Source organism: Lissotriton helveticus, chromosome 4_1, assembly GCF_964261635.1.
Source record: "Lissotriton helveticus chromosome 4_1, aLisHel1.1, whole genome shotgun sequence".
Lineage (NCBI taxonomy): Eukaryota > Metazoa > Chordata > Amphibia > Caudata > Salamandridae > Lissotriton > Lissotriton helveticus.
Genome location: NC_136063.1, coordinates 158998728 through 159070816, shown reverse-complemented (window position 1 = coordinate 159070816; position 72089 = coordinate 158998728). Strand labels below are relative to the sequence as shown.

Here is a 72089-nt window from a genome sequence, read left to right as displayed (position 1 = left end):
TTACCTTGCCTTTGTCCTGCAACGCATGGGGTTTCCTGCTCCCTTCCTGGCCTGGATAAACTTGCTATACGCTGGCATATAGGCTAGAGTCATGGTCAATGCTGTTCAATCCTCCTTCACAATAACCAGAGGCACTCGCCAAGGGTGTCCCCTCTCACCCCTACTTTTTTCCTTAGCAATTGAACCCCTGGCGGCCAAAGTCCGACAGCATTTCCGAGATCATGCTCTTTATCTATCCAGAGAGGCAAATACTAATCTCCCTGTACGCCGACGACCTGACACTGTACCTACGCAACCCAGGCGAAAGTCTCAGTCCCATTCTCAGGCTACTTATCCTATTTGGTCACCTCTCCAGAGTCAATATCAACTGGGGTAAATCACAGATATACCCCCACAGAAACCACCACGCGCTTCAAGCCGGACTTCCCACTCACATGATGTGGGGATACGCTCAGCTATATCGGAATAGTTATTTCTCGGAACCGGAACGACTTGATGTTGGCCAACTACGGACGCGCACTTGATCTCCTAACTGAAAAAATCACCAAGTGGATTGCGTTATCCCTCTCCATGGCTGAGAGAGCTTCTCTGATAAAAATGGTTGGACTGCCCAAATTGCTTTACCTTTTCATGAACATCCCCTAGCCGCCATTTTTTTAAAGATATTAAAACCCAACTTATTCACCTTGTTTGGGGCGGAAAACAAGCTAGGCTGAGCTGGGACATCCTCACGCGACCTTTTTCTGCCAGAGGAGTTGAGGTACCAGATCTGGAAATCTATTTCAGCTGCGCCCAGGCTCACTTTGCATCCTACTGGATACCCTCCCCCCCTTACATGCCCCACCTGGCGATAGAGGATGGATACATGACTCCCACACCATGCTCTGCATACCTTAGCACTCCTGCGGTCCCGGGACGCCTGGCCTCCACCACTGTTCAATGCACTACTAGCGCCTGGCATGACCTAGCTCGACGGATCCACTGCCCCTACTTTACTTACTCTTACTGCTCCTCCAGGGAAAACACAACCTCCCGGTCACACAAGAAGGGGGCTGTCGCCACCTTCTATGTAAGCTGTCCATCCTGACCTGGGGAAAACTCTATGTAAAAGGTAAATTCTGCACCAGCGAGGAATTTTTCGGAACCTTCCCCCCCACCCCTCTTGAACGTTTTTACTATATTAGGCTTAGACAGGACATGCGAACCCTCACCCAATGCTTCCCACAGGAGCCTTCCACTATGCCCCCCCTTCTTGCCCTTCTGCAGCAAACTAATCCTATACATGTAGTGTCACTCCTATATCGCACCACCCAAACAGATCGCGAGTGTGATCTTTCCCCAGCTAAGAGTAGATGGAAGAGGGAACTGGGGTCTCCCATCACTGAGTATCAAAGGTCCTTCTGCTGTCGCCAAACCGGGGAGGTCTCCGCTAGCAGTAAACTGCGCATCATACACTACAAATACATTCACCACTTGTATTACACGCCTGCATGCATGCGTCGCCTACATCTGCGCGATATTGATTGATGTGATCGTTGTGGGGAAGCAGGAGCTGACTTCAAGCATTTGGCTTGGGACTGCCCGCCTGTCCGACGCTACTGGGGGGAAATTATGCTCGCTTTGGATCAAATGACTGGGTTACATGTTTCGGAGACCCCTCACCGCACTCCTGTGATACACTGAGACGCTTCCCGCTAAGGTACGACGGTATGTTTCCTTCGCACTCCTACTTCCCAAAAGACGAATCGCCTGCAGGTGGGGCAGAGGAAGGGCTCTTAAATTTAAAGATTGGCTACACGATTTTATATATTGTAAAGAACAATTGGTGAACAGTGGTACCGTTACTTCTTTACTCGGTTTTAGATCATAAATGTTCAAGGCCTTCTTAATGGCAATAACCGTACTTGCCCACCTGACGCGGCCGGCCCGATGAGGCTGTTGGCGGCTTGCTGTGTATCTCCTCCCCTGCCTCTACTGCTTTATGACACGTCAACTTGCATTGCCGGCCCGCCTGGGATGTAGGCATCATGCAGTGTATAGAACCTTTTGGCATCAATAAAGTTTTTGATATAAAAAAAAAAAGTTCTGGGTTCTACATGGGCTTACACAGTCACCTTAGGTGGAAGGTAAAGACCCCAGATATTGTTATAGTTAATTAGCATTTGTGTTGCACACAATCTGCCATTAGTACAGCATTTCAGCAATTTGTGCTAGTTTGGGGAATGACTTTCCAAACGTTTCCATTGCTTAGAGAAACCTAATTCAGTTTTGTAGAGACGTGCAGTCAATTGGATGAATGTCTCAGTTTTAATCTGTTATGATTTTTGTTGTATGAGTCCGGAGGGCTGTACCAAATTGCATGTCTTCTTCGGTTGTTACTGGTGCTCACTTCCAGGCAAGTGTGTATGTGTGGCACGTCGCTGATGGTAGTTTAAAACTGTTGCATGCTTTAATAGCCTGTTAATTTAATTTCATATTCAGACAATGATGGGTCTATGTTCAGAGTGGGACTGGAGATCTTTCGCTATAGAAACATATACGCTCCTTTTCAGGGTTTCTAGTTAAGCAGTATGCACTACTGATCCAAGGATGTGGCGTAATGGACAGAGCTCGCAATTTCAGAGCTGGGGATCCAGGTTCGAATCTCGGCTCAACATCGTGTGATTCTGGGCAAATCACTTAATCTCGCTGTGCATATAAACAGCGTCTGGATACACTTATGGGTGATAAGCGCGCTCTACACATGCCAGTATTATTATCCATGAATACCTGACCCAAAACAACTAGTCTTTCCAGAGTCGGGTTTTCAGTGACAGTAGCCATCCTTGACTAAGTGTGGGTTAAAGTTTGTGTGAACACCATGGCAAAAAAACTTTTTGTGCTGCTTTTGAGTGTCACTAAGATTATAGAGCACCTCAAGTGGACTGCCCAACTAAGGAATCCACTGGGGAAAACTACGGAGTCAAACACAGACTGGTCGGTAAACTATTCCGGACTATGCAAAGACTTTCAGGGCAACACTGAGGGTTGATTAGCCTGGGATGAATTAGCAGCTCTGCCTCTTGCCTTTTCCCCACCCTGTCCGTGTACCAGCAGCTGTATCATTATCAGTGAGCTAATCACTGTTTGGGGCAGTTTTTGACCTGGCTGGGCGCTCCTGCAAGGAACTTCGTAGCTCTCTGCTCTCCTGTTCCCCGGTCGCGGCACCCGCTCCTCGGCTGCTGCTGGACCCCGGACCCGCCCACACCGCCTACACCGCTGCGGGACTGCGAGGCGATTTTCCACACCTGCAGCCTCTTCCCGCAGCGGCAACGCCACCTCGCCTGTGAGGAGAAATTCAGCCCGTCCGTCTCGCGCAGCGGGACGCGCGCGGGACGGAGCCCGGGGGCGAAGCCCGGGCAAAGGGCGGGCCCTCTGTGGCCCTCCGAGGCCTGCAGATTCTGGTCTGGGCTATAATCCCTGGTTTTGTACTCGTTATATTTAGACATTGTGGGTTTACCAAGTGTGATTATCTTCTTCATATGTGATATACCACTGAGGACTGCCACCATCTGGCCATTACCATTGTATAGTATTAATTGCTTGTACTAGCCTTTGACTTCTGGCCATAGGGATATCGACTCGGAAAACCCGAAGTAAGGCCGCGGCGAGTGCCGATAAACTGACGGGCTCATTGGACAATTTTAATGTGCGCACTAACTCACTAATCAATGAGGGGATTGCCCTCATGGAAAGAAGAGTGTCGCAGGACCTCGCGGCGGCGAGGAGATCATCCTTAGGCCTTATAGCCACTGCGCAAACACCAAATAGAACCCATTGCACCTCCCAATTAGAGCCTATTCAGCCTACACCTGTAAGCCATATAATCCCTATTAATCAACCTGTACTTAACGATTCCATCTCCCTGCCCCCCCTTCAAGTAATCCCTTCAACTTCCTCAGCTTCCCTGATTGCCACAAATGAGCATGATACATCACTTGTACAAAGAGGCCTGAGGGAGGGAGCCATCCCGAAATATACCCAAATATCGAACAAGGATAGTATTGATCCACTAGTTGCAGGGGTGGGGGAAGGAACTTTTAGTGATGCAAGTGGCATGCCTCGTGGGTTAGAGGCGGAGAGGGACACTGTGGCTACCCTAATAAATAGTGAAGATAAAACTGAGGAGCATCGCACTTCAGTCCCCCTAGCTTTGGGTATCCCCGATGACACAGCTTCAATTTCAAATCTAGAAAACTATCTTGAAGATAGTAGCCAAGATGAATCCTTTGATGGGGCTGTAGACAGGAAAGGCATCTTTATGAGTTCTATAACTAAACTGATTAAAACCCTGTTGTCCCTTTTGGAATCTAGATTAAAAGGTATTGAAGATCAATTACAGGCCCTAAATCTGGAATTAAAAGTAAGTCTAAAAGCTCCTGCCAAAAAGGCAAATGGTGGAGTGGCACCGGTTGTTGATACACCACCATTGTCCAACACTCAAGCTGCAGGGAAAAACCCCACCCCAAAAGTGAGTTCATCCAAAACACTTCTAACTAGGACCAACACAAATAGCTGTACTAAACCGCCCTCCACCACGCCTAGTCTATCCCAGAAAGCAAATGGCCCCACTATTGTTGCCCACAATCCTCCCATCACTGCTGATCCTAAACCACCTCTATCCCTTTCAGCAAATACTAAATCGCGTCGGAATATTAATTTGCCCCCTGATGCCCATCCCTATGTAATTGTTTTAACAGGAGTTCCTGAGCTCCCCCCCTCATTACCAGAATCTTTTTGGGCTCTTAAAAACAAAGTCTGCCATTGGTTAGACAGAAACTATCCACTTCCGCCTAACATTCGCAGTAATCTGCTCATGTTGGAGAGAGCACCATGGGTGGGTGAGAAGCCAAAAAACATAGAGGGTGATTGTATTGTTATGACTTTTGAGGATCCGTGAACAGTGGAGTTTATCTGTGCCGGACCCCCACGTGACAACAATTCTTCTATTCTAGCCAAACCCATCTCCTATTTTTACATGCTTGCTGACCATCGCAGCAACAAATGGAGCTGGTTAAGGGCTCCAAACATAGGAAGAAGGTTGAGAGAAGAACCTGTCCAGGACTACAATGCTAATCATTGGGATGGGGGTGTAGATAGAGGGTGGAGCACAGTACGAAGGAGAGGGGGTAGGCCCCCCTTTGAATTCAATCAGCCTCAGGGGGATTGGCTTGGCCATCAACATTACCCCCCTCCCCTACCCTGTTTCAATCGTTTTAGCACCCTGGAAGCTGTGGACTGACATTCGATCTATGTTTCGGGTTCAAGGACCTTGAGAGAGGAGGTAGGGTTACCGCAGGCTATTCCCATAATTGGAGAAAATACTGAGGTGTCTGTGGATAATGTGGCCCTAAGAGTGAATGAATTGGATTGCACCCCGCTCTCCATAAAAAGTGTAACAACTATAGCCCCTTCTTTTATTAACATCATTTCCTGGAACATAGCAGGATTAAGGAAAAACCTCGCAAACCCAGATTGGAATGATTTTATTGATTCCTTTCATATTTGTTTATTTCAAGAAACATGGTGTTTGTCTCCACAATATAAAAATGGGTATGCTTCGTATTTTGTCCCAGCTGTTTCTACAGGAAAAGGCCGCCCCTCTGGTGGCCTCCTTATCTGGGTAAAGGTGAATTTGAACTGCATTGTTACTACATATAATATACAGTCAAATGATATTTTGCATATTTCCTTGAAAAACGCACATGGGGGCACTGTTCACTTGTTTTGTGTTTATGCAAGAGGGTCTCAGGGTGGTTCAACTTCTCAAACGATTGAGCTGCTAGATGCCAAACTGTCTGAGCTTCCACCTAGGTCTAAAATCCTGCTGGGGGGTGATTTTAACTGTACATTCGAACCACTAGATGATGAGGATGGTTTGGGTTCAAATTCTGAAGACTGGAGACGGGCCATACCATCTTTAATGTTGCCCCCTATTAAGAGGTGGAGCGCCAGAGCAATACAATTGAATGCATTAGCTTGGGACCATAATCTACGGGCATTAAATGGCCGGACCACCTCTGACCGAGAAGGGGCAATGACATATAACAGGATAAGTTGCCCATCCCGAATCGACTATATCTTTTTAGATGTCCACTCTTGGGCTAGTTTAGTAGATATGGAAGTCAAGCAGTCCACAGACAGTGATCATAATCCACTCAGTATGAAAATTAACTGGGGACACGGGTTTAGCAACAAAGGGGGTCCCGAGATGGTCACGAAGGATGTTCTCCCTTCTAACTGCAACCGGAAATTGAGGTGGCATGTGGTAAAACTTGAAGAGGACAAATTAAATAATATTAGGGAATTAGTTAAAGCAGAAACCGCTAGCCTTGCAGCGGTGGACTGGGGAGAGGTTCCGTCCATGGGGCATAAACTACAGGGTTTGTACAACATTTTTATAAATAAAATCGGAGAAAGTTTCCTTAAAAATACCCAAAGGAATTCCGCGACGGCTAATAAACCGTTAAAGATGAATCCGTGATACTCAGCTGAGTGTAGAGCCAAGAGGAAAGCTATTGGCTTAGCGATAAAACTAAAGGATTCGACTGCTGTAAAACTAGCCAGAAAAGAATATCGCGGCTCCATTGTCCTAGCTAAGAAAAATTGGGAGGAAGAGCACTGGCAACAGCTTAAAACTGCCGCCAGCGGAAAAAACTCCACCATTTTTTGGAAACTGGTCAACGTGTTAGATCGGAGGGGTGCTGATCCTATCTTAAATCATATTACTGATCAGCAATGGCACTCTCACTTTTTAAAACTGTATTGTGATGATGCCGACCAATCACCGCTGCCCTCACAACTAGATTGTAGTAATAACTATTCTGGCTTGGAACCAACGGGAAATGAAATAACATTCACCCAGCAAGAAGTTAAGGCCGCAATTTTAAAGATCCTCCCTGGCAAAGCGGCCGGTCCAGATGGTCTGCTCGGTGATTTACTATTACATGACCCTTTAATTTGGTCGGAGTACATAGCCAGCTTAATGACCCTTATCCAGTTAGGTCACCCCGTCCCGGAATCATGGAAAGGGGCCGAGGTGATTACAATTTTTAAGAAAGGCAACAGAGAGGACCCTGCCAACTACAGACCAATTAGTTTAATTGATACTATCCAAAAGGTAGTTGGCAGGGTCATCATAAACCGAGTGGAGACATGGTTAATGGACAATGATATACTTACCCATTTTCAGGCTGGCTTTAGGCGGAATGTCGGTGCTATGGACCAAGCCTTCCGGTTTTGTGCGGTGTACTGGAAGACAGTAGCTATTACTAAGGGCTGTTTGTATCTGGCCTCTATTGATTTGAAAACGGCGTTCGACGTCATTCCACGTGCCAAGCTATGGGAGATCCTTCAAGCCATGGGGTTTCCTAGTCCTTTATTACAACTGGTTATTAAATTGCATGAAGACAACTATGCAAGGATACGATGGGGACGTCAGGGTCAAACGACAGAGAGGGTACCAGTCAGCAAGGGGATGTGTGATGGCGCCGACACTGTTCTCCCTCTTTATAAATGGGGTGGTGGACCATTTGAGGGAGGACCCGGCAGATGCCCCTGTCCATGCCGGGGAGAAAACACCGACACTCCTCTTTGCTGACGATACCCTCTTGATGTCCAAGACCCCTAAGGGACTTCAAAAGTTGCTCGACCGTTTTTCCCTATTTTGTGACAATCGTGGGTTAACGGTCAACACCATGAAGACAAAATTAATGGTCCTAACTCCCCACAGAAAGGTCAGCAGGGTTCATCTTTCTCTGTGTGGACACCCCTTAGAGGTGGTAAATGAATTTGACTATTTAGGGGTGAGATTGTCCAACCGCATGAGCTGGGATTCTCACATTTTGAAAATGGTACTTAACCTAAAAAGGGTGTCCGGTGTAATATTAAAAAACCAGCGTCTCTCCTCTAGTAGACCGGTTGCCCCCGCCTTGGTAGTCTACGAAGGTAAGGCATTGTCTTCGGCAGTTTATGGTGCCGAATTATGGGGTGCAGAAAATACCAAGGCACTAGCAATTGCGGAAAACAAGTTCATTAGAGATTTAGTCTCACTTCCAGTTTCTACCCCCGTTACCCCTATTTTTCGATATGGGTAAAAAATCTATCTCGGATATAGTCCAACTTAGGCCGCTATTATTCTGGGTGCGCCTTAGAAGGACCGAGGAACTAGCTGGGTATGCCCGAGTGATGGATGAGTTAATTACCCTAAATGTTTCCAACCAAATAAAATGGCTTAATAACCTTAAGAATCTAGTAGTATCAATAGGCCTGGGGGAGCACTGGGCGTCACAAGTAACTCCCCTGTTGGACTTGGCCCGCAGGGCCGGTTCACCCCTAGACTTTTTGCCTTATGTGTGACCCTGTGTCAGTAATTTTTGGGTCTCTGCGCACTTTCCCCTGAGTCCCAGAGTGAAAGTGCGTGCGTGTAGTATGGCTGGCCTGCCCTCCCATAGGAATGCATGGGGAATGTGTGTGTCCCTGGTAGTTCCTGATGCGTGGGGAGTGCAGGCTCGAGTTTAGTATGTATAAACTCGTGAGAGTGAATGCTGCGAGATGGTGTCTGCGGCATGTGTGTGTCTAGTTGGGAAGTGCTACTTCTGGACATTGAGATATGTGTGCATGTGCTGTGAGGGTGCTGGAGCGTGATTGGCTGGAGCTGGCTGGCATGCCAGGCTCCAGGAAGTCTAGATGGGTTTGCCCGGTGGTGAGTGGGAGATTAGCATGAGTGATGTGTGGGAGGAGTGTACCTGTGTCCTGGATGGGCTGGGTTTTCCCCACACAATGCTGGCTCCACCCCCCTGTGGTGTGGCTAACGACCCTAGCCTCCCCAGTGAAAGAAATGGGTGGTTGGGCCATCAAGAGTGCTCCAGAACCAGCTGCGACTGGTTTTCCCCCCACCCTGCACCCTGAAACAAAGGATTTTACAGTATAAGAAGGGGCTGTGTCCCCTTAGAAAATGTTCTACTTTTGGATCCTGCCAGAGGGGGCTTTTGCTGCTGCTGGGGCCAGGAGGACCGCCACTTGGGGTGTCTCCCTGCCTGGAGACCCAGTGTGCTGGCTCTGGCCCAGCCTTGCCCCCCTGCCTGCCTCCAGCCCCTGCTGGAGCCTTGTCCTGTCCTCCAGTGCTGGGGAGCACTGAGGACTCCTTGCCTGCAGCCTGAGAGCGCTGCTCTCTGCCCTTCAGCGCTGGGAGCGCTGAAATCGCCTGCCTAGCGCTTGGAAAGCGCTTGATTTTGCCCCTAGCGCTGTATTTTGTCCTGGAGGCGCTTGGGAGCGCCTGCCCTTCGTTGCTAGCGCTGCTAGCGCTGGGTGTGCACAGCCGGTGCCCACCCGGCATCTGATCGCCCCGTGTGGTGATTTGGCGGCGCGGGTGCCACCCCGCTCATTGCCGCTTTATTTTGCCCGTTTTGTTTTGATTCACGAGGGAGCCCACTCCTCGGATCATAGGAGCCCGCCTGCCTGCCTAAGAAGCGAGCCGCCGCGCTGCCCGCGGCGACCCGGAAGTGGTTGGGAGTCCGTCCAATCCTAGCGCGGCCCAGGAGAGGCCGACCGGAAGTCCCGCCTCCATTACCGAGCCGGGAAGAGAGAAGCTGCCGGCCGGATCCCCGAGGCTCCCCGAGTGGAGAGGAGAGCCCCGGGACCAGAGGGAGAGACCCGCCTTCGCTGGAACCCAGCGCGAAGCCGGTGAGTGTGGCAGTGCTGGAGGGAGGGGCGCCGGGACACATTGTCGGTGTCCGCCCCCCCTCTTTCTCATAGCGCGAGATAGCGCTACAGTGCGGAGTGAAGCCACGAGGGCTTCAAGAGAGCATCTCTTTGTTTTGAGCCTGAGGGCTCAGGGGGCACCTTAGTGTTGGAGCAACGAGAGGCTCCAAAGCGCCGCAGTGGTTTGGCGAGCCAGAGAGGCTCAGAGCGCCCTAAGTGTTCCTGGGTCCCCAGAGAAGGACCCCACAGCCCAGCGAGGCTGCACCTTTGTTGCTGGAGCCCTGAGAGGCTCAGCAGTACCCTTATTTGTTTAAGAGCCCCGAGAGGCTCGGAGGGTGCCCTTCCCTTGTTTTGGAGTCCAGAGAGGCTCCAGCCTGCCTTTTGCTTTGCGAGCCCTGAGAGGCTCGAGTGCCCATTTCTTGTGAAGAGCCTGAGAGAGGCTCAGGGCACCAGTTCTTGTCCAGGAGCCCAGAGAGGCTCCACAGTGCCACAGTGGTGGTTCTTGAGCCCAGAGAGGCTCCAACGTTGCCCTAACTTTCCCTACACCAGTTGCACAGCACTTTGTGGGCAACTGCTACGTTTAGGCCCTGACATTGGGACACAGGGACTGTCACAGGTGGTGACTGATTTAAGTTTCGCGCAATGTTATTGATTTTACACCTCTGAATGTTAATGCATCATGTGTTTTGTTTTTACACCCCTATAGGCATTGTGATGTGTAGGTGGTTGTTTTCTCCCTAGTACAGGTGGTGCTAGTGAGGTCCTGTTACCAGTGATTACTGGTTGTGTGCTCTATGGTTATATTGTGTGCTACACTGATTTTACTTTCTAAAGTGTTATTTCTGAAAGTATTGCTTCTAAAAGTGCTGATACCCTTGACAGTGGTCCAAGTGGCCCTGTCCTGTACAAATATCCCTTGTAAATTCCGCCCGTGCCTGTTGGCACAGTGTAACAAGATGTGTGTTTTATCTGATGTATATTTATTATAATACAAAGGCTATTTTTACATATAACCTTGTGTGGAGTTTTCCTTTGTGGTGGGCCTTTGGTTGTTGTTGCTGGGGTGCGTGCGCAAATACTTAACTTACATCGCCTCCAAGTTTAGCCTTGACTGCTCGCGCCACGTTACCTAGAGGGCGAGTAGGGGTTATCTTGGCGTGTAACTCCCTTGCCCTGACCTTGGGAATGGTGATCCCTGACTGACCTCGACGCGAGTCTTGGCCAGCCAGGGGCCCGTTTCCAACATCCCCCAAAGCAAATTGTAAAGAAATTATATTGGGACTGGGTCGAGGCCAAGATTAATAACAGCCCAAATATAGGGACATTAACTATGAATTTCCTTACACAAAAACCGTCCATGAAACTGGAACCATTTTTGGACTTTATCCAAGTTGCTAGAGACAGAACTCTGTTTTTGAAACTAAGTTACGGCACCCTGCCACTTAACAACTTTTTTGGGAAGGTGGAAATCTAAGGGGGAAACTGAATTAAAATGCCCAGGATGTCAATGTCCGGAAGAAACCCTCGGCCACTTCTTATTTGCCTGTTCAGCATACAAAACTACCAGGGCTAAATGGCTGAAACCGGCATGTAGGGAGTTGGGAGTAAAAGATTATAGGACAGCCCTACGTATTATTACAACCAACACTGTCTCTATGTATATTATTTATGGGGTGGCAAAATATCTCGGGGTGCTTGGATAATACGCTCTAGACTGCTGGACAATCCACAACTATGACATTGTTTTAAAGCATGTTTTTATCTTGCTACTCTTTTTGTAAATAGCTACTCACTGTTTTGGATATATTTGTAGTACTTTTGGACTGATTGTCTTTTTTTATATATCTGTATGTTTGTACTTTTATGATGAAATTTATCGAATAAAGTATTACAACAGTGAGATCTAGGAGACTCTATAATACAAGCATTGTCAAAGCCAATAGGACTCGCCTTGTTGACCTATTGGTTTCACTTGTGCTTTTTGTCGATGGTGGGCAGCGGTGCCTTCAATTAAATCAATAAACCATTAAACATAGAAAGCTGGATGGGAAAAATTATGGCTGGGGTAGGCAAGAGGGAGCAACCCGGAGCGCAAGGGGTGGGGTAGAAATTGAAAGGGAGAATTAGTACATGAGGATGAGAGCACATGGGGAAAGGTAGGAGAGCAACACGAAGCGTTCTGGGACATGTGTTTGAGGGTGGGGCAGCCCACTTGAAAGAGGATGGGAAAACACATGCACGCTCGTGGAGTGATTAAAAAACAAAATTAGTTCTCTGAATGTGAGCGATGGAAGGATACAGGTCAGCCAATCTAAATGATGATAAAGAGGTTATGCTCCAGAAGAGGGACAAACACAAGAAGAGGCAAGAAAGCCAATGAATAAATATTAAATGAGAATGGCGATAATACCATCCAATGGTAAGCAACAGACGGGCTTAAAGCCCACTGTAAGTTTTTGGTATAGTCCAGAAGAGGACTGTTACAAACTTTGAGAAAGTGGAAAATTAGTTGGGGTGGATGGTAGCCCACCACAAGAAATAATGGCACTATTCTGGTTAGGTCTAGTAAAGTTTTCAGTAATTTGAACCTGAGCGTACCGTATCATAGCTATGGCACACAGCAAGGCTTAACTTACAAAAATGTGTAAAGCATTTAAAAGGACTAAAACAGTTAAAAAGACAAAGACAAAAATAAAAATCCCACTCCAATAGTGATTTTTTTTAATGACGAAAATGACACCAAAATAAACAAATATCAAAATAGGCGAAGTGGAGATATGAATTTCAAAAGTTTTAAATGAAAATAACGCCAAAGAGTGTTAAGTGCCAACCACAGGCTTCTGGTTGAATTTGAACTGTACCTTGGTGCAATTTTAGGCTGACTGCCATGGAATGAAGGTTGGATACAGAAACCAGGTTTGTCCTGGTCGTACGTTTTACCTTCTGACTTAGTCTGTGGTCAAAAAGGGCTCTATGAGGAGAGACAGCCATCAGACAAAGTCCCAGTGAAGGCACTCTCTTTTGGCGGGAAAGCTCAGAGGGGCAAAATTCAAAATGTGATCAAAAGGTTCCTCCTTTGGGCGTGAATTTTGAATTTTCACGCTCAGAAGCCCTCTCCACCTAAATACAACATGGCAGAACCTTTCTCTCCCCTGTGTAGAGCTCCTGTGCCCAACCCAGAGGTGCGGCCAAGCAAATGAGAGGCTTTAGGCAGGTTAAAGGTGACTTTTTAAAAGTAAATTTTGTAAAATATGTATGAAAAATCGGACTTTACCAGTTAATTGAACATGTATTAAATATTTTTAAAAGTCCAAGACAACCTTTTTTAGCTAGTTTGCAGGTGGAGATAACACTATTTAATTTTGATATTAACTGCCAGTGCTTTCCTATGGAACTTCTTCACCTGCTAAAGTGAAAACATCTTTTGGGTCCTTGTCACTGCAAGGACGTTTTACATTAAACTTGTACATGACCTACTTTTAAATACCATGCACCGTACCTTATTGGGCATTAAGACCTACTGAGGGTTGACTTATTAATATTCAAAAGGGGGGTTTAGGCCTGTCAAAAGGGGTCATTTTGATAGGTCAAAATTGCAGTTTTAAAACTGCACAGACAGTCTATAGACATAGGCCTACAGGTATTTTCTGCACTCTCACTCTAATTGCTGCAGTCCACTAGTGACATTTAGCTGACAGGCCCTGGGTACACTTTGTACCACAGACTCGGGACTTACATTTAAGTTAAATATTTCAATTAAGAGCATAGACTAATTTGACCTGTTTAGCGGTAGTGTGGTAACCTGTATTATTTTTATCTGGTTACTTTTTCCCTGGCTGCTCAGCTAGTGTGAATGTGAAGCATGGAATGTTGGTGTGATGGTCATGAATGGAAAGTTTGGGTGCCTGTGCGGCGAGGTGTGACAGTTGGCGCATGTGCTGAAAAGCAGGCAGACTGCTCCTGGTGGGGCTGCATCACCAGAACTCAACTACTTGCAACTTCAACTTAATAAATGTACTTAAAGTACATCTTGGCTACTGGACTTAATTACTACAGATTTTTGGCAACGAGGATGGGATAGCTCTGGCTTACATCAGTAATCCAGTTGCATGAAAACCAAGTATAGTAGGCATGTGAAGCATGTCCAGGTCGGGCCTGTCAGCTGATAAGGACACTGGTGGGGCTGGCAGGCCTAGGGCTCCAGTCTTGAGACTTGTTTCTTAGTTTCTTTAGGTTGACTTAGATTTTCCTACACAAATTCTCAAGCTGTCTGTACATAAGTCCTAAAAAAATAAAACAGCTCTTCTTAAAAGGGGTCGCCTGTGGAGTCCTGCCAATGTGTTTGTGTAGAATGAAATGTTACCTCCCACTGCATTATTTTTAGAGTCCTTGTTTCTGTTCATTGTTTTACAAAGCACAACTTCATCCAAGAGGGTTATAAAGCCCCATATAAGAGGAGGGTGTGGAAACACCATGCAGAAGTCAAGCATGTGGTGCCATACTGAAAATTTACAATACAGTATTTGAAATTTAGATATGATTATGGGACAATGAACTTATACTGAAGGCGCGAGTTTACCAAAATGTGGGGGTGACCCACTCCTCGGTCATCAGACGATTTCGGGTGGGTGGGTCGCGAAAGAGCAATAAATAAACACATTTTTTACTTATATTGTCACATTTGATGTGCTTTAAAGATAATGGTCAAATGTCAGGCTATTTCTTCCGATAAATTGCTGCTTATTCTTCAACATGAGAAATTGTGTTTACTTTTCTTTCTGTGACTGCAAAATGAGACATATTTTTAAAGTGAACTATGTGACAATCTTGGTGAGGTACAGGGAGTGTGAAAAGAAAGGCAGTAGGATGTCATTTTTTGTAACACACAACAAAATTTAAATACCTGAAAATGAACTGTACACATATTTCAGAATATATCAGCCGTTAGGAAAGAAAGAACAAAACACATTTTTTGTAGCTCTGAAGTATGATGACTACAAAGATTTTTATAGGATCAAAACAAATCAAGACACTTTTACTTGGTGATGCGCAAATGCTAAATATTCCCCAAAAACTGATATTCAAACATCATCTTTTTTGTGCTACATTGTTTCATCAGTATAACCCTATGTCTGTGCAAAATTAGTGGTCATTTCAATGGAAAGTGGCAGTGTGCTACCGCATGGTACTTTAGTAATACATTTGTGACAATGTGCTCCAAAATATGTCACCAGATGCATACTATATACTTTCCAATCTCTTGCTGAACACGCTTGCTACACTTTGACCAAAGCTAGGATTTTTTACAATCCCTATGTGATTTCTTTGATGTAAGATTGATGTAAACACCCTCCCCCCCTTGAAAAATATTTCAGAGCCACTGGTGCATAGGTGCGGAACTTTGGGCCAGATGTATTAAAGGGTTTTCCCCATTCTGTGTCTATGGGAAAATCTGTTCATACATATGGCCCTATATTCCTAAATTTTGCTGCTATTTTTTTTACTTCACAAAGCCATTTCAACTTAGATTGTGCTCACTATAGCTGATATACACAATACCACTTGATTATGACTTTCACATATGAGAAATATGAATCTGGTCTAACAGACAAAGCTGCCAACTCCAGATCTGAGTAACCAAGTTTGAGTCCCGACAAATCACTTAATCTACTGTTCTGAAAATAAAAAAAATCTGACTTTATGTAATGTAATTTGGTGCTCATGAAATGTGCTCCAATGTCCTTTGGCGGTGTAAATGCTATATAAAGTTCAAATATATATCTATATATAGATATATATGTACACACAGTCTAAAATGCACCACTGGGCCCCGTTTTTTCAGCAAAATGGATTATGAGTCCTTACCCTCATACTCTGCTGCAGGAGTATTTCAAATATGCTATAATCACTGGTATGAACACCAAGATCTTTCAGAAGCCTTGTGATTTAGTGGGCCACCACACTTTCCTAATGGTGCTATCTTGTTTCAGTTGTCCCCACATCTTTGCAGTCCTGATGATTGTATCTAGTGAAGGTCAAAATGCTGTCTACACCAAACAGTAACAAACAAATCAATTAAGGATTGTTATTGTATGGACTACTGAAGACATTGTGCGGATCATGTTACTAGTTGATCAGCAACTTGTTTAGATTTTGTAATTTATGTTTGTTTTACAATGCCGTGTTATGGACTTCGCACTGGGGTCACATTGCACTGTATAATACTGTCACTGGTACTGTGTTTGTGTAAATTCTGGGCTTTTTAGGTTGTATATAAACTCATGTGTCTTACATAAATGTATATATATTATAACAAATCCATTTATATGGTGGTGGTCTTTTCAAGCATTAACTGCATGAGATTATTTAACCTCATATTATCTATGTTCTGTTTGAATGATACTAATAAGAACCAGGAGCGGCCCGTGCAGGTAAGAGCAGTGGGGCAGGGGAGTTGACAGTTGAGGTACAAGAAAATGTCCCAAAAAGAAAACCACATATCTTGCGCTCGACTGATCGCCGATGCGGCGAGCGCAAGGTAAATGTGTTTATTTTGTATTTTACCTCATCATCGTCTGTCGACCTGACCCACCCATCCCAATCCCCAGCCCCTCCTCACCAGTCTTACCTGCACAGGCCTCTACTGATAAGAATTATTGTTGCACATAAGATACACATTTCCCTGGTTGGAATGGGTTTAAGAGTTGATCTTGTTGCCTTTTAAGCATTTAGTGGACAGATGCCACAGGCCAGCACCCCACTCTGAAAAGTGTCCAAGCTCCAGTGCAGTTCACCATATCTTAGTCACAGACCTATAAAGACACATTGAAGGGCGTGGTCATGGTTGTGACATTTACAACCAATTGCTGTTAGAGAGGAACTCAAACTTTTTAATATTATTTTAGTAATTCACAATATTTTCAAAGCATGTCCACCTCATGTCCATTGAAGCTAGTGAGTCTGTCGCTCTAAAATTGGGTCGTGTCTCTATAAGGTCTTGGAAGCACTGTTGTAGCCAATGACACATTTTGTTACTGCCTGCCCAAGGCAAGTGGTCGAGCACAGTTTGATAGAGGTGGGCAAGCCTTCAAATTAACAGGACGAGCAGAGCTGAGCCAAGGGCCTAGTTGGACTCTAACAGCCCGTGCATGAGTCGAGACCCTGAAAACGTGTCTACATAAATTAATAATATAAACCTCGCATAACATATGATAACACCTCTTCAACTTCTAAAAAGTGTATTTCTTTACCATGTGGAAGCTTTAACATTAATATGTTACATTATATCACTGCACTGAGAATTACTGCTTAAAACTTATATTTTTTAAACATGAATTTAGAACAGTTTGTGCCCCCCACCCTTATGTGCTGTTAGTGAGCTAACAGGCAAGTGACTTATCCTGTGTACACTGTATGTGACCTAGATTCTTACAGAGCAACGCTGTAGTCTATGAAATTAAACAGAATACGTTTTTGTACAGCTAGCTTTCTGAACTCGCGTATCTGAAGGTGCTTTCATATGCAGTAATGAAGAAAAAGGAGGATCGAGGAAATTAAATATTTACCTCAGCTGTTTTCTGGTTTCACTGCGTACAAATTAGCCACTAAATCGGTATTTATTTGTTTCTCCTTTTTATACAAAATGTTTTGCTTTGTTTTTAACTCATTGAGCATGAGGGTAAAGCGAGGGAGGAAGGCAGAAGTCACATGAAATCTTGGCTCGTTTTGAGCTCGAGGTTCCGAGAGGACTTTTTTTTTTATTGGCATTTCAGCATTTTACAATGACAGCCTGTGTCAAATATGTGGTGTATACAAAGTTTAACAACTCCACTGCATTAGAACACTCCTCCTCCATCAGGGCATGCACATGTACATTTCGCTGTAAAACATTTTATGGTATACCAGGTGGGTGTCACAGTTGCACACTCGTTTCAGTTAGATAGGTTATTAAATACTGCCAGTAGTCTTTGGGTCGCCATCTCAGTGGCAGTTCCTCTTCATATGTTTTGAAATTGTCCTTGCAATAAACCAAATCTTGTATCCATTGTTTGACCTGAGGTGCCAGTTTACTGCCCCAACTCATCGGTATTCTACGTTTGGCCATGAGGAGGGCTATCACGCAAAATTTACGTTTTAAAGCACGAACACATTAACCTTAATAAACATGTACGAATATTGCATTCAATCTGGGCTTCTACCATCTCGCCCAACATTTGCTTCACTTTTAGCCAATACTTCGCTACCCCCGCACAGTACCAAGCAAGATGTACAAAATCTGCCTCTACAGCTCCAAACCTCTGGCATCTGGAGTCGCTCGCAGGCCAAATTTGTGTAACCTCTTTGGTGTATGATACGTTTGATGCAAATATTTAATATGTATCATGCGTAAGTTCCCATTTGGAGTCAGCAGGCCCGTTATCATGCCCGCAGTGGACCACTCTTTCTCATTAAGCGGCGTGTCCAAGCAACTATTCCATCTCTGTATTGCCCTATACGCTGTATTTCCTATTTCGGCCTGTAGTTCCACATAAAGTTTGGATACTAAGTGTTTAGGTTCGGGTGTTGTGAGTATTAGTTGTAGGGTCAACAGCGTTTGCGGTTCTGTTGGGTACGTCGGGTAGAGTGTTTTTATCGCCCTTTGCAATCTGAAATATGTGAATTTAAATAGCATTGTTTGGTTTTGCACATATGCTATATCCTCCAGTGTCTTGAATACACCCTCTTGATACAGGTCCCCCATTGAATCTATTTCCACTTGTTTAAGGAGCTCCATCCCCAGGGGCATATATTGGAAGCTTATTTGCCTTTCGAGCCATCAGTCTTCAAGCTTCGTTAAATGCGTCTATGGTGTTTATGTCTTGTTTATGTAGAGGGGGTCGTGTGTGTGGTATTATTGCATCTAAGGGGATGGGAAAGGTTTCTCCTTCTTCAATTGCCACATGGGTGAGGAAAGGGACTTTGTGATACCAGAAATGGGCATATTGGGCCTGAGCGCACAGATAATACAAGAGGAAATCAGGGACCTTGAAACCCCCACGTGCGAACTGTAATGTCAGTGATTGTAAATCAATTCAAGCTGTTTTCCCTGCCCAAATCAGTTTCAGCGTCATATATGTTAAGTAAGTTGAGTCTCTGTCCTCTAAGTGTGCCAGTGACTGCCCCTCCCTGTCTGAGTGGACTTGTTCTGGTTTGAAGTTTAATCCTTTCCGGATTAGTATTAGGACCCCTCTCGAGTATGATGAGTATGTAGCCTCGTGTACAAATTCCGCCCATCTATGCCCTATATTTGACGGGGCAGTAGGGTCAATATGCATCTCCTGTAGAAATGCGATGTCAATGTGTAGCCTCGTGAAGTATGCCAGTATTTGCCTAATTTTGTTCGGATTTTTGAGGCCCCGTTACATTCTAAATTAATCTTAATTTTTCTGACATTAGTTTCTCAGCCATTTCCTAGCCCTATCCTATATCTGGTCACTTTCATGCAACGTGTATAACCTTTACAACACATGCACAATATCTGTTTTAACGTGGTACCCTGTTTGCACACCTCCCGGATTATGGCAGTGTTTCTCAAATGCAGTAGTTCAAAACAAACAACCCCATCCCCCCCACCCACTTTAGCATCCCAAATATGCCAAAGACACTCCCTTCTGTAAACATACAACTTGTCATAACTGTGGTAGGGGAACACCCTTTTGGGAGGTCCACTCAGGTCACACAACTTCATCCAACATAGTGGATGTGACCAGGTTAATAATATTAAAGCCAGTATTCACCAACTGTCTTATCTCAACACAATATCAGGTGCCTAGCACTGCTTCCCTTAAATATGTGCGCCTTACCCCACAGGTTCACCTAACAGTCTGATGAGAGCAGAGTGCTCCCGAGCCTGTATACTTGTACCAGTAAATAGCGGGTTGTCAGGCAAAGCCCACATCTCAATAATGCCAGTCGTACCAGTGTCTGTTTAAATTTTTTCCACCGCCCTGGAATATGTCCGTGGCCCAATATATTTGTGCTACGCAGTCCCATCTGCTTTACCTGTGCGCCAGTCCCCACAAGAACTTCAGGTCACATTTATATCTCCTTTTCTCAGTCCTCACTCAGTATGAAGCAGTTCGGTGCCAATGTAACCATGCCATGACCCATTCTTGTACTACAGATGGGCCCTTGCCAGCACATACAGCAATTAATAAATGGTTTCCTGTCCCAGCGTGTGTCGCCTAGTGTTTGTTTTCTGTGGTTCTCTAGGATTCATCCTTAAGTCCTCTCAATATTTTGCTGATGTAGCTAGCGGATTGCCGTCTTGTCTTCTCTATACCAATGAGCATTTAATCCGAATCCTGTTGTTGTTCAACTCTTCGTTGGTCCCGTCGCCGTTGACCTAGTTTTTTAATGTAGTCCAGCGCTTCTTTCGGTGTCGCATATTCGATACCCAACTCTCGGAGTTTCTGCTTCGCAGGAGCAAATTCCATTCGTGCCAGTTGGACATTCATCATGAAGTCCGGATAAAATTCCAGTTTATTGCCCTGATATTCGATGTTTTTTTCTCCCTCGCTAGTTTCAGTATACCATCTCTGTCCCTGTAATTCAGAAGGTGTGCGACCATTGGTCGTGGTGTTGCCCCTGGTTTTGGTCTCGGCGCAAGGGTTCTGTGAGCCCGTTCTACAATAAATACTGTGGACAATTGCTCAGGACCAAAAATGTTCTTTATCAGGTCTTCCACATAGCTCTCCATCTTGCCAGTATTTGTCGTCTCTGGAAGTCCCACGATTTGAACGTTGTTGCGCCGGGACCTTGCTTCTAACTCTTCTGACTTGTTCTTAATTACCTCTAGCACCTTGTCCATTTCTGAGTATTTTTGCGTGGTAGTGTGGTATTCATCCTCCACTGCAGACAGTCAGGTTTCAGCTTCCTTGAGGCGTTCGCCGTGTTTGTCAAGTTTTGCTGCCATGTTAGCTACCCTTTGCGTTATGGTATCCAATTTGCCATGTACATCTTGCAGTCTTTTTTGGATGGCCTTTAGGGCTTGCTTCATTCCATTGGTCGGCTCTGCGTCATTGTCCAGCTCTGTCTCTGAGTTCTGAGTGTGCATTTGACCCCTTTGCGGTCTTCCTGGTATCAAATGACAGTTTGGATTGCAATTTCTCCGGTTTACCCATGGTAGCTATGCCTTAAGTACTCTTTGGCGGGAGTCTGTGGATTTTGTAGTCGCTTTCTTACCGCACACTGGCTCTTCCACCGTATGCCTCCAATAGTCCCACCTACAACCGGGTATAGTTAGATCATACGTGGTCGGCGGCAGGTTTAGCCGCCCGGTTGTTCGTTGATTTTCCCCTGCACGGTGTGTACTCCCCAGCCCCTCGACCTGAGGTTCCGTGAATCCTGAACCCGTTCCATAAAGGTCATGCTTTCATTGCAATTTGGTATTAGTGAACCGTAACCAGTTGGTACGGCAAGCATGAGTGTTTTCGTCACGTTACACCGATGGATTCACTACATATTTAGGGATTCGTTTTGAACCCTTGGGTTCCATTTTGTGTACGGCAGCCATTTTGTGGTTGCCCTCACATAGGCCGATGACTACGGCCGAACGAGTCTTTAGCACACGTACACTTTAGCTGACTTCTGAATGACCCGAGCAAACTGACCCTCTTGCTTGAAGCCAAACTTGTTAGGCCAGTTCCTTTCCCAGTAGCTGATCAAGATTGAGGATCAAGGCACAGGACATCATAAACCTTTATTGCACGCAAATATGTCTTATCTTACTCACACCTGTCTCTGCTCCTTTCTTTATGGTCCGTTTACGAGGGGGATGTGCCCGTTTTTATTATGGGTTCGATCGACCTGTCTGATGAAGAATGTGGGGTTCGACCAATAATTGATCATGGGCTGGGCAACTGAAAAGTGGGTTTTACCGTCATGCGATACCTCTGATCTGGATGCATGTGATTGGATAGTTTGTAACTGTAAGGTATTTGTCTGGAATGTGATTTTTGGCATAAAAAGGATGGCTTGCTTTGTAAAATTGAGCAGTCTCCTGAGAACTCATACCGTGTTGACTTCTAGGACTTCTGTTACTGGCTGCAGCCAATAAATTCGATCTTTGACGTCACCAAGAAGTTTCCGTGTCTCTGTAGTTTGAAGACAGGTGATACCCGGAGACTTTGGGCGTGACGCCTGACGCCGCCGGTTCTTAAATAACCAGGTTCTTCATTTGGCGCCCAACATGGGGCGACTTCAGCGGTACCGGTCCAAGCCTGAAGATCGTGAGGAGCTTCGTGTGAAATTCTGGAGGAAGGCCAACCACTTCATCGACCCCTGTATGTCGTCGTGGGCCGAAAGTCTTTGCTGCGAGGTTCCCCGCTTTCCGACGGCTATGAAGGACTGCTGCCCTGACTGTCGCCCTGTCTTGGAGCCTTTGATGATTTGTAGATCGAGACAATAGACGGATCTTCTGGCGACGTCATCGATATTTCAGTTAAGTATGAGTGGAGCGTCTCCCAGTCCTTAGTTTTTGGGTATCCCTTGGGATCTTTGATTTGGAACTTGCAAGCTCCAAAGCCGAGGGACTTGTGTATTCACGAGACTATCGTATTCGATACTCCCTCGAAGTTTGAAGCTAGACTAGTGAGCGAAGATGCCTGGTCTTAGCAGACTTGGAAGGATATTTTGCTGTGGTCGAAATAGGGATTCCCGATTGGAGGACTCGTGTCCGGTTCCTCCGATTGGAACTCCAACCTATGAGCTCTATGTGAAACATGACGTGGGCCCCATCACGTATAATGAAGTGTGGATCCGATACACTAGAAAGGATGGTGTCCTCAAATGGCCCCAATATGGTAGTTTTTACACAGAAGTTTTAGATAATCTAGAGGTTAGACTCTTTAAGAAGAAAGCCCGGCCGGCGATGTTTGACTCTTTCCGCCTATGGCGAAAGGAAGCCAAACAGAAAGAAATTAAATTAGCGAAGAAGAATAAAAGAGAAAAGGGTATCTCGATAATGCAAGCTGCTATACAGTTTAAAGATAACGAAGAAGAACAAGCGAGTGAGCAGTTGCACAGGCAACGTAAAATGGCGATTGATAAATGCTACCCAGTTTTGCCACCTCTTCAGCAAGATGCGATGAAGGACCTTGTGAAAGATCCTTTGATGTCACATTTGTTGACTTCGCCACCCCCTTATGCGCAGAGTGCTACAGCACCTCCGCAACCTTTAGTTGCGCAACCTCTGGTTGTTTTGCCTCTTGCTATTGCACAGCCGCCAGCTCCTCTTCAGTTGGCTCCTACTCCTCTGGTGCAGCCTCCTCAAGGGCCGCCGACTTTGCTACCTGCTCCGTCTTTAATTCCTACGACTTTTCCGCCTGTTCTCGCTGCCTCCTCTGCTACTGCTCCTACATTAACTGTCTCTCAGTCCGCTTTATCTCCTGTCCTGTCAACTTCTCCTTCTGTTCGTCAGAGAATGACAGATACTGTTACTAGTCTTTTGTCTCCTTTCTTTGGGTCATTGAGTGCGACCCCCGTTTCAGAGCGTAAGCAATTGCGTAGCCAAATACCTGGTCCCACGGAGAGAGAGATCATTTAGCGTGTAAATGGGTTACTGATTCTGCAAGATATGATTTATAGTCTATTATGGATGTCTTCCGCCAATGGGAAGCACCGAAGCAGAGATATGTTTTTGACAAGATGTGTGTGTTCCTTTGTGAAGAATGGGAAGATGGTGATCTGGAACATACCCCGTCTAAGTTGTTCCATGTACAGTCCGAATTTGCGAAAGGCACGATTGTGGGTCCCGACGTCGAAAGAGCAGTAGCGACACTGCTTTCGTTCAGGAGCGAGTCTCCTTCTCGGTCGTTGTTTGAGCCTGACCCTTCTGTTAGGAGGAAAGTAAAACAGTATCCCATGAGAGAAGTTCCTCCTGTATGGAAGGAAGCAGTTCAGGCCGATGCCCCTAATAACATTGATGCCGTACCGGCTCATTTTCAACGTGTTTGGGTACATGTTCCGTGGAAACGTGCTGAAGTTTTGGCTCTTAAGCAGACTTTGCCTGACCACGTAAAAATCCTGCAGGGTATTATAAGGAATTATCACAGACCGCAGACTCCTGTGTGATGAATCTAGCTGATATAGACATGTTATTTGGAAATATGGTCCCGCAACCCCTATGGGGATTGATTCGTCATACTGATCATGCGCCGGAGTTAGGTGATACATGGGCTAATATTGGCGCTGCAGATGCGCTACAAGTTGGTGGTGCTAAACCTGAGCCTTTAGTTGCAGATCTTCCTGGTAAGATCGTTACCTACATGAAAACTTTAATGCCTGCTATGCGAGTAAATTTGGACAAATTGTCTGCGTGTAAGCAGAAGATGGATGAAACTGTGTCTGACTTCTTCACTAGGTTTGAAGAGTACAGAGGGTGGTCAACGGTTGTTTGTTGATAAGCTTGTGCATAATTTACGTCCCGAGTTATGTACCAAGTTAAAGGATTCAGAGAGTTCTTGGGCTGTTTCCTCATCAGCACAGATATTGGCTACTGCACAATACTACGAAAATAGGGATAAGGATGATAAGGATAGAGCAGACAAGAAAACTAAGGATTTGAAGACCAAGGTCCTTTTACAGCAAGCGTACCGGCCTCGTAATAACCAACGTGATTATCAGCAACCCCAGCCATTTCAGAGGAACTCGCAAAGGTTTGAGCCTTCTCAACCGCGTTTTCCTGTAGGCTCTAATCAATGCGCATATTGCAAGGAAGAGGGTCATTTTAAACATAGTTGCCCTGTTTTGTTACATCGTATGAATGGTGTGTCTGGCGCAGGAGGTCGGGGTGTCCCGCGAGCTTCTAGAGGTAGGGAACGTGGAGGGTTTCCCCAGAACGCGTGTTCCTTTCCTCCGCAAAATTCAATGAATTGTTTTGATCAGCAGAATAATGCGTCTGGTAGGACGACTCAGTACTATGCTGACGACTACTATGTCGAGGGTGAAAATATGGATGGTAATGATTGCTAGGACAGCCATGGACAAAGAGAGGGAGTTGTTTCAGTTCCAGTAGATCAGAGTGGACCTTATGTCGAAGTGATTACATCAGGTGTGTCAGAACCTTTTCTGTTGGATACTGGTGCTGCGAAGAGTTCCATTATGCACTCTAAACTCCCTGGCGCATCTTTGTCTGGCTTAACAAATGTTTCAGTAGGTTTCTCTGGCACCCCAGTAAGAAACCCGATTTCTAGTCCTATGTCTCTTTCTGTTGGACCTCGTGAATTCGAAGCACCCCTTATTCTGACGACAGGTTGTGGTGAGAACTTGTTGGGATTGGATCTGTTGAAAAGATTGTATGCGACGTTGTATTGTTCTCCTTCGGGAGTACAACTTACATTGGGTAAGAAAGTGGTCTCTCCGATGTACTTGTCGAAGGATCAACTTTTTGAATTGTCTTCTCTTCCTGATACTATTTGGGCCACTGGCCCTAATGATGTGGGTCTTTTGGAGATACCGCCATACGTAGTGACGCTGAAAGCGAATGTTAAAATGCCACGCATTCCCCAATATAGGATCTCTAGTGATGGTGAAAGGGCGTTGCTAGCGATTATCCATGATTTAATTGAGAAAGATGTAATTGAGGAAACAAGAGGTAATGTGTGCAATAGTCCTGTGTTGCCTGTCTTGAAACGCACGGACTCTTCTCAGCCACCCGTTTACAGGTTTGTGATCGATCTTAGAGAGGTTAACAAGATAGTAGTTCCGCAATTTCCTGTTGTACCAGATATCACTGCCTTATTGACCGTGATTCCAGCTTCGGCCACTAGGTTTTCGGTGATTGATTTGAAGAATGCTTTCTTCAGCATCCCGATTGCCGAGGAGAGTAGGGATATCTTTGGCTTCTCTTTAGGAGGTCGAAGTTTCCGGTTCAAACGCGCTCCTCAAGGCTATTGTGAGAGTCCGTCAATATATAGTCAGGCTTTGAAAACACAGCTTGATACGATTGTTTTACCTGATGGTGCTGCTCTTCTTCAGTACGTAGATGATTTATTAATCGCTGCCAATACTGAGGAGATCTGTAAAGAAGCTACTTTGTCGTTGTTGCGTCATTTGTCGGACTTGCACCATAAAGTGTCTCTTTCGAAGTTACAGTATTGTCGACAAGAAGTGACCTATTTAGGTCATCTCTTATCGAAGGAGGGAAGAAGACTGACCCCAGAACGAATTCAAGCGATTGCGAGAATGAGTGTGCCAACTACACAGAGAGAAGTGCACGCTTTCTTGGGTATCACGTCATATTTCAGACAATGGATACCGAATTTTTCTCTGCTGGCCAAACCTCTGGTGGCATTGACTTGTAAAGATACACCGAGTCCCCTCCCGTGGTCTGACGATTGTCAGAAAAGTTTTTCCGAATTACGCGATGCATTATGTTCGGCTCCTGTGTTGGGTACCCCCGACTACAGTAGGCCCTTTACGCTTTATGTCCACGAGAGAGAGGGATGTGCGTTGTCAGTGTTGACACAATCTTTTGGGGACAAGCAGCGTCCGTGTGCGTATTTCTCGTTGACCTTGGATCCGGTAGCTAGAGCGTTGCCGAGTTGTTTGAGAGCCACAGCGGCAGCAGCTGTTTCCATTCGACAGTCTGCTGGTTTGGTGATGAATAATGCGCTGATTGTGATGGTTTCACATGCAGTGGATACCTTGTTAAACAGGACTAAGACACAGCACTTAACTAGTGCTCGATTGTCAGGTTATGAGCTGACACTTTTAGCGAGTCATGTGCACATAAAGAGATGCAATACGTTGAATCCAGCTACGTTGTTGCCGATTTCAGTAGAGATAGACGTTTCTGAACAGCATGATTGCCTTCTCAGGACAGAAGAGGAAACGAAAGGGAGAGTAGATCTTAGGGACACTCCTCTTGTGAAGTGTGATGGTACCTTATGGGTGGATGGTTCATGCTTCAAGCTTCCAAATGGTGATACGACTGCGGCTCATGCTGTTACGACTTTGCATACGATTGTTGAAGCTGGACGTATCCCACATAATTCAGCTCAAGCAGCCAAGTTGATTGCACTTACGAGAGCGTGTGTGTTATCGAAAGGAAAGAGAGTGACCATATATACCGACAGCCAGTATGCAATTTGTGTGGCTCATAGTTTTGGACGCCTGTGGAAGGAACGTGGGTTCCTCACGTCTCATGGAACGAAGATTCAGAATGGTCGGTTGGTGAACGAGCTTCTTGAGTCACTTACCTTGCCGTTGTAAGTTGCGATTGTGAAATGCAGTGCACACAAGAAGGTTACCGATGATGTTGGTCATGGTAATGCGTTTGCAGACGAAGTTGCGAAGGATGTGGCTAGGGATGTGATGAGTGGAATGTATGTCTCAGGCCCTGCAAGATGGATTGGTGATGTTGGAATGTGTGAGGATACGATAGAAAGTGTGAAGTCTATTCAAGCTGAAGCTACAGAGAGAGAGTTGAGCGTATGGAGAGAGAATACGGGTAAATTGGATGCAAATGGTTGTTGGGTTGAGTTGTCAGAGCATCAGCAATTGTTGTTACCCGATGCGTACGTGCTTGCAGTGGTTACGATGGCGCATGGAATGGCTCATATCAGTGTGAAAGGGATTTGTAAGTTGTTGGCTCCGGTATGGCAAAATGCTGGAATTCCTAAGTGTGCAGAGAATGTGGTCAAGAATTGTATGGTCTGTCTGAAGTACAATCCTGGTAAGGGAACTCCAACTCCAGCTGGTCATTTTGCGCCTCCAACGTATCCGTTCGAGGTTTTACAACTATATTTCATCCACATGGAGAGGTGCAACAATTTGAAATATGTACTCGTAGTTGTTTGTGCCTTTTCGAGATGGGTAGAAGCATATCCCTTAAAAGATAATACTGCCTTGTCCACAGCTAAAGCCCTTGTTAAGGAGTTTTTCCCTAGGTATGGTTTGCCGAGAATGGTCTGGAGTGACAATGGGAGTGAATTTGTGGGTCAAGTGATGAAGAGAGTGTGTGAGGGTTTGGGAATCCGACAAAAATTCCATGCTGCAAATCACCCACAATCAGCTGGTCTAGTGGAGTGTTATAATGGCACTCTTAAGTTAAAACTTGCCAAGATATAGGCGAGCTCTGGGCTTAAATGGCCTGATGAGTTGCCATTAGCACTCCTGTCAACTAGGATGACTGTACATTCTCGAGTGGGACTTAGTCCCTATGAAATAATTTTTGGTGGCCCGGCAAACATATCGGGAGTGCCGAGGCCGACGAAATTCAGCGAGATTGAACAGGGTGTCTTGACTATTTTTATGATTTGACGGCTAAATTGCGTGTGTTACACCAACAGGTTCATGATACATTGCCTCAGGCTTCTGAAGATCCAGGACATGCCATCGATCCTGGTACCTGGGTTCTAATCAAGAATTTTCAGCGGACAAAGAACGATCAGCCTCGTTGGCTTGGTCCCTACTTGGTGCTGTTATCTACGTGATCTGCAGTGCGAGTGCAAGGAAAGAAGAACTGGATCCACGGCGTACACTGTAAGAGGGTTCCTTTGCCTCTGCCGTACGACCGGTGGGTCCAGGAGGGTATTCCTGATTCGGAAACTGACACTGTGCCTCGTTTTCTGCCTTTTAGCGATGCACGTTTAATTGGGACAAGTTCTGAGCGTGAAAGCGACGATCTTCTGCAAGAAGCTGTTCCACCGTCAGTTCGATTGGACACTACTGAGCCTGAACTTTTATTCCGCGACCAGACATTGCCTGATAAAGGCCGTTATAATTTGCGACCAAGAGTCATGGGACAAATAAAATAATAAATTTCCTTTTTGCTACTTTTGAAATTCAGATCTCCCATCTGAGAAACTGTTTTGGCAGATTTTTGTTTTTCGAACCGCCATCCGGGTTCAGCTGTAAGGTCGCGGTGTCAAGTCTTTGGAGTGCAAGCCGAAGACGCTAGGTCGACGGTTCTGGTTGGTCCTAGGGCGTTCCCTGGACTGACAGACGCATTCCTTAGCACGGAACACCCAACAGCCGCGAACAGCACGGTTAGAGGATGGAGTTTTTCAAGATGGAGAGACCTGTCGAAGAACTAACTTTTAAGAGCAAAATGTTTCGAATTATGAGTAGAAAGTGTTTTTTAATATTATGTCTTTTTATGTTACTTAGCTTGATGATGTTTTTAATGGGATATATTATATTCTCTTTTCAAGTGACGTTTGCACCCACTACACAGCCCATACCTTCTTCTACTGTCTCTTCGCATTCTTTTCATCCTTTGCCTGAACATGAATCCATTAGAAGATTGGAATTCGTTAATAACTCCTTTGTCCAGCTTCTACACCAACACCAACTAGTAGTGAACACGACTTTGGGTGTGTGGCCTTATGCCTCATACTACTGGTAAAGGTATTCCTTACTTGGTCCTGCATTTCAGCTACAATGGTTCTGTGTGGGCATACAGAACAATGTTCATCTATGCTCGTGAAGTCTACCCCCTACGTTCTGTGAAGGACAATCCAAAGAATAGTGCTCTACTTAAGGGTATAGTCGATATGATCAGAGGAGTTAGTTCCTATGAGACAATCCCGAGAGATGAGACACTAGCGTATATTGGATGGAACGTAACTGGATATGGAGTTAGTCTGAGTGAGAACCAGCGAGCGAAAAGATCCTCCCCGATTTGGATCGTACCCCATCAGGGTCATCTTTGTCTGCAAGGTAATGGCAAGAATCCAAGAGCTCAGTTAGGGAAGAGTATCTGCACTGAGACGTATGTTTTTGCGTCCCAGACTTCCCCATCGTTTCTAGCAGCTAAGGGTACCTATTTCGTCTGTTACGATAGAGCATACACATGGTTGCCCCCTGATTTCTCGGGCACATGTTATGTCTCGTTCCTGTTGTCTCCCACCTACACAGCTGCGGCAGATTACCACAAGACAAGAATTGTCAGAGGTGTCTTCAGTAAGGAAGATACTGCAGGACAAGAATTAGGAGATTTCTTGAAGGGTTTTCTGCCGTTTTGGGGACCGATGGTTAACAGCAGGAACATACGGCAATTGACGAGAGTGGTTGAGTCCACAGTAGTTGAAACTGCCGGTGCCCTTAGTAACTTGACTGCTGAGCTCCAGTCGGATCGCCTTATGACTCTCCAGAACAGAGTTGCGTTAGATGTCATACTTGCAGATAGAGGAGGGGTATGTAAATTGATCCAATTTAGCTGCTGCGTTTTCATTCCAGACAATGCTCCGACAGTATACCAGGCCATTTCCAAGTTACATAAGATCTCTGAATCTATACACGGGGATAAAGGAGATTGGTCGTTGATGGGATGGTTCTGGGAACTGATATCCACTTGGGGATGGAAGATTCTGATGATCATTGGGATGGCTTTAGCGATTCTTTTCCTGTTCTGTCTCTGTCTGCAGTGCGCTCCTGCCAGATGTGGCCTCTGTACTACTACGTGTACAAGGAGCCCTGTCCCAAGAGAGGTACTAAGTAATAGGATCATGCTTCAGCAACATCTTGATGATCTGATGAATATAGACCTGGACTCAGATTGGCGTGAGTGTAGGTTATTGCCTATGTAAGGGCAAAAGGAGGGTCTGAGGTTCCGTGAATCCTGAACCCGTTCCATAAAGGTCATGCTTTCATTGCGAATTTGGTATTAGCGAACCGTAACCAGTTGGTACGGCAAGCATGAGTGTTTTCGTCACGTTACACCGATGGATTCACTACATATTTAGGGATTCGTTTGGAACCCTTGGGTTCCATTTTGTGTACGGCAGCCATTTTGTGGTTGCCCTCACATAGGCCGATGACTACGGCCGAACGAGTCTTTAGCACACGTACACTTTAGCTGACTTCTGAATGGCCCGAGCAAACTGACCCTCTTGCCTGAAGCCAAACTTGTTAGGCCAGTTCCTTTCCCAGTAGCTGATCAAGATTGAGGATCAAGGCACAGGACATCATAAACCTTTATTGCACGCAAATATGTCTTATCTTACTCACACCTGTCTCTGCTTACGAGGGGGATGTGCACGTTTTTATTATGGGTTCGATCGACCTGTCTGATGAAGAATGTGGGGTTCGACCAATAATTGATCATGGGCTGGGCAACTGAAAAGTGGGTTTTACCGTCATGCGATACCTCTGATCTGGATGCATGTGATTGGACAGTTTGTAACTGTAAGGTATTTGTCTGGAATGTGATTTTTGGCATAAAAAGGATGGCTTGCTTTGTAAAATTGAGCAGTCTCCTGAGAACTCAAACCGAGGTTGACTTCTAGGACTTCTGTTACTGGCTGCAGCCAATAAATTCGATCTTTGACGTCACCAAGAAGTTTCCGTGTCTCTGTAGTTTGAAGACAGGTGATACCCAGAGACTTTGGGCGTGACCCTTGACGCCGCCGGGTCTTAAATAACCCGGTTCTTCAGACCCTGTATTTTTGCAGGTTGGCGCCTTATTAGGTAGGAGTCTTCTCTTTACGCTTTCCGTGCCCAGCCTATACCAGGTCGTCCCGGTATTACTTCCCGCTTATTTCCCCGGCTGGGGTGATTTATCGATTGAAGTGCACTCAACGTGCGGTGCACCGTGCTATTTGTCCCGGCAACCCTCCTGCGTCGCCTTGCAGTGGCAGATTTGCTAGTTCGGTCCCAATTCACAACGGTATATGCGTGTTATTTTGGTGCACTATTATGAGCCCGCACAGTTTCCCAGCATTTGCTCGACTATTGCGCTCATTCCTCCAAAGTCAGGATGATGGTGATTCCCTGACGCCAGTTTCCCATCACAGCGTTGTACTCACGCATTGTTGTCCCATGGGCGCCGCCATCTTGTGTTCAGTGCCAATACACATCGGTAAATGTTCGTTATTTTGGTGCACTATTATGGGCCTGCACCTTTTCCAGCGTTTGCTCGATTGTTGCGCCCATCTCTCCCAGGTCAGCACAGCAGTGACCCTCTGTCGCCAGTTTCCCATCACAGCGATGTACTCACGCATTGTTTTCCCATGGGCGCCGCCATCTTGTACCTCATTTGTGCTCCTGTTGCGATTGCAGTCGAATTTAAATTTCTGCGTTTTCTGCAGCTGTGGCAGTCTAGTTTATTTGCTTCCCGGTGCTAGTTGGGCTTCTGGAGTTCCGACCGTTATGCTCCGACCGTGCCTGCAACCTCACCGGGATCTTAGTGCGCTTGGCTGTTTGTTCCTTGGGTCTCCGCCATTTTGAACCGTTCCGATCACCAGTGCCGCAGGACTTCTAACCTCAATTTAGATCGCCGTGTGATTTTCACTCCCATCCGAGCCAGCTAATTTTGTCCGCTTCACCTTCCGACACCGATTGCTTCCACCTGATGCCCTTGATGTACTCGCTATCCGCTATTTTCGCCCATGTCTGCAACCTGGCCGGCGGAGCTGACTCAAGAGGCAGTCATTCCGCTGTGCGCCCTCTAGCGCCCCCCCGAGGTTCCGAGAGGACCTTGAGCTGAGCCAGAGCTAGGCATCTGTGACGGGGCGGGGTCGGACCACAAGAGATCTGCACTTTATACAAACTGGTGGTCTCCAGAGCGTCTCTCTCCCCCTCTTGTCTCCCTTCAGCAGGACGACTGGAGATCACACCACTCCCACCTGTGGAAACTGTCAAGGGAGGAAGAAGACGCCGGTCCCTTTAACTGGGGCTACGAGGAGGACGTAGCCCCGCCAGACGTCAAAGCCTTTCCGGCAATAAGGACAGACGGATCACAGAAGTCAGTGTGCGACGACACCGGTGTGGAGTAGACGGATTTGAGGCGAGCGGTAGTTGGAGGAGGAAACGAAGACCGAGGATCAGAGCTGGGAACGAGACCCATGGGTTCCAGAGCTATGCTAGGAGGCCAACATCCCCGCGATTTGCCGAGCCACGCACCAGGAGGAGCGTGGCTCATGCAGGTACAAGACCGCGTTTCGGGGTGGGCGGGGAGGAAGGAATCTCCTAACTCCTAGGACAGACGCCCCGAAAACCCTGCTTAAACAAAACCTGCCCGTTCCTTTGGTTTTTTTTCTTCACTTTTTGCACCGAGCACGCCGTTCTCTTAGACACCGTAATTCTTTTTGTTGTTTGAAGAGCACAAGAGTGTGTGGTGCCCATTCACTCCCCGACCCCTGGTCTGACTGCCACAAATAGAGGATATAGTCCTGACATTGCTGTTCTCTTCCTTCTCTCTACACGTCATTGAGACGCCCACATAGCCAGTCCTGACCCGGAGAACAGGAACCAAGGAACCAAAGGACTCGCGGCAAGACGGATCCAGCCACCTTTGCCTCAAACAGATTGACCAATCGGCACAAACGTGTTTTTGGGGGGAAAAAAACTATATCAGTAGACCTGGCCTCAGACCCGTTATTGCAACCCCGCCACAGCATCTAAATCGAGCCTGGCTCGAGCTCTCACCGGCTCTCCTACCTCTACAGTTCACAAGCATGACTGGGTGAGTTCTCGTTTCCTTCCCTCTGAATGAGGTGTGTTTTTTTTCTTTCTATGCCACTAATCAGTCTCTTTGGTTAATCAGGAGCATTAAAAACATTTGGATCAATTCATAAAGGTAATCCGAGACAAAAGTCTACCTTTACGACTTTTGGCATTCATAGAAGTCACTTTCGACTTTTGCTATTCACAAAACTCATTTCCGACTCGTATCTTTAAGTCCGCACCCGGGCCAGATTTTCCACACCCGGGCCGGAATCTCCACGCCAGGGCCGGATGATCGTTGTATTCAATGCTAAACATCTGTGCAAGTGCTTACCATCCCCTCTCCTTGGATCAGATGAAGTCACTTAACACCCCATGCAAAACCAGCTCACAAACCATATAATAGCAGCACACAAACAAGGAACAGGTTTGTCCACAGAGTTCCGTCTTGCCTGCTCTGCACATCACAACCGTAAAATGCTTCACCAGAGGAGGAACAATTACACAGATGAGGAAACCAACATGATCTTGGAGTTAATTGTGAGGCACCACAAACAGCTCCATGGTTTTCCCCCTTACAGTACCAGTGTCGCACATAAGGCAGCTCTATGACAGCATTTAGCCACTGCAGTCACAGCGTTGGGGGAGGATGTGCGCACTGTCACTGACATCAAGAAGAAGTGGCAGGATGAAAAGAGGCGGGTGAAGGAGAAGTGTGCCAGGATTGAGGTAGCCAGGTTCTCCCTGGTGTACAATCCGGATTCCGCCTCTGTCTCACCACACTTTGGGAGGATGTCCTAAAAACAATGCACCCCAACATGCTCCATGGGTTACATGTGCGGGTTGACGGCAATGTGGCTCCAGGTAAATGTGATAACAAGAACATGTAAATAAATTGACTCTGGGCGTTGCACCCCAATTGTGATTAAGGAAGTTGTCAAAGTATGTACAACAAGTAGTGAGTCAGAGCCTTGTGTGTCTCCTTCTGTACATTGCACCACAAGTCCCAGAATCCTTTTAGATAAAAATGGCAAAACCCATTCCCAGTAACAAACACATGGGCCCAGTACTGCTGCTGTATATATCTAACACTGGTAAGTAGCAACTGAGAAAGTGCCCCTTTCACTTAGCCAGCTGAGGCAGGGGCAGTCAAGAGCCGTGGGAGGTGGTGCGGGGCAGGGTGAAATCAACAGACAGCGTAATAGGTCAAATAAAATAAAATTAACAAACAAAACCACTTAACTTATACTTGCGGTATCGCGAGCACAAGGTGAGTGAATCATTATTTCCAAAACATTTAGGGGCATATTTACCAGCTCCTATCGCAGGGCGATAGGGGCCTCGCCCTATTTACAAGGTAGCATTAAGCCACTTAACGTGGCTTAATGCTGCCTTGTAAATAAGGCACCTTTTCATGCTGCATTTAGCGTGAAAGGTGAGGGCAATGTGTGTTGTGGTGGGCGATCCACTGCAACCCCAATTGATTTTGATGCTGCCTCCTATTTACAAGGGCAGCGTGAATAGGAGGCAGCGCCAAAATTAGGACAAAAAATCTGGTCTTAAACAGGCAAAACGAGGGAAAATGCTCAATTTCTCCTCGTTTTTGCTGTTTCCATGTGTGCTGCCTTGTGCAGCACACATAGAAACAGCAAATTGTCTATGATTGTTTATGTGTAGGAAGGTACTCCTTCCTGCACATAAACAATCATTTAAAAAATGCCGTTTTGCAAATTCTATGTGTGATGCATTAAGCAGCATACATAGAAGTTACAAAACGGCATTTAAAGATTATATATGTGTAGGAAGGGGGACTTCCCCCACATAAACTATCTTTCCCTCAACACAGGCACCCTTGCACTATGGTGCAAGGGCATTTGCACTAGGCAGCTAAAGTTAGCGCCAGTGCAGGGGACCCGCATGGGCTGAACCATATTCTAGTGAATATGGTGAAACCCTGCATCTCTAAAGTGATGAAGCGATTTGTTAGCCTTCTTGGCTTAACGATAAGCTTCGCCACTTTATTGAGAATATGCCCCTGAGTTTCCCAATTCTGTCGATTTCCCCCTGCCATACCCCCCACAACCCCCCCACCCCCCCACACACACTGCTCCTACCTGCACCAGCTGCTGCGGCACTTAGCATTACTGTTAGCATGTAGAAGTTTCGAGGAAATTTATGACCAGTTGCACATGTCCATTTTTGCTTTGCTGACTTTTCCATGTTCTCCCCTATTGACACATTCAGACAGAGTAGTCAACCACAGTAGCAGATCTCCCTGCATCTGCTAGAAGGAAACTACATCATCCTGAGCAAGCCATACCACCCTCACAAACTGATAGGTAAAACCGGTCAGGAGAGAGTCAAAAAGCCTACATTGTCAGCAGACAACAGATGGACATATAGGGCCCGATTCACAAAGGTAACCGGAGATGAAAGCTTAACTTTATGACTTTTGGTATTCAGTAAGGACATATACGAGTAGTAAATGCCCTATATGAATAACAAAAGTCGTACAATAAAATATTTTGGCTCAGTATACCTTTGTGATTTGGGCCCATTACATGTATTCTAGCAACAGTGCCTGAACTGTGAACTGAACTCTGGAATTGAATGCCACAACAAATCCAAAAGGATATATTGTTTAGTTTCCGTCCCAAAATCTGGGAATCTAATGTGAACAAATATAACAATGATGAACAAGAAGTGAGATTTAATTGTCAGGAGCCTTAAGAATGCGTCCAGTATCAAACTTTCATCGATTTACCATTTCATGACATTGTCCAGTCAGCCCAGCTAGCTACATTTGTTAACACTGGATTGCCTGATTTTGGGACGGAAACAAACAATTAAGTGGACTCTCCTTTTGGAATTGTTGTGGTCTAAACTGAATAGTTGTGGCTTTTAGGCAGTGGGGCCATTAAAAGTTGAGCATGGGATCACTGATGATATTATCTTTTGTGTCTGAAATCTAGTGCATCACATGTGGCAGATGGAATGTTAACTAGCATACACACATATCTTTGTAGGTCCAATGATGTCGTCACGGATTCCAGTACCCACAGTGACATCTGCTGCAAGGTTGGTTGTGACACCTGTTCAGGGACCACGCACTGGGCAGGTGCGGGACCATGGTAAGTTAACCCAAGAATTATATACCAGAATGCTCATGAAATCTGGCTTCAATGTCCGCAGTATGTTGTATTTGTTCTACATCACTGTTGTCCTTCATCACAATATGCCTGCATATGGCATTTTACCACATACCATATCACCGCATGGTGGTTAGTAAATGGAAGACACTAAATGTATGACAAGTGAGTGCAGTATGTACATGAAAGACTATGGGCCCGATTCACAAAGGTAAAATTGGACAAAAGTCTAACTTTACCACTTTCGGTATTCACAAAGGGCATTTATGAGCAGTAAATGCCCTTTGTGAGTAACGAAAGTCGAACTGTACGACTTCAGTATTCATAAAGGGCATTTACGAGTAGTAAATGCCCTTTGTGAATACCTAAAGTCATAAAGTTAGACTTTTGTCTAATATTACCTTTGTGAATCGGACCGTATATTGCGTCATATGAAGTGGAGTAGCTACAACTGGGTAGTAAGTCAATGATATGAAAACTCTCAAGGAAAATCACAAGGCACAACATGTATTGAAATTTGTCTGGAAGAGGGTTGCACTGATGCCAGTTGTGTTGTTTTGTGAGGGGTGTATGGGCTGCTAAGGTGGATTTTGAGGAAGTGAAATATATATATATCTGGTGGCTGAAATGTACAACACAAAACCAGAGTAGGCGGCAACCATCCAAGCTTCTACACTTTCCCACAACGTGGGATCCTAGTGGAATGTTGAATTCAGCTTGCCTCCCCCTTCAACCGTATCCTATATAAGTGACAGTATAATATATGAGGTTAAGAACCAATGGAGATGTGGCCGATGGTAATGGGATCAGCGCCTGCCCCTAAAGCAAATATAAAGAGTTTGGGGTTCTGGTTGGACTCAGACCTTACCCTCAAAGTCCAAGTCAGAAAGGTGGTTGCCTTCTGTTTCAACTTGCTCAGAATGCTTCGTAAAGTGCTGCCCCTACTTACTTTCCAGGGTAGGAAAATGGCTGTCCAAGCACTCATTTTGTCACGGTTGGACTTTAGCATTGCACTTTACTTGGGCGCCCCAGAGGCGGTACTTTCTGGGCTTCAGAACAGTACGGCAAGAACCCTTATGGGAATTCCCTACCAACAGTCTGCTAAACCTGCCTTAAAAGCCTTACACTGGCTCCCCATTCAGGAGAGAATCAGTTTTAAAGCACTTTATATTGCTCACAAACTGCTTGGAGGGAACGGACCAAAGATTATCTCCCCATTAGTCAAACCCTATCAAGCCAACAGGCCCCTAAGATCGGACGAACTACACTTGGCTCTTGTACCAAGGATCAGAAGAACTAGAAGCGGAGGTCGCCAAGCTTTGGAATTCTCTTCCTCTCCAGTTACGGAAAGAATCCAATCATTTGACTTTTCGGAAGCTGATGAAAACCTGGCTGTTCCCCAGATAAGCTTCATCTGCCTCTTCCTACTTCCAGCGCTGGGATGCCCATGGATAGCCATGCGCTTTATAAATGCCACTTCTATTCTATATGTGCCTGTTTGCAAATTAGTAATGCAGATCATTGAGTATGGTGTCACTACCCTCTCCAGCTGCCGGATTGGGAACCGCTTCCTCAGCTACACCTATGAGGAGCCAGGTTAAGCAGTTGACATCAGGGGGGATCGCAAAGCAACACAGAGCTGTGGCTAGAGCTGGTGAGTTTGCTTGTGCATTGTACATCTCCATTTAACACCTCAGTGATGTGTGTGCCGTCAAGTGTAGGTGTACCCAAACCAGGTCACATGTACATCATCTGTTGATGCAAAGTACAGTAGAATCAACCATTGTGTTGCACCACATCTCATACTAGGTCAATTTCTTATCCTGTTGCAACCTCTGTCTTCCAGGTGATGAGGACGATAGGGAGAATGGACCTTCCTCCAGTGCTGGGCAACGGGCATTTGAAGGGGAGAATCCACCACTCCTGCTAGCAGCAATGTTGGCTGCAAGCACTGTGCAAGAGGAGGAAGAAGAGGAAGTATCTGAGGAGGCTGTAGAATTTGAGGATGAGGGAGACTATCTGTCCCTCCTCACAGAGGATGAGGATTCAGACGCCCTGGCCAGAACATTTTTTACACTGGCCAAATTTGGCAAAGCCACGCTCCCTCCACTCAGCAAAGTGCCTCAGCTTCCAAAACCTAAGCTTGCCTGTCCTCAGCACTGCGCTAACCCACCACAGATCACACACACCCCAACACAGACATCACTCCCTCACATCCAGGACAGGTGTTGTGGTTCCCCTACACACTCCTCCCTATACAGTGTAAGGCATTCTCTCCACCATCTGAGGGCGGTACCACCCCTCGTGTGGTGCAGGTATCCATTGGGCATCAATCTCCTGTCCACAGACTACAAACTGCCACCCTCCCTCCTACAGGTGGCCCTGGCAGTCTTATCCATGGCCGTCCCCTGGAGAGAGGGCTAGCAGATGGCCATGGTGACCGATGGGAGGAGGACTTCTTCCAACAGCAGGCTGATGTCAAGCAGGACATTCATGTCATAGGGGCTACCCTGTCAGACATGTCAGAGACCCTGCACGACATGTGGCAACTCCTTCAGGTGGTGGACAGACTAACCCAGGTGCTGGACAGGATGAATAGATCTTGGCAAGACATGTCCAAGAAGATCAATGACATCATATCCATCCATAGGGAAGAGAGTGCAATACACCATGCCTTGGCCATGATGATGGAGGGAATATGAAACTGATTCAAAGTCTCCCTTCAAGGTCAACGCAGGTAGAGGAGCCATCACATCTGCCTGCAGCACATCACACCCACACACCTGTACCACAAACTGTACCGGCTCGCAGCAAGAGTACACATCCACCACCACCCCCTGTCCAGGCACTACCCCTACCTGCACATCCATCACCACCCCCTTTCCAGGCACTCCTCCCACCTGCACATCCATTACCAGCCCCGTCCAGCCACTCCCCCACCTGACCATCCACCACCACCCCCTGTCCAGGCACTGCCCCCACCTGCACATACACCCCCTGTCCAAGCACCCCATCAACTGTACAGACACCATCAGCCCCTGCCCAGGAACTTCCCACTGTACAGCCAGATGCACCACACTACCCTGCACCTCTGCGACAACACAGATACACTCACAGCGATCCTCACTACCATCTCTGCGAAGTCGCAAGCACAATCCCCCTTGATCACTTGGCAAATATGTAATCCTGCCATATGTGTAAATAAAATATTAATCTCCTCACAAGTCAAGACTAAGTTGTGTGTTATGTACTGATGGCCAAATAGTTACCCTTGTGGTGGGCTAGAAATGTGAGGCTGAATATGTGTGAGTGACACATGTAAAGGTGTAACCCCATCAGTGCAAAAAGCTATCACGGGCAGAGCAAATAACTGATCCCAGGATATATGTCCATACTTTGAGTGCAACGTGGGGACACTAATTAAGGTTTACCTAGTGCAGCATGTGATATTGAATTTACTCCCCTAGGTCGGAGGGAGATACACATGTGCACCAGAGCAAGAAATCAACAATTATGTTGATTAATTACACTTATCTACCAGTGTGCCTCACTACTTCTTATTTCTTTCATACTTTGAACTCCAAGATTCACAATGAAGTAAACAAGATAGAGAAAGTATGAATCAAAATAAAGTTTATGAGATGATTTAAAAAAACAGTCCGTTTGGAAGGGAGAAAGGTAAACAAATAATGTTCTTACTACAGAAAGGACAAGGGACTTGGAAGGGGGGCAACATAAACAAAACATGTCAAGAAGTGTCAGCGGAACCAGTCTATATACAAGTGACAAAGGAAATAAGTGTCCAAAACAAATTAGGAGTCCAACAGGTCAACTGTCTTTCTGGTCATCCTTAATCTCCACAATGTTCAGATCCACTGGGTCCGAAGCGCGCTCCTGGCTGGCCGGTGCAGGACCCGGTCCCATATGGGTTGGAAGACACGAGAAGTATGGGGGAGATACAGTGTGGGGCAAAGTACGGGGAGAAACATGAAGGGTGGTTTGGGAGGGATGATTGGCTAGGACAGAACATGCCTGTACCCAAGGAAGTGACACTGGCAGTGAGGGTGGCCATAGATCTTGCGACTTCCTCTTACATCATACGTACATCATTGCAGATCTGCTGCATGTTTCGAGGACATGTCTAGCAGACCCTCACTTACCCCAATCACTTCCTGGGGTGCAGCCACAGGAGTTACAGTACAGAGAGGGGTTTGGGTAGAACATGAGGGTTGTGGTGTATTGGGTTGGAGCCTATGTTGTGGCAGCCACTTGGAGGTGGACTAGTTGCAGGGGATGCAGCTGGAGACCCAGATGGAGTGGGGGCCTCTGAAGTCAGTGTGGGGCTGATGGCAGGCCCAGGTTGTGTTGTGGCCTGCCCTGGGGACACCTCGCCAAACAAAAGTAATGATTGGTCAGGGGGACAGTTGATCTCCTCCCCACCTGGCCAGAGATGTCCAGTTCTTCACCCCCTCCTCCCTTCAATGTCCTCAGCCTCCACCAGTTCCGAAGCACCAGAGGTGTCTTTCTGCTCAGTCTAGGTGGGCATAATTCCCTTGCCTCCTGATGTAGAATGTCCCTCCTCCTTATCAGTCGCGGAGAGAGGTCATGGCCTCTAGTGCCGCAACGCTGTCCTGCTCCGAACCGTGTCCTGGTCTAGGTCCTCTTGGCCAGCTAAGCCCACTGAAATGTAAGACAAATAATAATGTAGTGGTTGTACACATCAGAACGAGACACATAATTACATGAGGTAAGGGCAGACTTTTTTCTCCTCTGATCACACTATACAGAAATAAGTGAATTGGAGACCAAAGTACGTGTATGTTCACCGTGATCTCCTGATTTGACTCACACATGGACATCTCATTTGAATTTTAATGGCTTACACTTCTGTACTGACCAACCCTCAGCTTCTGCATTCTAGTGATCTGTGTGTCCTGTCATTGCTACATAGGCAGCTTCCTATGCAAAGTCTAGAAAAGGAGATCGGAGACAGTCCCGATGGTATTGGAATGGGCCTGTGATATGGTGTCTCTGCACTTTTACTATCAGACAAATATCATTCGCTGTGTGGTATTGTCCGAGACAACACAAATGCAGTTTTGGGGGTACACATTTATATAGGTGCTGGGATATTAACTTTGCTAAGTGTGGAGTAGAACCTTTTGACATTCCCTCACAAAAACAGAAAATCCAGTGCCACATATTGGCTTCGAAGACTGCTGAGGTGGTGCTGTTCCCTCGTGAACAGTTGTGGCTAGCTGTTACAGCAAGCTTGACTGGACAAATGACATACAAGCCACTGTTGGATAGATGTGTGTATATGGACCCACTTGGAGAATTCTGTATCACTTAAGAGTGAGGCAAGGATCTCAAAGTCTGTCTTTAGTCAATTGCACATGATGATGATGATCTGTCTTAATCGGAACCCAAACTCAACGAATACAATGCAAGTCACAGTATCCAAAACCCATAGGCCTCTCACCCACACACTGGAGAGTGTCTGTACCATTCCTGACCTAATACATACATTAGTTATAATGCCCTTGGTTCCTGGTAATGGTGCTGGCAGTGCAATTTTATACACAAATGCATGGGTATGTGTGAGAAGTTGGCCTGATGTGCAGTGCTCACTATTCTAGTGATCACTATGTATCAGTCCAAACGACCCTTATTGATGATTGGTTGTAAGTCAACCTTATAGACCAGCTATCCTAGTAGCATGGATACGAGCAGTCTAAGGCTAAGACTCTAGAGGGCGTGTTAAGCCAGCTGTTTTACCATCACATTACCCCTTGAACACCCAGTGAAAGGACACCACACAAGTGTTATGAAAATAAACAATGTATTTATTAGAATCACAACAACCCTGTACTCTTTATGAGGACAGGGTGCTAAGCACACAACAAAACTCTTATGAAAATACTTAAGTTAGCACGTTATACACAAATGCCCGAGGGGCACGAAAAACCATATACTCTAAAAGTGGAATGCGAATTACTAGCAGGTAAGTAACGATTCTCAGAGGCTTTGGGATCGCTAGGACTGGACTACTGAACCTTTAGATTACTAGCAGGAGGCCTAGGGAACTCGGGTGCAGAGTGTGCACTCTCACGCGGGATGCGGGACAAAGTCTATGGAAACTAGAATTCACAAAGTTAGTGTTCACGGGCGAACCCGACCTGGTAGGGAGAAAACGACAGTGGATCCTGACCCTTGAATAGTGAGGCTATGCTGGGACACCGAAGTGCCGAAGTTACCTAGCCCAGGGGCTGCAGCTGCATAGGTCTGAAAAGACGTCGGGAATCCTCGTGCCGGACCAGGAGCCTGGAAGGAAGAAGTTGCTGGCAGGCGACCAGTGAAGAAAAGTTCGATGGATCCAAGCCTGGATCAAGGAAGAAGGAAACCTGAAAGCAGAGGGGACCAAGTTCTTGAATCACTAGCCAGTGATTAAGTGGGCACCAGGATGGCACCGGGCGAAGCCACCGCAGTCAGGTGAGTGGGCGCTGCTGGGCTCTGCAGTCTCTCGGACCAGGAGGCGTTGTCGGCGACCAGGATGGAGGTGCGAGCTGTCCCACGAAGGTTCTTGCTGTCGACGTCGCTGGACCCAGGATTGGGCAACAAGTCTTGGCAGATGCAAGGCCCACGCGGTAGACCTAAAATGGCGTCTTAGCCGGACCAGGAGGGTCCAGGGTACTTCTCCGATGGAGGGAAGCAAGGGCCAGTCTGGAGCAACCAGACTAGCAGCAGTGTTGTCGTCGGGCGTCGTTCGGAAGGCCACAAGCCAGCGGGCTAGTAGCCAAACAACGCGGTGAGCAGCAAAAAGCAGAAGGGCCCCACGCCGATCGTGGAGATGCTGGGGGGCTGCTCTTCGGTGCTGGAGCTGCTCAGGGCGGGGGCTTCTCGGACCCCAAAGCACTCACCAGGAAATTACTCGGTGGGCTTGCTGTGCAGAAGTCGTGCAGTCTTGGCGATGGCCGGTCCCTCGAGGTCTCGTCGCACCCACGGTTCTCAGCTGTGCTGTAGAGGTGGGTAGAGGTCAGAGGTGCCAGGGAAGCCGGGTCTCGTCGAGCTGGGCAGTCGGATTCCGGAGGAAGGACGTGCAGCAGACCGCAGTGTTCTTAGATGGTGCCTGCGGATGCAGGGTGACTACTCCTTAGCCACAAGGGAGAATCTTGAGGAAGAAATCGTGAAGTCCTTTCGAGGAAAGTGGTATCTTGATTCCAAAGATGATCTGATTTGGAAGGGGGCCAGTCTCTAACTTTATCTTGGAAAAGGGGGCTGGCACGCGACTAAGTCCTGCCCTAGGGGTGGGACCAGGACGGGGGTGGTTACACCCACTTCTTTGGCGGGCTTTTCCCCAGCACAGGGTCTGGAGTGTCCCTGGAACTGGTTTAAGCCAGCCTATGCACAGTGAGCACCGGGGTGCCACGTGCAGTCACCTTCCTCTGAAGCCCTGCCTACCTACAATACACAAAACCCTGTCTGGGACGGTGCTGGCACCGCCCCTGGCAGGAAACCCTTTGTCCTTATCTCCTGCTCTGGGAGGACTCCCAGCAGCAGGAGGGCAGACTTGTGTCTCGGTGGCAGCATCCATTTTGTGGATGCTAAGGCTCTGTCTGACTTTTAACCGGGTTATAGGTTACATGCATGTCGTGTCCCTCTAGAAGGGTGGAATGCTAACCCCGTCGCCAGAATTGGCGAGGGGTTAGTATTCCAATTCGTATGACACCTTACTCGACATGTTTTGATAAAGCGATACCAGAGTTGGCATTTAACCGCGAGGATTATAATGCACTTAAGAGTATATGGTATGCGATATCATGGAAACGGCTAAGGGATAGATCCCGAAAGCCGCAGACAGGCTCAGCTCATGCCAGAGCACCATCTCACACGATTCCAAGCACTCTGCCTTCAGGATTGTTAAGGCCTGCCATAGGAGTGACTGATAGGAGATCTGTGTGTCCATTTTAGGGTTAGATATAGGTATACTATATCTAAAGCAAAGGGTGAGTACACCACCTTGCCCCAGCTGTCGTGCAGCCAGTTGTGTCAGTTTAGTTAGTCAGCCCAGGGGTGGCATAATACATGCTTCAGCCCCTGGGAGACTCCTGGGTACACCTCAGCCCTGGGTACAGGGACTTGGAGAGGGCCCAGTGCCAATTCAGTACCTGAGTACAATTTGGATAGAGAGAACAGCTAGGCTGTGGGTCTGATTAGCAGGCCCACAGCCAGGGAAAGTCGTAAACCAGTGCAGCAAAAAGCAAAAATCTGGGTGATCATAGGATTGCAGACCCTACTCTCCTACATGACCCCCCCCCCAAACTTTGGGACAATAAACTAACCTTGACCAGGTGAGTCTTCTTGCTCTAAGTGGAAATACCTGGAGAGCCCATCAGCATTGCTGTGATCAGTACCAGGTCTATGCTCCACTGTAAAATCCATCCCCTGTAGGGAAATGGACCACCTAAGCAGTTTGGGGTTTTCACCCTTCATCTGATTTAGCCACAAGAGGGGCTTATGGTCTGTCTGAATGGTGAAGTGAGTGCCAAACAAGTAGGCCCTCAGCTTCTTCAGGGCCCAGACCACAGCAAAGGCCTCCCTCTCAATAGCTGACCAATTTTTCTCTCTGGGTGTCAACCTTCTACTAATGAAAGCAATAGGCTGATCATTACCATCAAAATTCAGTTGAGACAGAACAGCCCCCACACCCAACTCAGAAGCATCTGTTTGGACAATGAATGGCTTGGAGTAATCTGGACTCTTTAGGATAGGTGCTGTGCACATGGCCTGCTTTAGGTCATTGAATGCTTTCTGACAGCTTGCTGTCCACTGAACTTTCTTTGGCATCTTCTTGCTTGTCAGGTCATTAAGAGGGGTCACTATGGACCCATAATTTCTGACAAACTTCCTATAGTACCCAGTCAGGCCCAAGAAAGCTCGAACTTGAGTCTGGGTGATTGGAGGAGTCCAGTCCTTGATGGCCTGTATCTTACTCTCCAGTGGCTGAACCTGGCCTCCACCTACAAGGTGGCCCAGGTATACAACCTGTGTCTGCCCTATCTGGCACTTTGTGGCCTTGATAGTGAGGCCTGCCTTTTGCAGAGCCTCTAACACTTTCCTTAGGTGGACCAGGTGATCCTCCCAGGTGGAGCTAAAGACAGCAATATCGTCCAGATATGCTGCACAGAAGTCATCCAGCCCAGTGAGGACTTGATTCACCAACCTTTGGAAGGTGGCAGGCGCATTTTTCAATCCAAAGGGCATTACCACAAATTGATAATGCCCTCCAGGGGTAGAAAATGCTGTATTGGGTTTGGCTTCCTCAGCTAACCTGATTTGCCAATACCCAGCTGTCAAATCAAATGTACTTAAGAAGTTGGCATAAGCCAATCTATCTATAAGTTCATCTGCTCTTGGTATTGGGTGGGCATCAGTCTTAGTGACTGCATTGAGGCCTCTGTAGTCTACGCAAAACCTCATCTCTCTCTTACCACCCTGGGTGTGAGGCTTTGGCACTAGAACTACTGGGCTAGCCCAAGGGCTATCTGAGGGCTCAATGACTCCCAGTTCCAACATTTTCTGCACTTCAGTTTTGATGCAGTCTCTAACATGATCAGGCTGTCTGTAGATTTTACTCTTGACAGGCAGACTGTCTCCAGTGTCAACATCATGGGTACACCAATCAGTTTGGCTGGGTGTCAGAGAGAACATATGTCTGAAGGATTGCAGAACTTGCCTGCAATCCTGTTGCTGATGTTCAGTGAGGCTGCCACAAAAGACAACACCATCAACTGATCCATCATCAGGATTCTGAGTGAGCAGGTCTGGGAGAGGGTCACTCTCTTCCTCCTGTCCCTCATCTGTGGCCATGAGCAAGCTCATGTCCTTCCTGTCAACATATGCCTTGAGCCTGTTAACATGGAGCACTCTGAGAGGGCTCCTGGGAGTTCCAAGGTCCACCAAGTAGGTAACCTCTCCCTTTTGCTCAATGATGGTGTGGGGCCCAGACCATTTGTCTTTCAGAGCTGCTGGGGCCACTGGCTCCAGCACCCACACCTTCTGTCCTGGCTGGTACACAGTCAGAACAGCCTTTTGGTCATGCCAAGCTTTTTGAAGTTCTTGGCTGGCCTCAAGGTTTTTGGATGCCTTTTCCATATACTCAGCCATCCTGGAGCGGAGACCAAGTACATAGTCCACTATGTTGGTTGCAGGCTTTTTGAGAGGTCTCTCCCATCCTTCCTTCACCAAACACAGGGGTCCTCTTACAGGATGTCCATACAGAAGCTCAAAAGGGCTGTAGCCAACCCCCTTCTGTGGGACCTCTCTGTAAGCAAACAAGAGGCAGGGGATCAGGACATCCCATCTTCTCCTAAGAGTTTCAGGTAGTCCATGAATCATCCCTTTCAGGGTCCTGTTGAATCTCTCAACAAGCCCATTGCATTGTGGGTGGTAGGGTGTGGTGAACTTGTAGTTCACACCACACTCCTTCCACATTGCAGTCAGATATCCTGACATGAAGTTTGTACCTCTGTCAGAAACGACCTCCTTTGGAAAACCCACTCTGGAGAACACTCCAACTAGGGCTCTTGCCACCACAGGAGCTGTGGTGGTCCTCAGGGGAATAGCTTCAGGATACCTGGTGGCATGGTCCACCACCACCAGTATAAACTTGTGCCCTGATGCTGTCTGGGGTTCCATTGGACCAACAACGTCAATCCCCACTCTTTCAAAGGGAACCCCCACCACAGGTAGTGGTATGAGGGGGGCCTTTGTTGTGCCACCTGACTTACCACTGGCTTGGCAAGTGACACAGGAGCGACAAAACTCCTTGGTATTCTCATTCATATGGGGCCAGTGAAAGTGTGAGACAAGCCTGTCCCAAGTCTTTGTCTGACCTAAATGACCTGCAAGGGGAATTTCATGGGCCAAGGTGAGAAGGAAACCTCTCAGAGACAAGGGGATGTCCAGCCTCCTGGTTGCACCAGGCTTGGGGTCTCTTGACTCAGAGTACAGGAGTCCATCTTCCCAGTATACCCTGTGGGCACCTGTGGCATTCCCTGCAGCCTCAGCAGCAGCCTGCTGTCTGAGGGGTTCAAGGGAAGGGCAGCTCAACTGTTCCTTCCCCAGGTCTGCTCTGGAGGGTCCCACTGAGCCCAGAAACTCAACTTGATCAAGTTCAAGCTCTTTAGGCTCAGTTTCCCTCAGCTCTTCCAGATCAGCCTCCTCAGAGACCTGATCCTCAACCTGGGGCAAGGGGGAAGGCAAAGCCTTACCCTTACTGCTCTTCTTCTTGGAAGGTGTCTGGTCCATAATTTCAGGATCCAGCACCTGTTCAGTGGGGCATCGTCTGGCCTGTGACCTAGTCACAGCAAGCACATGTGCTGGCAAGCCTAACATCTCCATGTGAGTCCTCTGCTCCACTTCTGACCATTGGGATGACTCCAAATCACTGCCCAACAAACAATCAACTGGGAGGTCTGAACTGACTACAACTTTCTTTTGTCCCTTCACTCCACCCCAGGAGAAAGCCACAATTGCCACACTATGACTAGTAGTGACATTGCTGGCATTGGTCACCAGGAAATCAGTACCTGGCATGATCTGTCCAGGGTCCACAAAGTTAGGTGTCACCATTGTGACACTGGCACAAGTGTCCCTATAGGCCTGAGCCATTTTGCCATTAATCAAAGGTGTCTGCCTGTATTTGCCCAAAGTATTGGGACTTATCTCAGGGGACCTATCCACATCCCCTGTACAGACAAGGACAGCCTGAGTGAGTGTGCCAACTAGGTTGTCAGACCCCTCAGTACCCAAGGTTAACCCAACTAATGCCTTGGGAGGTACACTACCACTACTGACTGTACTAGGGGGTGCAGTTGCCTTAGGGGCTGTAGTGGCAGGAGTTTGTCCTCCTCTTTTGGTGCACTCACTAAACCAGTGAGATTTACTTTTGCAGTACTGGCACCACCTTTTTGACTGGCCTTCTTGAGTCTTCTTCTTCTGGGAAGCCTGACCCCCACCCTCTTTGGTTTGTTGGGGACCTGGTGAAGACTTCTGGTCATTTTGTTCACTCTTGACATTACCCTTCTGGTCTGCTTTCTTCTGACCACCCTGGTTCTGGTTCTGCTTGATCCTTGTCCTGACCCATTTGTCTGCCTTCTTTCCCAATTCTTGGGGAGAGGTCAGATCTGAATCAACAAGGTGCTGGTGCAGCAACTGGTTCTGACAATTGTTTAAAATTTGTTCTCTCATCATTAGATTATACAATCCTGTGTAATCTGTAACCTTGCTACCCAGCAACCAGCCCTCCAAAGCCTTAGTGGCACAATCCACAAAGTCAGACCAGTCCTGAGACTGAGTTTTCTGGGTGTCTCTGAACAGCAACCTGTACTGCTCAGTGGTTAAACCAAACCCATCAACCAGTGTATTCTTCAGGACCTGGTAATTGTTAGCATCCTCTACTCTTGTAGTGAGGAGCTTATCTCTACCTTTACCATCAAAGGAGAGCCACAGTATAGCTGCCCACGGACTCTGGGGAATGCACTGCACAGTGCAGGCCCTCTCCAGAGCAGCCATCCATTTCTGGATATCATCCCCTTGCTTAAAGGGGGGCACTATTTTAGTCAGGTGTTTAGTGTCTAAACCCTTCTCTCTTTCTCTTGGGAGATTGCTGCCACCAGTGGGAGCTAACCCACTCATCTGCTGCTCTCTAGCAAAGGCAAGCTTCTCTTTGGCCAGGGCAAGTTCTTCCCTTTCAATCCTCAGTTCAGCTTGTCTCATCCTAGCTTCATGCTCCCTTCTCTGAGGGGAAGTAAATCTCCTCTGTGGAGGATTTCTTCTCCCCTGAGAAGAGGCATTAGAGTGCAGAGATCTATTGGAGTCCCTAGAAAGAGATCTATCTCTCCTAACTCCAAGGTTAGGCCCACTTCGGGTTAGTACTGGGGGTCCCCCAGATCCTAGCCCAAGTAAGTCTAAGTTGGCCCTGGTTAGCCTTCTGACTACCTCAAGACCTTTGTCTACCTCATCCCCAGAGAGTTCCTCCTGATCCTCCTCTCCCTCAACTGCTGTGGCAGTGTTGGGGAGGTCTGGATCTCCAGAGGTTCCCTCTAAGGCTGGCATATTCTCATGTAACTGAGAAATCTTTCTGGCATCATATGTCTCTAAGAGACCTATCAGAAAGGGAATGGTGGGGTTAGACCCCTGCTTCAGTTTCCTGGAGACACAGATCTGTCTCATCTCCTGGAAGCTGAGAGCTGCATATCTTGAAGTGACCTGTGGAGGGTCAACACTGACCAGGGGAGTCTCAGTAGATTCTCCCTGGGTAGACATGCTTTTCTAGTGAGGTGTAAGTGGTGCACTTACCTACACTATATGTTTGCCTACTGATCCCTTGCTAGAGTTGTAGTTTAGGGTGTGCTAGGCCCTAGGAGCTACAACAGCTGGTTCAGTAGAACTCAGAGTATTCTAAGCTAAGTTATATGTACCTTTAGTACTTATGTGATCTTTCACAAGATATTCTTAGGGCATGTGTGGTAAAACAACAGCAAGCTCAAATCCCACCGCTGCCACCAATGTGAGAAGTTGGCCTGATGTGCAGTGCTCACTATTCTAGTGATCACTATGTATCAGTCCAAACGACCCTTATTGATGATTGGTTGTAAGTCAACCTTATAGACCAGCTATCCTAGTAGCATGGATACGAGCAGTCTAAGGCTAAGACTCTAGAGGGCGTGTTAAGCCAGCTGTTTTACCATCACATTACCCCTTGAACACCCAGTGAAAGGACACCACACAAGTGTTATGAAAATAAACAATGTATTTATTAGAATCACAACAACCCTGTACTCTTTATGAGGACAGGGTGCTAAGCACACAACAAAACTCTTATGAAAATACTTAAGTTAGCACGTTATACACAAATGCCCGAGGGGCACGAAAAACCATATACTCTAAAAGTGGAATGCGAATTACTAGCAGGTAAGTAACGATTCTCAGAGGCTTTAGGATCGCTAGGACTGGACTACTGAACCTTTAGATTACTAGCAGGAGGCCTAGGGAACTCGGGTGCAGAGTGTGCACTCTCACGCGGGATGCGGGACAAAGTCTATGGAAACTAGAATTCACAAAGTTAGTGTTCACGGGCGAACCCGACCTGGTAGGGAGAATACGACAGTGGATCCTGACCCTTGAATAGTGAGGCTATGCTGGGACACCGAAGTGCCGAAGTTACCTAGCCCAGGGGCTGCAGCTGCATAGGTCTGAAAAGACGTCGGGAATCCTCGTGCCGGACCAGGAGCCTGGAAGGAAGAAGTTGCTGGCAGGCGACCAGTGAAGAAAAGTTCGATGGATCCAAGCCTGGATCAAGGAAGAAGGAAATCTGAAAGCAGAGGGGACCAAGTTCTTGAATCACTAGCCAGTGATTAAGTGGGCACCAGGATGGCACCGGGCGAAGTCACCGCAGTCAGGTGAGTGGGCGCTGCTGGGCTCTGCAGTCTCTCGGACCAGGAGGCGTTGTCGGCGACCAGGATGGAGGTGCGAGCTGTCCCACGAAGGTTCTTGCTGTCGACGTCGCTGGACCCAGGATTGGGCAACAAGTCTTGGCAAATGCAAGGCCCACGCGGTAGACCTAAAATGGCGTCTTAGCCGGACCAGGAGGGTCCAGGGTACTTCTCCGATGGAGGGAAGCAAGGGCCAGTCTGGAGCAACCAGACTAGCAGCAGTGTTGTCGTCGGGCGTCGTTCGGAAGGCCACAAGCCAGCGGGCTAGTAGCCAAACAACGCGGTGAGCAGCAAAAAGCAGAAGGGCCCCACGCCGATCGTGGAGATGCTGGGGGGCTGCTCTTCGGTGCTGGAGCTGCTCAGGGCGGGGGCTTCTCGGACCCCAAAGCACTCACCAGGAAATTACTCAGTGGGCTTGCTGTGCAGAAGTCGTGCAGTCTTGGCGATGGCCGGTCCCTCGAGGTCTCGTCGCACCCACGGTTCTCAGCTGTGCTGTAGAGGTGGGTAGAGGTCAGAGGTGCCAGGGAAGCCGGGTCTCGTCGAGCTGGGCAGTCGGATTCCGGAGGAAGGACGTGCAGCAGACCGCAGTGTTCTTAGATGGTGCCTGCGGATGCAGGGTGACTACTCCTTAGCCACAAGGGAGAATCTTGAGGAAGAAATCGTGAAGTCCTTTCGTGGAAAGTGGTATCTTGATTCCAAAGATGATCTGATTTGGAAGGGGGCCAGTCTCTACCTTTATCTTGGAAAAGGGGGCTGGCACGCGACTAAGTCCTGCCCTAGGGGTGGGACCAGGAGGGGGGTGGTTACACCCACTTCCTTGGCGGGCTTTTCCCCAGCACAGGGTCTGGAGTGTCCCTGGAACTGGTTTAAGCCAGCCTATGCACAGTGAGCACCGGGGTGCCACGTGCAGTCACCTTCCTCTGAAGCCCTGCCTACCTACAATACACAAAACCCTGTCTGGGACGGTGCTGGCACCGCCCCTGGCAGGAAACCCTTTGTCCTTATCTCCTGCTCTGGGAGGACTCCCAGCAGCAGGAGGGCAGACTTGTGTCTCGGTGGCAGCATCCATTTTGTGGATGCTAAGGCTCTGTCTGACTTTTAACCGGGTTATAGGTTACATGCATGTCGTGTCCCTCTAGAAGGGTGGAATGCTAACCCCGTCGCCAGAATTGGCGAGGGGTTAGTATTCCAATTCGTATGACACCTTACTCGACATGTTTTGATAAAGCGATACCAGAGTTGGCATTTAACCGCGAGGATTATAATGCACTTAAGAGTATATGGTATGCGATATCATGGAAACGGCTAAGGGATAGATCCCGAAAGCCGCAGACAGGCTCAGCTCATGCCAGAGCACCATCTCACACGATTCCAAGCACTCTGCCTTCAGGATTGTTAAGGCCTGCCATAGGAGTGACTGATAGGAGATCTGTGTGTCCATTTTAGGGTTAGATATAGGTATACTATATCTAAAGCAAAGGGTGAGTACACCACCTTGCCCCAGCTGTCGTGCAGCCAGTTGTGTCAGTTTAGTTAGTCAGCCCAGGGGTGGCATAATACATGCTTCAGCCCCTGGGAGACTCCTGGGTACACCTCAGCCCTGGGTACAGGGACTTGGAGAGGGCCCAGTGCCAATTCAGTACCTGAGTACAATTTGGATAGAGAGAACAGCTAGGCTGTGGGTCTGATTAGCAGGCCCACAGCCAGGGAAAGTCGTAAACCAGTGCAGCAAAAAGCAAAAATCTGGGTGATCATAGGATTGCAGACCCTACTCTCCTACATGACCCCCCCCCCCCCCAAACTTTGGGACAATAAACTAACCTTGACCAGGTGAGTCTTCTTGCTCTAAGTGGAAATACCTGGAGAGCCCATCAGCATTGCTGTGATCAGTACCAGGTCTATGCTCCACTGTAAAATCCATCCCCTGTAGGGAAATGGACCACCTAAGCAGTTTGGGGTTTTCACCCTTCATCTGATTTAGCCACAAGAGGGGCTTATGGTCTGTCTGAATGGTGAAGTGAGTGCCAAACAAGTAGGCCCTCAGCTTCTTCAGGGCCCAGACCACAGCAAAGGCCTCCCTCTCAATAGCTGACCAATTTTTCTCTCTGGGTGTCAACCTTCTACTAATGAAAGCAATAGGCTGATCATTACCATCAAAATTCAGTTGAGACAGAACAGCCCCCACACCCAACTCAGAAGCATCTGTTTGGACAATGAATGGCTTGGAGTAATCTGGACTCTTTAGGATAGGTGCTGTGCACATGGCCTGCTTTAGGTCATTGAATGCTTTCTGACAGCTTGCTGTCCACTGAACTTTCTTTGGCATCTTCTTGCTTGTCAGGTCATTAAGAGGGGTCACTATGGACCCATAATTTCTGACAAACTTCCTATAGTACCCAGTCAGGCCCAAGAAAGCTCGAACTTGAGTCTGGGTGATTGGAGGAGTCCAGTCCTTGATGGCCTGTATCTTACTCTCCAGTGGCTGAACCTGGCCTCCACCTACAAGGTGGCCCAGGTATACAACCTGTGTCTGCCCTATCTGGCACTTTGTAGCCTTGATAGTGAGGCCTGCCTTTTGCAGAGCCTCTAACACTTTCCTTAGGTGGACCAGGTGATCCTCCCAGGTGGAGCTAAAGACAGCAATATCGTCCAGATATGCTGCACAGAAGTCATCCAGCCCAGTGAGGACTTGATTCACCAACCTTTGGAAGGTGGCAGGCGCATTTTTCAATCCAAAGGGCATTACCACAAATTGATAATGCCCTCCAGGGGTAGAAAATGCTGTATTGGGTTTGGCTTCCTCAGCTAACCTGATTTGCCAATACCCAGCTGTCAAATCAAATGTACTTAAGAAGTTGGCATAAGCCAATCTATCTATAAGTTCATCTGCTCTTGGTATTGGGTGGGCATCAGTCTTAGTGACTGCATTGAGGCCTTTGTAGTCTACGCAAAACCTCATCTCTCTCTTACCACCCTGGGTGTGAGGCTTTGGCACTAGAACTACTGGGCTAGCCCAAGGGCTATCTGAGGGCTCAATGACTCCCAGTTCCAACATTTTCTGCACTTCAGTTTTGATGCAGTCTCTAACATGATCAGGCTGTCTGTAGATTTTACTCTTGACAGGCAGACTGTCTCCAGTGTCAACATCATGGGTACACCAATCAGTTTGGCTGGGTGTCAGAGAGAACATATGTCTGAAGGATTGCAGAACTTGCCTGCAATCCTGTTGCTGATGTTCAGTGAGGCTGCCACAAAAGACAACACCATCAACTGATCCATCATCAGGATTCTGAGTGAGCAGGTCTGGGAGAGGGTCACTCTCTTCCTCCTGTCCCTCATCTGTGGCCATGAGCAAGCTCATGTCCTTCCTGTCAACATATGCCTTGAGCCTGTTAACATGGAGCACTCTGAGAGGGCTCCTGGGAGTTCCAAGGTCCACCAAGTAGGTAACCTCTCCCTTTTGCTCAATGATGGTGTGGGGCCCAGACCATTTGTCTTTCAGAGCTGCTGGGGCCACTGGCTCCAGCACCCACACCTTCTGTCCTGGCTGGTACACAGTCAGAACAGCCTTTTGGTCATGCCAAGCTTTTTGAAGTTCTTGGCTGGCCTCAAGGTTTTTGGATGCCTTTTCCATATACTCAGCCATCCTGGAGCGGAGACCAAGTACATAGTCCACTATGTTGGTTGCAGGCTTTTTGAGAGGTCTCTCCCATCCTTCCTTCACCAAACACAGGGGCCCTCTTACAGGATGTCCATACAGAAGCTCAAAAGGGCTGTAGCCAACCCCCTTCTGTGGGACCTCTCTGTAAGCAAACAAGAGGCAGGGGATCAGGACATCCCATCTTCTCCTAAGAGTTTCAGGTAGTCCATGAATCATCCCTTTCAGGGTCCTGTTGAATCTCTCAACAAGCCCATTGCATTGTGGGTGGTAGGGTGTGGTGAACTTGTAGTTCACACCACACTCCTTCCACATTGCAGTCAGATATCCTGACATGAAGTTTGTACCTCTGTCAGAAACGATCTCCTTTGGAAAACCCACTCTGGAGAACACTCCAACTAGGGCTCTTGCCACCACAGGAGCTGTGGTGGTCCTCAGGGGAATAGCTTCAGGATACCTGGTGGCATGGTCCACCACCACCAGTATAAACTTGTGCCCTGATGCTGTCTGGGGTTCCATTGGACCAACAATGTCAATCCCCACTCTTTCAAAGGGAACCCCCACCACAGGTAGTGGTATGAGGGGGGCCTTTGTTGTGCCACCTGACTTACCACTGGCTTGGCAAGTGACACAGGAGCGACAAAACTCCTTGGTATTCTCATTCATATGGGGCCAGTGAAAGTGTGAGACAAGCCTGTCCCAAGTCTTTGTCTGACCTAAATGACCTGCAAGGGGAATTTCATGGGCCAAGGTGAGAAGGAAACCTCTCAGAGACAAGGGGATGTCCAGCCTCCTGGTTGCACCAGGCTTGGGGTCTCTTGACTCAGAGTACAGGAGTCCATCTTCCCAGTATACCATGTGGGCACCTGTGGCATTCCCTGCAGCCTCAGCAGCAGCCTGCTGTCTGAGGGGTTCAAGGGAAGGGCAGCTCAACTGTTCCTTCCCCAGGTCTGCTCTGGAGGGTCCCACTGAGCCCAGAAACTCAACTTGATCAAGTTCAAGCTCTTTAGGCTCAGTTTCCCTCAGCTCTTCCAGATCAGCCTCCTCAGAGACCTGATCCTCAACCTGGGGCAAGGGGGAAGGCAAAGCCTTACCCTTACTGCTCTTCTTCTTGGAAGGTGTCTGGTCCATAATTTCAGGATCCAGCACCTGTTCAGTGGGGCATCGTCTGGCCTGTGACCTAGTCACAGCAAGCACATGTGCTGGCAAGCCTAACATCTCCATGTGAGTCCTCTGCTCCACTTCTGACCATTGGGATGACTCCAAATCATTGCCCAACAAACAATCAACTGGGAGGTCTGAACTGACTACAACTTTCTTTTGTCCCTTCACTCCACCCCAGGAGAAAGCCACAATTGCCACACTATGACTAGTAGTGACATTGCTGGCATTGGTCACCAGGAAATCAGTACCTGGCATGATCTATCCAGGGTCCACAAAGTTAGGTGTCACCATTGTGACACTGGCACAAGTGTCCCTATAGGCCTGAGCCATTTTGCCATTAATCAAAGGTGTCTGCCTGTATTTGCCCAAAGTATTGGGACTTATCTCAGGGGACCTATCCACATCCCCTGTACAGACAAGGACAGCCTGAGTGAGTGTGCCAACTAGGTTGTCAGACCCCTCAGTACCCAAGGTTAACCCAACTAATGCCTTGGGAGGTACACTACCACTACTGACTGTACTAGGGGGTGCAGTTGCCTTAGGGGCTGTAGTGGCAGGAGTTTGTCCTCCTCTTTTGGTGCACTCACTAAACCAGTGAGATTTACTTTTGCAGTACTGGCACCACCTTTTTGACTGGCCTTCTTGAGTCTTCTTCTTCTGGGAAGCCTGACCCCCACCCTCTTTGGTTTGTTGGGGACCTGGTGAAGACTTCTGGTCATTTTGTTCACTCTTGACATTACCCTTCTGGTCTGCTTTCTTCTGACCACCCTGGTTCTGGTTCTGGTTCTGCTTGATCCTTGTCCTGACCCATTTGTCTGCCTTCTTTCCCAATTCTTGGGGAGAGGTCAGATCTGAATCAACAAGGTGCTGGTGCAGCAACTGGTTCTGACAATTGTTTAAAATTTGTTCTCTCATCATTAGATTATACAATCCTGTGTAATCTGTAACCTTGCTACCCAGCAACCAGCCCTCCAAAGCCTTAGTGGCACAATCCACAAAGTCAGACCAGTCCTGAGACTGAGTTTTCTGGGTGTCTCTGAACAGCAACCTGTACTGCTCAGTGGTTAAACCAAACCCATCAACCAGTGTATTCTTCAGGACCTGGTAATTGTTAGCATCCTCTACTCTTGTAGTGAGGAGCTTATCTCTACCTTTACCATCAAAGGAGAGCCACAGTATAGCTGCCCACGGACTCTGGGGAATGCACTGCACAGTGCAGGCCCTCTCCAGAGCAGCCATCCATTTCTGGATATCATCCCCTTGCTTAAAGGGGGGCACTATTTTAGTCAGGTGTTTAGTGTCTAAACCCTTCTCTCTATCTCTTGGGAGATTGCTGCCACCAGTGGGAGCTAACCCACTCATCTGCTGCTCTCTAGCAAAGGCAAGCTTCTCTTTGGCCAGGGCAAGTTCTTCCCTTTCAATCCTCAGTTCAGCTTGTCTCATCCTAGCTTCATGCTCCCTTCTCTGAGGGGAAGTAAATCTCCTCTGTGGAGGATTTCTTCTCCCCTGAGAAGAGGCATTAGAGTGCAGAGATCTATTGGAGTCCCTAGAAAGAGATCTATCTCTCCTAACTCCAAGGTTAGGCCCACTTCGGGTTAGTACTGGGGGTCCCCCAGATCCTAGCCCAAGTAAGTCTAAGTTGGCCCTGGTTAGCCTTCTGACTACCTCAAGACCTTTGTCTACCTCATCCCCAGAGAGTTCCTCCTGATCCTCCTCTCCCTCAACTGCTGTGGCAGTGTTGGGGAGGTCTGGATCTCCAGAGGTTCCCTCTAAGGCTGGCATATTCTCATGTAACTGAGAAATCTTTCTGGCATCATATGTCTCTAAGAGACCTATCAGAAAGGGAATGGTGGGGTTAGACCCCTGCTTCAGTTTCCTGGAGACACAGATCTGTCTCATCTCCTGGAAGCTGAGAGCTGCATATCTTGAAGTGACCTGTGGAGGGTCAACACTGACCAGGGGAGTCTCAGTAGATTCTCCCTGGGTAGACATGCTTTTCTAGTGAGGTGTAAGTGGTGCACTTACCTACACTATATGTTTGCCTACTGATCCCTTGCTAGAGTTGTAGTTTAGGGTGTGCTAGGCCCTAGGAGCTACAACAGCTGGTTCAGTAGAACTCAGAGTATTCTAAGCTAAGTTATATGTACCTTTAGTACTTATGTGATCTTTCACAAGATATTCTTAGGGCATGTGTGGTAAAACAACAGCAAGCTCAAATCCCACCGCTGCCACCAATGTGAGAAGTTGGCCTGATGTGCAGTGCTCACTATTCTAGTGATCACTATGTATCAGTCCAAACGACCCTTATTGATGATTGGTTGTAAGTCAACCTTATAGACCAGCTATCCTAGTAGCATGGATACGAGCAGTCTAAGGCTAAGACTCTAGAGGGCGTGTTAAGCCAGCTGTTTTACCATCACATTACCCCTTGAACACCCAGTGAAAGGACACCACACAAGTGTTATGAAAATAAACAATGTATTTATTAGAATCACAACAACCCTGTACTCTTTATGAGGACAGGGTGCCAAGCACACAACAAAACTCTTATGAAAATACTTAAGTTAGCACGTTATACACAAATGCCCGAGGGGCACGAAAAACCATATACTCTAAAAGTGGAATGCGAATTACTAGCAGGTAAGTAACGATTCTCAGAGGCTTTGGGATCGCTAGGACTGGACTACTGAACCTTTAGATTACTAGCAGGAGGCCTAGGGAACTCGGGTGCAGAGTGTGCACTCTCTAGCGGGATGCGGGACAAAGTCTATGAAAACTAGAATTCACAAAGTTAGTGTTCACGGGCGAACCCGACCTGGTAGGGAGAATACGACAGTGGATCCTGACCCTTGAATAGTGAGGCTATGCTGGGACACCGAAGTGCCGAAGTTACCTAGCCCAGGGGCTGCAGCTGCATAGGTCTGAAAAGACGTCGGGAATCCTCGTGCCGGACCAGGAGCCTGGAAGGAAGAAGTTGCTGGCAGGCGACCAGTGAAGAAAAGTTCGATGGATCCAAGCCTGGATCAAGGAAGAAGGAAACCTGAAAGCAGAGGGGACCAAGTTCTTGAATCACTAGCCAGTGATTAAGTGGGCACCAGGATGGCACCGGGTGAAGTCACCGCAGTCAGGTGAGTGGGCGCTGCTGGGCTCTGCAGTCTCTCGGACCAGGAGGCGTTGTCGGCGACCAGGATGGAGGTGCGAGCTGTCCCACGAAGGTTCTTGCTGTCGACGTCGCTGGACCCAGGATTGGGCAACAAGTCTTGGCAAATGCAAGGCCCACGCGGTAGACCTAAAATGGCGTCTTAGCCGGACCAGGAGGGTCCAGGGTACTTCTCCGATGGAGGGAAGCAAGGGCCAGTCTGGAGCAACCAGACTAGCAGCAGTGTTGTCGTCGGGCGTCGTTCGGAAGGCCACAAGCCAGCGGGCTAGTAGCCAAACAACGCGGTGAGCAGCAAAAAGCAGAAGGGCCCCACGCCGATTGTGGAGATGCTGGGGGGCTGCTCTTCGGTGCTGGAGCTGCTCAGGGCGGGGGCTTCTCGGACCCCAAAGCACTCACCAGGAAATTACTCAGTGGGCTTGCTGTGCAGAAGTCGTGCAGTCTTGGCGATGGCCGGTCCCTCGAGGTCTCGTCGCACCCACGGTTCTCAGCTGTGCTGTAGAGGTGGGTAGAGGTCCGAGGTGCCAGGGAAGCCGGGTCTCGTCGAGCTGGGCAGTCGGATTCCGGAGGAAGGACGTGCAGCAGACCGCAGTGTTCTTAGATGGTGCCTGCGGATGCAGGGTGACTACTCCTTAGCCACAAGGGAGAATCTTGAGGAAGAAATCGTGAAGTCCTTTCGTGGAAAGTGGTATCTTGATTCCAAAGATGATCTGATTTGGAAGGGGGCCAGTCTCTACCTTTATCTTGGAAAAGGGGGCTGGCACGCGACTAAGTCCTGCCCTAGGGGTGGGACCAGGAGGGGGGTGGTTACACCCACTTCCTTGGCGGGCTTTTCCCCAGCACAGGGTCTGGAGTGTCCCTGGAACTGGTTTAAGCCAGCCTATGCACAGTGAGCACCGGGGTGCCACGTGCAGTCACCTTCCTCTGAAGCCCTGCCTACCTACAATACACAAAACCCTGTCTGGGACGGTGCTGGCACCGCCCCTGGCAGGAAACCCTTTGTCCTTATCTCCTGCTCTGGGAGGACTCCCAGCAGCAGGAGGGCAGACTTGTGTCTCGGTGGCAGCATCCATTTTGTGGATGCTAAGGCTCTGTCTGACTTTTAACCGGGTTATAGGTTACATGCATGTCGTGTCCCTCTAGAAGGGTGGAATGCTAACCCCGTCGCCAGAATTGGCGAGGGGTTAGTATTCCAATTCGTATGACACCTTACTCGACATGTTTTGATAAAGCGATACCAGAGTTGGCATTTAACCGCGAGGATTATAATGCACTTAAGAGTATATGGTATGCGATATCATGGAAACGGCTAAGGGATAGATCCCGAAAGCCGCAGACAGGCTCAGCTCATGCCAGAGCACCATCTCACACGATTCCAAGCACTCTGCCTTCAGGATTGTTAAGGCCTGCCATAGGAGTGACTGATAGGAGATCTGTGTGTCCATTTTAGGGTTAGATATAGGTATACTATATCTAAAGCAAAGGGTGAGTACACCACCTTGCCCCAGCTGTCGTGCAGCCAGTTGTGTCAGTTTAGTTAGTCAGCCCAGGGGTGGCATAATACATGCTTCAGCCCCTGGGAGACTCCTGGGTACACCTCAGCCCTGGGTACAGGGACTTGGAGAGGGCCCAGTGCCAATTCAGTACCTGAGTACAATTTGGATAGAGAGAACAGCTAGGCTGTGGGTCTGATTAGCAGGCCCACAGCCAGGGAAAGTCGTAAACCAGTGCAGCAAAAAGCAAAAATCTGGGTGATCATAGGATTGCAGACCCTACTCTCCTACAGTATGGCTTTATTCTCCCAGTGGCATGCAAGATGAACTCAGCTCAGTGCATTCTATGTGCTACAGTGAGCCTTTGGCCTTTTGATGACTGCAGCATTTACACAGAATAGGTAAATGGATGCATGGGACACCTAATGGTACAGCTGTCCACCCTCAGATAATACTCTCAAACACAGATTGCAGTTAATTCGCTGCCAACTCTCTGCTGCTCATGCTCCTCCATCTGAGCATGGAGGGTCGGCCAGGCTGGCCTCAGGACCCTCCTGTACAGTGACCATAGGCGGTCCGATGCACATGGTGCTGGGAAGACTGGCCCAAGATTTCCTCCGCCTTGATCCAGGCCCAGTGTTTTAGGTCCTCCCAGCGCTTGCGGTATGTCCTGGCCCGCCGGGTATGGATACCCACTGCACTGCAGCGCTCCCCAATGGTGGCCCATAGTCTGGCGCGAGCTGCATTGTTCAGCTAGACATCAGGCCCCCCATACAGTTGAGGAACATTTTCTATCACCCCCTCTGCTAGGATGTCTAATTCCCTTTCAGTGAAAGGGGGTGCTTCCTGTGATGTATTTCCTGCCTACCACTTCCTTTATGTAATTTCCTATATGAAAGAATGGGTTCTGATCTGTTTCCGGAACCTCCGGTCTGAATGCGGTGCCGAGGCACCACTTAGGGAGCCTATCTCGGTTAACGGAGAGTACACATTCGAGCCGGAGGTTCGGAAATAGACCGGAACCCATTCTTTCATACAGGAAATGACATACAGGTATTGGTAGGCAGGAAATACATCACAGGAAATTGCTGGCAGACATTTTCTGTTTATTCTGAGTCACCCTCTGTCACAGATCTGATCCTCTGCCATCCTGTTGCTCTGTAGCAGAGACCCCTAAATTGACACATTGAAAGGAACATCAGAGACATGAAACAAAAGGTGAAACAGACCATTACATAATGTTTGCCTGGGAAAAGGGTGTGGCCAGGCACAATATCATATCCCTGGAGAGTTTGCTCCTTTGCATTATGGGACATGTAGTCCATATTTTGTGCTCAACTCAAGAGTTGGGGGGATGCAGTGCTATGTATCTCAGATAGACAGGGCTTTATTCAACTAGCTCATCATCGCTCACGTGGGGGGCCCTCAGTTGTGGGGGTGTTGATTCAGTTGTGGGCAAATACTCCACAATGCAATACTTAGGCCCCTTTGTGAATCAGGCACCCATTGTCATACCGTCCTGGGAGGTCTCACACATGCACATACATTTAATCCTCTGAGGCAATGGATTCCTTAGGGAGATTGACAATACTGATGGCTGACATATGCACATGACCTGATGCATGACCAATCTTTTGACTCCTGTCAACAGCTGTGATTTACGTACATTTAGTGTGGCTTGCAAAGTAGTCTCAGGATGGAATTTCTGGATAGAGTGGTAATTATCCAACGTTCATCATGGACAACAGATTGCAAACATTTTGGCCGTATCACAACGGGTTGCTCAAGGGAAAAAAGTGCTAACCAGCTGATCACAGACTTGCATACCCTGACCTCATCTCTGTGCAATGGCCCGGTTGCCTAGATGTAGAGCTAGCTGAGGTTCCTGGTATCAGGCCGCCAGACTTCTGAGATCCTCCTCCGCGTTTCTAGTGACGGTCCCTAGGATCAATAGAGTGAGGATGGGTGGCCGTGCTTTTAGTTTCACAGCTGCTACACTTTGGAACACCCTCCCGCTGGCGTTGAGGAGTAGACAAGATCTCACCTCTTTTAAAAAGGATCTCAAAACCTTTCTGTTTCCTAAAGCAATGTAATGTGGTCTATCTGTGGGAATGATGTGGTCTCAGCGCCAGGATACCCTTTGGGTGGCAGCTGCGCTTAATAAGCAATAAATACATAAATACATACATACAAGAGGTATGTGAAAGCCATGACTTAAAGCTATGTTTTTCAAAACACAACAGGCTAATATGATCTTGTACATCGCACCCCCGTACGATTAAGACATATTAATCGTGACTTCAAAAGACCAAAAGTGTGCTCTATGATCGTTCAAAAACGTATGTATGTCTTATTGTACCTACGCCGAGGTACAGTGGTTGCACGTCTGTATGGTGTGTGGAGTTGAGGGGAGAGTGCATACCCAGAATCACCTAAGGGAAAATGATCACATTTCTCTCTTACATCTGTACAGAACATGATCTATACTTTGGTACATGCAGTGTCTGCAGAGGCTGTGTATGATGCATGTAGTGTCTTGAGATATGGTTGTTTATGTGAGATGATATTCATATATTAAATTTAGACATATCCCACATGTTTTGTGCTTGGTACTTACCCAGTAGTCACATGTTGTCAAAGGCTCCCACAGCCATCTTCCGGGCAACAGGTGACATGTAGAATACAAAGCTGTTGTGGGTACTGCCTGGAAACACTGCATGCACATCAATGAATCTACCACTGGCATCACAGAAACCCTGCACATTGATGGAATGCCATTGGTGTCCGTTATAGAAGATGTGTTCAATGTGGTGGGGTGGCTGAAGAACCACATGGGTACAATCAATTGCACCCAGCACACGTGGAAAGCAAACAATGAGATACAAATCTCTAGCTGCCCTTCATCTCCTGTCCAGTGAATGGGGCATTCGCATATGGAGGTGGGCTCTTGTATTGGTGCAGCTCAGTATCTGATGCAAGCACCACAGCTGGCCTGCCTGAAGATGCCCACAAGGTCACTTGAGACCCTTTGGAATGACCCCGTAGCGAAAAAATGGAGAGCAGCAAGGATCTTGATATGCAGGGATGGCTTGGGAGCGACAGGTCACTGAGTCAAGTTCCTGATCTCACGCACATACTATCTCCAAGATGACATCTGGAGGGAAACGGTATCTGGCCCTGACTTCTTCGCTGGACATCCCAAATTGGTTAATCCCTTGTCTGAACATCCTATCCACTCTCCTCATCTTCCTCCTCAAGTCTTCTTGCTGCATGGCAAAGAGTAGAGCAACAAACACATTCAGCGGCATATTGGAGGGTTTGTATATTGTCAGATCTGATTTAATATGTGCTGCAGGGCTGGGATTGTCTGTTGGGCTGCACTGTGTCAGCTGGAACAAGGTAAGGGATGGTAAGCACAGGTGTTTAGCATTGAAAACAATGATCATCCAGCCTGGGTGCCGAAATTCTGGCCTGGGTGCAGAGATTCTGGCCTGGGTGCAGAGATTCTGGCCTGGGTGCAGAGATTCTGCCCGAGTGCGGAAATTCCGGCCTGAGTGCGGACTTAAAGATAACAGAAATTACTTTTGTGAACAGCAAAAATTGTAAGTGACTTCTGTGAATACCAAAAGTCGTAAAGTTAGACTTTTAGCTCAGATTACCTTTGTATATCGGCCAAGCTGTCTCTTTACAATGGAGAGAATAACCCATTTTCCTAGATGAGTGTGGTGTCCAGAAGTGGTGAAGCTGATGACTTCATATATTCTGTGCTTGAGGGGCCAAAGATTAAATGGGCCTCTCCGAGCAAAGTAGCAGTAGTTACAGGGGACGGTTGCAGTGGACAATTCCTTGCAAGTGAAGGAATATCAAGTGGGTGGAATATATCTGAGCAGTTGTAGCCTTCCTTGTTTGAGGGCTAAGACAGCTCAATATAAAATGGTGGCTTATCCCGCTTCTGTGTGTGGCTCTAAGTGGACAGTGCTAAAGCTATAACTTACAATTTTTATGTTTTTTACATCGTTAGAAAAGGTTTCTGCAGATCCTTTGTTTAACTTGTAAAAACTGGTATTTGATTGACTCCTTCTTAGGTAGGCATAATTAAAATGCAAAGGTTTTGCCCATCCTAAAGCTTGGCACACTTGCCACATCGTGTACGGTGTTGGTAACCCCTAGCCAGATCAGGGGTACCCTCTAAAATAACCCTGCAAGGTTTGCAAGTACACAGGGTGGTGGTTTCGTGTCTGTACCACAAGACTGCAAGGTTTGCAGGTGTGGAAGGTGGTGGCTTGGTGTCTGTAATACGAAGCTGCAAGGTTTGCAGGGCAGTGGTTTGGTCACGCTGCAAGATTGCAAGGTCTGCAGGAGCACAAGTCGGTAGTGTGGTGTCCGCTACCACAAGGTTGCAAGGTTTGCCGGAGTGCAGGGCGATGGTTAGAAGTCTGCTACCACAAGGTTTGCAGGTGCGCAGGGGGGTGGTTTGGTGTCTGCTACCACAAGGCTGCAAGGTTTGCAGGTGTGTAGGGCGGTGGTTTGGTGTCTGCTACCACATAGTTGCAAGGTTTGCAGGAGCAAGTGTGGTGGTTTGGTGTCTTGTCCCCCAAGGTTGCAAGGTTTGCAGGTGCAAGTGCGGTGGTTTGATGTCTTGTACCACAAGATTGCAAGGTTTGCATGGGCGAGTGTGGTGGTTTGGTGTCTGTACCACGAGGCTATATGGTTTGCATAGTGTGGTTTGGTGTCTGCTGCAAGGTTTGCATGAGCGCAGGGTGGTAGTTTGGTTACTGCTAGCACAAGGTTGGCACTGGTTTGGTGTTTGCTAGCACAAGGTTTGAAGGCGCAAGGGTGTTGCTTTTGGTGTCTGGTACCACAAGGATTGGCGGTGTGAGGGCGGTGGTTTGGTGTCTGCTACCACTGGGGTAGCGCAGGGCGGTGGTTGGGTGTCTGCTACGACAAGGTTGCAAGGTTTGCAGGTGCACAGGGCAGTAGTTTGGTGTCTACTACCAAAAGAGTGCAACGTTTGCACATGTACAAGGGGTGGTTTGGTGTCCTTCTACCACAAGGTTGCAAGGTTTGCAGGTACACAAGGCAGTGGTTTGGTGTCTACTACCACAAGGTTTGCAGGCACTCAGGACGGTGTTTCGGTGTCTGCTACAACAAGACTGCAAGGTTTGCAGTTGTGCAAGGAGGGGTTTGGTGCCTGCTACCACTAGGGTGTAAGCTTTGCAGGAGCAAGGGAAGTGGTTTGGTGTCTGTACTACGAGGTTGCAAGGTTTGCAGGGCAGTGGTTTGGTGTCTGCTACAAGGTTGCAAGATTTGCAGGTATGCAGGGTGGTGATTTGGTGTCTGCTACCACAGGGCTTGCAGGAGCGCAGGGAGGCGGTTTAGTGTCTGATGCCACAAGGTTGCAAGGTTTGCAGGTGCGAGGGCGGTGTTTTGTTTTTTTACCACGAGGTTGCAATGTTCGTTAGTTTGGTGTCCGCTAGAAGGTTGTAAGGTTTGCAGGTATGCAAGGCGGTGGTTTGGTGTCTGCTACCACAAGGTTTCAAGGTACACAGGGCGGTAGTTTGGTGTCTTTTACCACAAGGTTGGCCGGAGAATGGTTTGGTATATGCTACCACAATGTTTGCAGGTGGGCAGGGCAGTGGTTTGGTGTTTGCTACCACAAGGATTGAAAGAGCAAGGGTGCTGGTTTGGTGTCTGCTCCCACAAGGTTGCAAAGATTGCAGGTACAAAAGGCGGTGGTTTGGTGTCTGCTACAACAAGGTTGCTAAGTTTGCTGGGGCACAGGGCGGTGGTTTGGTGTCTACAACCATAAGGCTGCAAGGCTTGCAGGGCTATGGTTTGGTGTCTATACTACAAGGCTGCCAGGTCTGCTCGGCAGTGGTTTAGTGTCTTCTACCGTAAGGTTTGCCGGAGCGCAAGGCGTGGTTTGATGTCTGCTATCACAAGTTTGCAAGGTTTTCAGGTACAAAAGGCTGTGGTTTGGTGTCTGCTACCACAGGCTTAAAGTTGTGAGGGTATGCAGAGAGGTGGTTTGGTGTCTGCTACCACAAGGTTTGCAGGTGTGCAGGGCAGTGGTTTGGTGTCTGCTACTACTGGGGTAGCACATGGCGGTGGTTGGGTGTCTGCTATGACAAGGTTGCAGGGTTTGCAGGGGCACAGGGTAGTGGTTTGGTGTCTTCTATCAAAAGGTTTGCAGGCACGCAGGGCGGTGTTTTGGTGTCTGCTACCACAAGACTGCAAGGTTTGCAGGTGTGCAAGTAGGGGGTTTGGTGTTTGCTACCACTAGTGTATAAACTTTGCAGTTGCAAGGCGGTGGTTTGGTGTCTGTACTACGAGGCTGCAAGGTTTGCAGGGCAGTGGTTTGGTGCCTGCTGCAAGGTTTGCAGGTACACAAGGTGGTGGCTTAGTGTCTCCTACCACAAAGTTTGCAGGCGCGCAGGCTGGTGGTTTGGTGTCTGCTACCACAGGCTTAAAGTTGTGAGGGTGTGCAGAGAGGTGGTTTGGTGTCTGCTACCCCAAGGTTTGCAGGTGTGAGGGCAGTGGTTTGGTGTATGTATCACGAGGCTGCAAGGTTTGCAGGGCAGTGGTTTGGTGTCTGCTAAAAGGTTGCAAGATTTGAAGGTAGGTGATTTGGTGTCTGCTACCACAGGGTTTGCAAGGTTTGCAGGTACACAAGGTGGTGGTTTGGTGTCTGCTACCACAAGGTTTGAAGGCGCGCAGGATGGTGGTTTGGTGTCTGCTACCACAAGGCTTAAAGTTTTGAGGGTGTGCAGAGAGGTGGGTTGGTGTCTGCTACCACAAACTTGCAAGATTTGCAGGTTGGTGGTTTGCTGTCTGCTACAAGGATGCACGGTTTGCAGGGCGCTGGTTTGGTGTCTGCTAGCACAAGGTTGCAAGGTTTGCAGGAGCGCAGGGTGATGGTTTGTTGTCTGCTACCACAAGGTTTGCAGGTGTGCAGGGTGGTGGTTTGGTGCCTGCTACCACAAGGTTGCAAGGTTTGCAGGGCAGTGGTTTGGTGTCTTCTACCACAAAGTTGCCAGGTTTGCAGGTGCGCAGGGTGGTGGTTTGGTGTCTGCTACAAGGCTGCAAGGTTTACAGTTGCGCAGGGTGGTGGTTTGGTGTCTTCTACCACAAAGTTGGAAGGTTTGCAGGTGCGCAGGGTGGTGGTTTGGTGTCTGCTACAAGGTTTACAGGTGTGCAGGGTGGTGGTTTGGTTTCTCCTGCCACAAGGTTTGCAGGTGCGCAGGGCTGTAGTTTAGAGTTTTCTACCACAAGGTTGCAAGGTTTGCAGGTGTGCAGGGCGGTGGTTCGGTGTCTGCTACGACAAGGTTACAAGGTTTGCAGGTGGGCAGGGCAGTGGTTTGGTGTTTGCTACCACAAGGTTGCAAGGTATGCAGGTGCACAGGGCGGTGGTTCGGTGTCTGCTATCACAAGGTTCCAAGGTGCGCAGGTTTGGTGTCTGCTACCACAAGGTTGCAAAGTTTGCAGGTGCGCAGGGAGGTGGTTTGGTTTCCGCTACCACAAGGCTTGCAGGTGCGCAGGGCGGTGGTTTTGATGTAGCTCAGATTTCACCTATATTCAGGTGCATTCATGCAAACCTTTTTCAGTTTGGTGTCTTCTGTAATACACATTTTGAGCATAAGGGCAGCCTGCTGCCACAATCTCTACTTGCAGCTGTCCTGCCAGGTCCCCACCCGTTGTTGTAGTCCAGTTAAGGCGACCCGTCTTCCTGCGCGCGCCAGGCTCGCTTTCGGTACCAGGAAGAGGAGAAGGCCTGGACACTCTGAGCCCGGAGAAACTGGAGATGAGCAGCCCCTTTAGTGGAGCGGGACGCGATGTGGCACAGGTGCCTCCTGATATATTATTTTCGGATGCTGCAATGCATATCCGAAGTGCATTTGAAACCCGAGCCTCCCCTCTCCGGATCAGCAGCTCCAGCCGCCGCCCTGTGCGGCAGCAGATGACACCTCGGACAATGCTGACTGCGACAACAGCAGAGGACAGACATCCTGTGAAGCGAAGACCTGCATGCGGCGCTCAAAGCTGCAGCGCCAGCGTTCCATAGAGGAAGTGAGTGTCCCTCCCTGTTCTCGTCAGAGCGAGGGGCATTTCCGAATGACCCGGAAGCAGTGGTCGAAGTAGGCGGGTTCTGAGGTGGAAGGTGTGCCCATGCCTATTCATTTAATGAAAACGATCTTCAAATGTACAGAGCTTGGACGCCGGTATTGGTTTTAATTGATGGAATCACTTGAAACTTCGGGAGTTACCCGCTGTGGAGTGTGTCCTTTTACGCGACAGTTATAAAAAAAAAAGCCACTATGTACAGTCTAGTCTGGATATTATTAAAATCTGTGCTTTGTAACCACTTTTTTTATCTTAAAAATATACGTTCACATTTTTTTGTAATGACTTGATAATAAAAAAACCTCCCATACAGGACTTGAGTTTACTTCTCACTCTTGGAATACCCTTTTATTCCTAGTTAAAATAGAGTGTGAACACCAGCTCACACTGGACGAAACGGCTTAAAAACACCCAAAAGTACTGGGTAAAAGCACGGATTGCGAAATTAATGCACAATGCTAAAAGAAGGGGGAGGCTTTCAGCCAGCCACTCCTTAAAGGAATTTGACACAATTCATTGGCCCTTTTGGTATCTACTCTAGTGTGCACAAATGTTTATCGGGGTGGTGGATGCGTCTATGTCCTCTTGTGATGTTCCCTGTATGTATAAGACCCACCAAGGAAACATGTAACCTTAGTTTTTACACAGATTGTGCTATGTTATGTTATGTTAATATCATTTATTTTTGCGCACAGATGCTCCAGCTAAGGAGCGTCCTGGCGCAGGGGATGGTGGACATAACACAACGCTGAAAAGAACAGAAAAGTGAAGATAAGGAAATTTAAAACAGATGAGTTTTCAGGGCCCTACGAAATACTAATAAGTCCTCTAACAGGCGGATTTCTAAAGGGAGAGCATTCCAGAGGGTCGCAGCTCTCACACGAAAAGAACGGCCGCCCATCCGGCTAAGCCTGAAACGCGGGACAACCACAAGGGATTGCCCGAGAGATCTGAGAGAACGGGTCGGGACATAGGCGGATACAAGATTATTAAGTATCTCAGGTGCCGACCCTTTTAAAATTTTGAAAGCAAGGCTAAGGGCCTTGAAATGAATTCGGCTTTTGATCGGTAGCCAGTGTAGGGACCGCAAAGTATTAGAAGTGGGACAGAACCTTGGCAGACCCACCACTGCTCTCGCAGCCGCGTTCTGCACGCGTTGTAAGCGAACGATCTCCGATTGGTTAGCTCCCAGTAGGAGCGAGCTGGCATAATCCAGCCGGGAGATAATCGTCGCTTGAATGACCAACTGTCTTGTCGGAGCATCGAAAAATTTAAGCACCGGCCTTAACCCACGTAAGACACCAAAACAGCATGCCGCCACTCTCTTTGTATGGGTCGTAAAGCAGAGGGTGTGATCTAACCACACTCCCAGGTTTCTGAGTTCCATCACTGGTGTAGGGGCCGGCCCTAACTCACGGGGCCACCAGCTGTCCCCCCAGCGATCCGCACCTCTCCCGACGATCATCACCTCAGTTTTCTTCGCGTTCAGCTGGAGACAGTTGTTATTCATCCAGCTGGCCACCTCTCTCAGCCCATTTCGGAACCTGGGGGCATCCTGCTCGACATCCCCGCTGATCGTAACCGCTAGCTGCGTGTCGTCGGCGTAAGAGACCATGGTTAGGCCCCACTGCCTGGCGACATCAGCCAGCGGCTGCACGTACAGGTTGAAAAGCGTGGGGCTCAGCGAGGAGCCCTGAGGGACCCCCAGGTCCAACTGATGGTATTTGGACTGAAAAGGGGGGGTGGCAACGCAGAAGGAGCGATCGCTGAGGAAGGAGCGGAACCACTGCAGAGCAGAGCCACAGATGCCAATGCCCTCCAGGCGGTGCAGAAGGATGCGATGGGACACCGTGTCAAAGGCAGCGCTAAGGTCTAGTAAAATAAGCGCTGCCGTTTGACCTGCATCCAACACAATCCGCAGATGTTCTACCATTGCCAGAAGGGCAGTCTCCGTGCTGTGACCAGCACGGAACCCATTCTGCATGGGATCGAGGACATTGGCCCGGGTCATATGCTCAGAGAGGGCCAGGTTAACGTGAGCCTCATGACTTTGGCCGGCCAGGGAAGCAATGAAATAGGGCGGTAGTTTTCCGGTTTTAAAGGATCCAAAGATGGTTTTTTCAGGATCGGAGAGACCACCGCCTGCTTCCACTTGACAGGAACAGTACCTGAGGTCAGAGAAAGGTTAATCAGCGAGCACACTGCCGTGCGCCCCTGAAAAGAAGGATCTCTAAAGAGGGCAGGTCTGAGGGGGTCCGCGGGAGAACCGGACTTGACTCGCTGTCCCACTTGACAAACTCATCCCAAGAAAGAGTAGGGAGAGAGTGTAATGCCGGGCAGCTGCAGGGACCGTTCAAAGGATTGGAGGACAACGTCGCACTGGGGAACGACTGATAGATGTTCTTGACTTTGTCCAAGAAGAAAGCGGCTAGAGTCTCACAGTGGGAAGTGGAACCATCCACTTGCGGAACAGCTCTCTTAACCATCAGATCTTTGAGGGTTTTGAAGATGGTCTTGGATGGATTAAGGCTGTTACGGAATTCCGTCGCGTAGAACGCCGCACGGGTTCTACATATGGCTCGATGGTAGAGCTTGACGGAAGCCAAATACGCGGTTCTTTTGACGGCATCATACGTCTTCCGCCACTCCCTTTCTGCCCGTCTACATGAACCCTTCAGAGCACGAAGAGCACTGTCGTACCAAGGACTCGATTGCCGGGAACTGGATTTACTAGAGATGATAGGCACCAGTGCATCAAGCGCCTTGGTAATCCAGCTACAGAACTGGTCGTAGCCCGAGGTAGCATTAAGCAGAGGGCCTAATGGCTCTTCAGCCAAGATGTGATGTAGGTCCTCTAGCCTAAGCTTATTCCAGTGGCGCCGAGGGATCCACTTAAGAGGTGGAATGGTAGGGGTTATGGGAAGGGGTAGCCAGACGGACACCAAAAAATGGTCGGTCCAAGCCACAGGAGAGACAGCCAGAACTTGGACATCCGTTAGGTTGGTAAAAAACTGGTCCAAAATGTGACCCGCCACATGTGTGGGTTGAGTAACAAGTTGGGTCAGCTGAAGGGCCTCCAGATCCGTCAGGAAGCCACTGACAGCCACGATCTCTTGCTTGTCAAAATGGAGGTTGAGGTCACCTAAGATTGAAAAATTGGTGCAGCCACTAGCCAGCGTGCTAACCGCCTCAGGGAAGGCTCCCCTGAATGCTACATCGCTGCCTGGGGGGCGGTAAACAACCATCCCTGACAACGAGAACTGGGGGCTGATAGTGATCTTAAACAGGGCGCTTTCGCATCCAGCAATATGCAGACCCGTCCAGGTGCACGCAAAAGAAGATTTTACAGCTAGGGCAATACCTCCACCCCTAGACAAGCGGTTCCACGTGAAAAGTGAATAACCTGAAGGGCAAGCCAGGTTAATTATGGCTGCGTCAGTGTCCTGGAGCCAGGTTTCAGTGATGACAAACAAGTCTGGCTCCTCGTCAGTAATGAGGTCCGAGATGGACAGGTGGTGTTTTACCAGAGATCTGGTGTTAAGGTTTAATATCCGCAGACCATGAACAGAACTCTTACTCAACAAAGGCGCACAAGTGCGTTCCCGCGGAGCTGGTGAGGTATCATAGTCCCGAATACCCGCTGGCAGGTCAAGCGACCATCCCTTGCAGGCACACTGA

The 72089-nt window shown here is 48.0% G+C and overlaps 1 long non-coding RNA gene across 1 annotated transcript; it reads right to left on the bottom strand.

The window, feature by feature from the left end:
* Positions 1-39936: 39936 nt before the first annotated feature.
* Positions 39937-68341, bottom strand: LOC144827082 (uncharacterized). Its single transcript, XR_013610018.1, has 2 exons — positions 62908-68341; positions 39937-41000 (listed from the first exon to the last, which is right to left on the bottom strand). It is a non-coding gene; the product is annotated as an uncharacterized LOC144827082 (long non-coding RNA).
* Positions 68342-72089: the final 3748 nt, after the last annotated feature.